Source organism: Pteropus vampyrus, unplaced genomic scaffold (assembly GCF_000151845.1).
Source record: "Pteropus vampyrus isolate Shadow unplaced genomic scaffold, Pvam_2.0 Scaffold217, whole genome shotgun sequence".
Classification (NCBI taxonomy): domain Eukaryota; kingdom Metazoa; phylum Chordata; class Mammalia; order Chiroptera; family Pteropodidae; genus Pteropus; species Pteropus vampyrus.
In genome coordinates, this window is record NW_011888998.1 from 3,119,827 (window position 1) to 3,189,753 (window position 69,927).

The following is a 69,927-nucleotide window of genomic DNA, read 5'->3' on the forward strand; positions in this document are numbered from 1 at the left end:
CTCCTCTTGATTCTTAAACAAATTCCTTAAAGTTCTTAAGGGAAGGCTCCCTGAGCTCCTTGGAATCAGGCTGGGGGTCGTCTGTGCTCTGCCTGTGAACATGCTACGCAGCCTTATATTAGTTCATTTGGTCTGTCACCACCTGTAGACTGGATCTTCCTCCAGGACAAGGACCACTTCTCTTGTCCTTGCATCCTCAGAGCCTAGCAAAGCATGGTGTGGGGAGAGGAAGACTGAGTCTAGTAAATGGGTCAAGTCCACACAGGAAAGCTTACATTTGCTTGTTCATTTTAACATTAGAAGGCTGTTTATATGCTAAGCATTTTGCCCGAAGTCACAGAGAAGCTTGGGTCAGGGTACAGCTGGGACTTCTTGATGATTCTGGTGTTTGATTACAAGCACAATGCCAACTGAATATTTTAATTTTAAATAAATGACCATTGCTAGAATATTGCTTTGTGTAATGCTTGAAAGATTAGAGAGATAAGGGTAGAAATAAGATATTTAGGAATAAGAGATATACTTCAGGAAATTTTCTTAATGAACTATGATGAGCTATTACTGTTGACTGAAATCATCAACTATTCTCTGAAATTCTTACAGATCTTTCCTTCTTCCTTATGCTGCTTAGAGTCCTAAGTCCTCATGTTCCTGCATTTGCCTCTTCTCAGAATAGCCAACTTCCAGTTCATTCATCTGAGGAACAATGGAGCAATGATGAGCTCACACTGCCCCCTCCTGGCCCACCTGCTCCCTAACGAAGATTAAATATCCACTCTTTCCTGACCCTCTTTGCTCCAACTCGTGTAAAAAAAGAAAAACAACAGAATGCCCCCACAAAAGTCAAATGTCTTTATTTTATATATATAAAAAAAAATTGTACAGTTTTAGTTCCTATGTTTAAGAAAAAAAAATCCCTAAAATTGCCAAAATGTTTAGATCCACTGCAAGCTGTAAAAACAAGCTTTTTATATATTAAAAAAAATTTACATTTTGTTATTTTCTACATGCATGCACAAGGTCTCAGCTCTGTAACCCCGCCCCCCCCAAAAAAAGAAAAGAAAAAAATCTATATCCAACAGTAGAAAATTCTACATTTACAATCTCACTTGGAAAGGACTCCGAAAGCCCTCTTCCTTTCACGCACATAAGAACAAATCACGACAATCACACAGCAGGACCAAGTACATCAGCAGATGTTGCCAGTGGGGAGGGCAGACAAATGAGAAGACATACTGAAAGACACCATGGAGGGGCAGGAAGCTCATCTGGGCCCAAAAAAGGAGAGGCACAAACTCTGAGAAATGGATGTTAACGATGAGAAGGTTCAGGGGTCCCAATGTCCCATCACAGCTACTGTATCAGGGTTTGCAACAGGAATACCGAGGTGGGGATGGGGAAGCAAGAAATTAAGGGCTGATATGGTGGGAGGATGGGAAGAATAATGAGAGACTAGAGGGAAATAAACAAGAATAAACAGAGTACGAAGAGTAGTTTAGAGAAAGGGACCAATGAGGACAGAAGCAGAGTGGCAAGGTAAGTGAAGGACTGAGGCACAGTGTCCTGGTATGAAGGGAAGGAGGACAAGTGTTCCAAATGACAGAAAGGAAGGCCTGGCAAGCATGATGGAGATGCACTAGGATGCCAAGTAGTCATAGAAAAAAAGAGTACTGGAGAGATCCAGCCATAGCATCCCCTATAGTAATACAAGGGGAAGAGAGGTGGCAACAGGAGGACACACCCCCACCAGGGAAGAATGAAAAAATCCAGCGAGTGATGGGACACTGCTCAGAGGGACTGGGTCAGCTGCAGATCCCACAGCAATTCACAGCATGAAGACAACCTCCCATATAGAAGCAAAACACAAACACAGCCACACACTTGACAATTCATCCGGACATTAAAAAAAAATAATAAAAATAATCAAAGAAAACAAAGATACCACAGTTCCGACACAAAGGACCAAAACACTACGATTCTGTCACAGCCCTTAGTGCTTAGAGAAAGAGTTGGGGAGAAAATTTTTTGTTTTAGGAAAAAAGAATGAAAGAATCACAGTGATTAAAAACATGGTAGGTTCTTAAAATAAACACTCCCCTGCCCCTAACCTAGGGCAGCAACTAAGATCCCAATTACTCTCCCTACCCTGGCCCCAACTCGCTTCCTCAAACCACACCACATCCCACTCCTGCTCACAAAGGCAATGACCCCGATTCACCATCCAGGCCCCATTTTCCAGGATAGTGAGGTATTTAGAAATGTGACCCAGAGGGGGCGACTCTAAAACCAGGTCTTTAAAGAGAAGAAAAGATACCTTCCCAAGACTCCCCAGGAGAGGATGTATTTCACTTAGGCCTATCCAAAAAACCCAGAGCTCAGCCCAAGGCAGACCTCTAGGCCTGGTCCAAGGCAGTCCTGCAATCTAGCCCTGTGGGAATGAGGTAAGCACTGGCTGAAGAGCCCTTCTCTAGGAAGTGGTGGGTGGACAGGTGTGCTTTTTCAGAAAGAACAGCAGGAGAAAGGCCAATCACTAGGCCCACCCAGCCCAGGACTGCTGCTACACAGAGAAGAAGCCTCCCTCCTGAGACATCGGTGGGGACCTTACCTCAGGGTGCACTCTGAAAGGAAATAACCAATGAGTTTTCAGAGGAAAGACAGGCCTATAAGGGACATTGTGTTACTCAGATTGCTGACCCAGGGGAACACTCCAGCCCAGCCACGAGAACTGTTGCCATGTGGATCTTGGCTGGAGGTATCTGGATGCTTCCTAGTTCTATTGCCCTTGGCTAAAACTACATGATTTAATGGCTCAGATTTACACTGAATATATGTATTAGAAGGTCGGCGATTTTGCTCAAAATGTGACAGAAATTCTCAAGAATTCGGACTGGGTGCAAAGACTATAGAAGGTAATTGGAGTAAGGGGCTAAGTACCCACACAAAAGGCAGCAATCCTGGTCACTCACCCCAATACAGAGGGAGACCAGAGCCCAGAGAACCAGGCAAAGGGAGGAGTGGAGGGAAACCTGGCCAGCCAAGGAAAAGAGACCCCTGAGGCAAAGAAGTGGGCTTAAGGCAGGGGATAAAGAGGAGCTGCTGGCTCCCCCCACAAAAATGATGAGGCAACCGGTCTCTGGAGCTGTGAGAAGACACAGCAAGACTCGGGGTGGCTGGTGAAGGAAAGAAAAATATTTGCCTAAGACCACCGGGGTTGGCTTGGGGTCTGCAAGCCACTAATTCTATACAGGAGTCTATATGCCACCCTTCACTGGGAGGGGGAACCTGCCCCACCAAGGTGGGAAAGAAGGTGAGGGCAAGTACAGAGGTCAGGGGTCGGTGATGTTTACTGGGTCTCTCCTGCCCTCCCCTCAGAAGATGCCTAGAAAAAAAGCCATTTGAAGAAAGGTCTCAGGAAAGGGTATCACAGAGGGTTTCTGCCCCAGTTTGCTTGTGGTCGCATGTGACCATGACCATACAAGTCAGAAACGGAAGATGGAGATTTCGGGGTAAAGGAGGGATCTTCCTTTGCTCTAAATATGTGTGGATGGGAGAGGGAGGCTCTAACAATTGGAAGCAAATAATCCTGGCAGGGGACCCCTAACTCTGGGGCAGTGTTGGGGGATACGGCATATCCTTGCCCCAAGAACTCAGGGTTTGTTACACATGGGGTGCGTGGCAGGAGAGGCGGATCACCTACCAGCTGGGTCGGGAAGAGCTGCTGCCCCGGAGGAGTTTGGCACCACGGTTCTCTGGAGTCATGTCTGTGACTCCCAGAGACACTTTATTGGGGGCCACTTGAGAGAAGAGCCACAAGAACCTGGGTTCAAGAGTGGAGGCTCAGGAGAGCCCCGTGCACTTTCAGAAAAGACTGTCATCCGGGGAAAGGAGATCGAGAGAGGCACTGAATTTTGCAGGGCCTGGAATGATAAAAAAGTGGGAGTGGGTGGGAGAGGGAACTTCCCAGGTACTATTGACAGCAGGATGATCTCTCCAGGTTCACGTGGGGTGAATAAGGAAGAAGGGAGGATACAGGATGGGGGTAAGTTAATTCAAGTAAAAAAAAGGTGGGGGGCAAGAAGGAGGTGGTCAGCCAAGAATATGGCTGGGCCTGAGTCCCAAGCCCTGAGCCCCTCCCACCGCCCCAGGAGCCCGGCATCACCCACTCCCCTGCTGTTGCACAATCACACTGAGGTCTCAGACTGCAGCCGCATAACAAACTTGTGTGACTTGGGGTCCACAAATTCCTCAGAGAGTTTGAAAAATGGAACCTTCTTGGTGCTCACCACCAGGCTGAAGTCCTGGCGTTTTAAGAGGAAAACGATGCCATCCTTAAGCCCATTGGTCACCGGCTCCTCGCTCACCAGTGTCCACTGTTTGGCCAGCCAGCGTTCTTTGTGGTACTGGATGGTGGGTCCAGCTGCCAGGTACCGCTCCAGGAAGGCCTGAGGAAGGAATAAAGGCCTGGGTGGGAGGCTCTCCCACCCACCATCCTGCATCCTCTAGAGGCACAGCTTCCAAAGACAGCCAAGATGCCTCCAGCTCACTCTGCATATGATGTGAGAATGTGAGAACAGGAAGAGATTATCTGCTTCAGACTCCTGTTTTATAAATAAGAAAGTGGAAGCCCACAGAGGTGATTTGACTCAGCAGGGTCAGCACTAGAACTTGGCTCTTCTGACGCCTTCATTCTCTACTCCTCCCCCCGCATCAGGCAGTGACTCAGGCAAGCCCTCACACTTTCCTCCTTCCTCTCTACCCATCTGGCACAGTTAGGGACAAGCAGGTCTGCAAGAGGTGTCATGATTAAAATGCAACAACGATGACTCAGAGGGAGCAAGTCTAAGATGTGGGCAGTAGAGCTGAGGGGTAGGTAATGGCTCAAAATGGATCGAAAAGAACAAAGAAGACCTGGTGGGGGTAAATGGGTGAAAGTGGGACTTTGGGTCTGGAAATTTCAGAGCCCTTCTAGAGATGAGAAATAAGTCTCACCCATGCTCAAAATGGTCCCAAAGCTCCCTCTTCTCCTCACCACTAAGAACTTCACCCATGCAGAGATGGGGTGGATGGGGTAAGGATGAGAGAAGAGGCTATAGGGAGGTAGAGATGAGTGAGAGAGAGAAATAGAGAGTAAGGAAAGAAGTAAGAGAATATGAGCAAAAGGATGTGGAGAAGAAGGGCGCCAGAACTGGAGAAAGAGGAAGGATGCTGGGAGCTGAGCAGGCCTACCTTGGGCGTCATGTCGTGCGTGATGCAGAACTCCAGGTGCTGCAGGATGCTCTCCATGGTGTGGTAAGGCTGCTGCTTGGTGGTCCGGAGGTACTTCTGCATGGCACGGGCCATGGACGCAAAGATGGCCTGGGCTGCCTCCCGGGGATCCATCACCTCCCTGGGATTCTTCTGCTCCTCCTCCTGTAGCCGCTTAATGTGAGTGAAGGCCTCCTCCACAGCCACCACAAGCCTGGCGGACAGGAGGGGTTCTAAACCAGATGTCAACCTCTCATCTTCCCCCCAGCTCCAGCCATCCAACAGTCTGAACAAGGTCAGGCTTTTATGTTCTCAAGGAAAGAATATGAACCCATGTGCAGCCAAGGCTGGGCTTTGGGGGCTGCGTGTGCTCATGTGCATATGCTGTTGGGGGAAGGGGAGGGCTCTTCAGCTGCAGAGCTCAGTGAGCCCATCCCAGGGACTTAAAGAAAACATCTAGTGTGAAACCCAGAGACAACTAACAACTAGGAACTAAGTTATGAGAAAGGCCAGCATTGCATCAAACCCTAGGAAAAGCGTTCTTAAATAAGACCCTCAAATCACTCTTCATCGGGTGAAAAATTAATAAATACAACTACACCAAAATGGCAGATTTCTATTCAACCACGACAGCATGGGCAACATTAACAAACATCTATTGGGGTGGTGGGGGGAGGGGATATGCAAAGAATTTGCTACAAATCAAGAAGAAAAAGGCAAAAACACCATAGAAAAAAGGGCAAAGGAGGTGAACAAACAATTCATGAAAGGCCGAACTATGAATTAGTCACTTGCTAGTAATTAGAGAGATGTTTAAAATGTTACTAATATATTACTTATCCATCAAAGTGGAAAAAATTAGGAAGATGATAATCCAAATATCAGTTAGGATGTTGTGAGTATTCCATGAACTACTATGCAGAGATAGGATGCAACAAGCCAGATGTGTAGGTAACATGGGTGACTCTCAGAAACACAGTCATGGAGAAACAGGAAAAATAAGCCAATTTACATGGAAAGCATAGAGATACATATACAAACCAACACCAGTATTCAGAAGTCTTTCGAGTAGCTTAGAATGGGATTCTAGGCTAAGTAAATCTGTGCATCTACGTACACCTACAGTTTCTTTGTTTATTCTTTTGCTTCCCCTAAGTGTCTCAGTGAATAAAGTTCCTTTTGAAATGATCTTTTTGTCTCAGGTGAACCAAAAGAAAGTTTTCTCCTGATGACAACCCAGTAATGGAGAAAGGTCACCTATGGGCCAAGAATGGTGGTGGCCAAGCAAAAGATACAAAGACCTTAGACAGGGCAGAGGTACAGGGAGCAAAGGGGACAGACACCTCGTCTCCTTCGCATGAGGGTCACTCCTGAGACAATTGGAAACGCACTGGAATGTTGCAGAAATGAGGCTGGCGATCTTTGATATACTTCAGGGGACACCAGGCTCATGTAAGAACAGGCTAAGAGCTACCTTCCTCCCTTAATGTCTGGAGATCGTGTCAAAGAGGGGCTTGAGGTCCCCCGCTCTTCCCCAGTGGAAATCCAGACAGACCCAGGTTGGACCTTGCACCAAGAAAGAATCTTTAGGCGTAACTTAAATTCGCATAATAATATAAATGGGAAAAAAGGAGGAGTGAGGACAGCATTTAAAAATTTACCAAGACATGGGCAATAGACTCATTTTTTGCAGGGAAAAATGTACCATTTGCTGAACAAGCCTGTGATAGACAGTACTTGGAAAGAGGTCTCGCCCAGCCTCAGTCCCTGCTGCTGCAAGGGAGGCTCACATCCCTTCTCTGGGTCCCTGGCCTACTGTGGCAGCTAAAATTCAAAGATGCCCGCACCCACCTCTGCCAGATTCCCACCCTCTGGTGATCCGATCTCAGTACATCTTGGAAGTGCCAAATCAGTTGACCTTAAAATACAAGATTAGGACGTGTTTCCATAGTGTAGCGGTTAGCACATCTGCTTTACATGCAGAAAGTCCTGGGTTCACACCCCAGTGGAGCCATGGTCTACGGCCATGCCACCCTGAACAAGCCCAATGTCTGATCTCGGAAGCTAAGCAGGGTCGGGCCTGGTTAGTACTTGGATGGGAGACCAGGTGCTGTAGGCATAAATAATAATAAGTAATAATAAAAAAATAAAAGAAAATACAAGATTATCATGGTGGGCCTGATCTCATCATAAGAGCTCGTAAAAGCAGTTTCCTCCAGTTGGTGGTAGAAGTCAGAGAGATCTGCTTCTGTTGACCTTGAGGAAAAAGCAAACTGCATGTTGCAAACTGCCTACAGGGCCAGGTGATAGTGAGCCTGGAAGACAACCCAACCTCTGCACGAGACATTAGTGGAGGCCTATTGAACCCTGCCTGACCCATGGGACTGTGAGGTAATAGACCTGTGTTGTTTTGCAGAGCCGAGTTGATGGTGATTTGTTTTGGCAGCAACAGAACACAAATACACACCTCCCACCCTGGTCATCATTGCTCACTCCTCTATTTCCATCAGTTACAGAAGCCCATTGGTCTTCCTCTCCTGAGCCACCTATCCACACCCAACAGCTCCTCCTGGCATACATGTACACACAAGCGCATGTGCACGCACACGCACACCCTCAGGACTTACCTGGCCCTCCGCTTTCGCACCCTCCGCTCATGCTCAGCCTCCTCATAGTAGTACTCGTTGTGGCTGTTGTCCCGCCTCCGGGCAGCTGCTGCAATCACAGCCCGGGACTGGCCCGTGGAGTTGTTGGTGCTGTTTTCTGCACAGGAGCAGGAAAAAGATGGGATGGTCACTTTGGAGCATGGCCTTGCTTCTCGCTCCAAGAAGTCTGGAGACAGACTCTGGACACATCCAAAGGAAGCTATGCCCACCCCTGGCAATACCCCCTGTTCCCAATCATTGTGGCACTGGAGAGCAAAAGCTCTGCACATGTTCCTCGCCAGTGCAGGAGGTTCTGGAGCTTATAGAGCTGAGGACTTAGGACCAGGGCTGATGAGCAGACGGAGAGGAGCCAGACTCGGGGGACACACCATGGCATAAAGCGATAGCATGTAGGATCAGCAGCTAAGACCAGCCACCTGGAGTCAAGGGAAAGGACAGAACAGAAGGGGCTGGGACATGGGCCAGGGAAGGAGAAAGCAAGGGAAGAAGGGTGAGAGAGAAATGGGGAAGAGTTAATTTGGAGTCCTGCTTGGGAAAAGACCAAGAGGGTGGAGGAGCAGGGCCGCTCACCCTCTCCGAGGGAATACACCTTGAAGCCAGACACTTTCTTGGCCAGGACGGACTTGGGCAGGTTGAGAAGGGCAGGGTTGTAGACAGGGAAGTCATGGTAATACTTCTCCAGGATCCACACTGCCACTCGCTGGATGCTGTGGGGGAGACACAGAAGGGGAAGGGAGAAGGGACAGACAAGGCGCGCAGGGGAAGGGATACATCAGGGCAGGTTGGCAGGGCAGGAAAGGACATAGGACAGGAACAAGCTGCCAAGAAGCCTGGCTCAGGGCCTGAGGTCTACTTACCAGGCTCCCAAGCCTTCCCTGGGGCTGAGCCCACTGGTACTTCCCTGTCGTGCTGAAGCCCAGGGAAGAGAGGGCATGAAGCCTGGGTCCCCAGCCAAGGGTAGCTCATCCCTCCAGAATTCCCCCCAGGATTCCCTACAGGACCAGGAAATGCTGCTAATACTGGGAGTATGGCCTAGGAGCTTCCTGACTGCAGGTTTAGGTAGGCTGAAGAGCTCTCTTCATTCTCTTTTGCTAGGGGTCCCTCCTCTGGCCAGCTCATCTCAGTAACCACTCATCCTGTGTTCATAAGAGGCTATGCCTCTAAGAAAGAGCTAGAAAAGTGATACTCAAAAGCCCTTGTTTGTGTCCCACACCTCTCTCCTCTTTGGCCCATCCCGGAGATCCCCATCTCCATCTGTTCATTGGTTCACTTCCACTCCATCTAGCCGCAGGACCCTGTGCATGACCCTCTTATCAAGCAATAAACATTGGTGAAAATATGCTATGTGCAAAGTACTCAACTCCTTTCCACACGGCCCTCTTAGCCCCTCATCCCCCATCCCACCACCACAACGCCCTGCCCTCAGTCACCCCTGCCTCCTCCCCATGCCCATCTGCTGGCTCCCAGGCGCTCATACCTGAGATGGCCCACGTTGTAGAAGCGGCTGGCTCCATCGGTGGAGCGCACAACCTTGAGTGTGAACTGAGGCTGCAGCTGGCGCAGCTCCAGCAGGACCACTGCCAGGTAGTGCACGAAGAGCAGGGCGTCCACCAGCGATACAGCAAACTGCACCACACCCTGGTAGCTGCGCTCCCGCGCGTCCAGGATGCGCACACCATAGAAGAGCCAGTAGGAGATGACAAGCAGGAAGACGAGCACCATGAGCAGGGCACGCAGCACGAAGACACGGGGCAGCGAGGCCTTGGGCCTGCGGAAGAACAGGGCCCAGCTGCCCAGCAGCAGGATGAGCAACTTGAAGGCCACGGAAATGAAGAGACCCTCGCAGGCCGTCCCACAGGGCTCCAGCTCCTCCCGCCAGAGCAGAGGGGGCAGCAGCAGGAAAGCCAGTGGCGTGAGGAAGGAGAGCAGCGCCAGTGTGGCCCCCGCTGCCACCCCCAGGTGACGGGAGCAGTCCAGTGGGACACTGTCCTCCATGTCCTTGGCGATGCGCGTGAGATCATCATGGGAGATGCTGTGCTCTGAGGTGCCTGTTACTACCGTGGTCGTCTCCCCCCAGTTGTCATCCTACAGCAGGAGGAGCCACAGCAATGGGGGGTGGGGACGGTGAACAGGAGAATGGGTGAGGGGATAAAGACAGAGAGGAGAAGGAGAAGAAAGAGAGAGTCATCAGCCAGTATGAAGCCATTGAGGTACAGACTGAGCTCCACTGTGTCAAAGCCTGGCCTCTGCAGGGATGGGCCATCTGAGACCAGTGCCTCGGGGACCCTCACAGCAATCAGTGTGACAGGAAAGACTACATATGCACAGATGACCCTCAGAGCAGAGAGCACAAGAGAGATGCTGAGGGAGCTGCTCAAGCAGTGACTGGGACCTAAGGTCACACTCACCAGGCAAAGCAGGCAGACCACCTGCAATGGCAAGTTTAGCAAGAAACACCTATTCTCCAGGCATCGAGAGCCACTTGAGGTTTCTGACTAAGGGAGTGAAGATAAGGGGACACCAAAGGGAAAGGAGGGGGTAAGGTGAATGCTTAGTGCAGGATGTGGGCAACACAGTGCAGACTAGGGCCTCTCTGAGTCTATGATCTGCCCAGCTGGCTCTGCTGGGCCATCTGAATGCCCACAGCACAGGGCTTCCTATTCCTGGAAGCAAGGGGATGGACAAGCTAAGGTCTCCAGAAGCCCTTCTAAGTCTGGTTCACTCAAGCTGTTTCTCTGAAAAGGCTAGACACCATCCCATAGGAGAGCCCCAAGATCACCAGGAACCATCAGTATCCATGCTCTTCACTCCGAGACAGCTTGAAGATATGGAGTCACATCCTATGCCTGGGGAACTTAGGTGACAGGACTGAGACATGGAATGGGGAATGTAGGAGACTGCTTGGCAGGGTCCATGATTAGGGGGTTGAAGAAGCTCCTCTCCCAAGGATAAGAGTCTAATCTGAACACAGAAAGTAGATGTGCTGACCACCTTCAGTTCAAGAAACAGGGTCTACCGCTCACCCCAGTGTAACTCCAGACACACTGCCTATCCTCCCAAAGATCAAGGTGTGGGAATTCCTCCCAACAGCAGGTGAGCCTAGCACATCTCAGGGTCACTTCAAGAATTTAGGAGGCAAGGTCTCAGGAAGAAGGTGGGATTGGGAACGAGGAAGAAAAAACATTTCCCTCTGTTATTAATCTGTCCCCAAGACCCAGCAATTCCCAATATCAGTCACAGAGAGTTCTTGTGAGGAAAAAGGAGCTGGGAGTCTCCGGCCCCCTACGATGCCCCCAAGGAGAAAGAAGAGGAATAAGACATGGGCAACCTACAGTCATCTCACATCCCGGCTCTGTCCTATGCCTGCCCTATGTTCTGCCTACTGATCCCTCTACCAGGTGGGCACAGGGGGCCACAGAAGTTAGAGCAGGAGCAACCTGTTCATCCTTGTGAGGGAGAACTCTCTTCCTCTCTGTCCCTCCCCCTCATCTCCCAGCCTCACTTGTTCGCAGGTTCCCTTTCACCATCAACTCCTCCCGTACCTCTTTTCCCCACCAAAACTCAGGTGATGCTATTCTACAGGCTGACACCAGAGGGCGCCAGAGTGCCAGCACCTTAAGGCTCAAGGAAACTCAGGGCTGCCCACACCTCCAGTCCCAGAACTGTCCTCCAACTCCCATTCCCAGGGGCCTGACTGACCAGCACTGGCCAGAGGAACTACTAATCCCAACCTCTTTAGAGATGAGGAAGGAAGGAGCGGCTGTTTCCAAAGGGATTTCTACTGAAATTCCCTGAATTCCACTGAAGTGGGGTTCAACCTTAGAATAAGACATGTCTTTTCAAATCTGGCCTCTGTAAGAAGAGATCAGGCTTCCTGACCTTTCCCCTTGCTGGCAGACCTCCGGCTTCCCCAAAGGTCAGTCCGGAAACACCTGACCTACACATCATCCCGACACTCACCCGCTCATCCCCCCGTGTGGACTCATTGTCCAGCAGGGGCTCCCCTGGAGCCTGGATTGTCACTGACTTGTCCCCACGGCTCCCATCTCGGCTCTTAGAGCGGTGTCTGTCCCGGCGGTCCCTGCAGCAGGAGGCCAGGGTAACAGGCACAGGTCAAGGGGAGGACCTGGGTCTTCTCAGCAGCCACCCCCACCACACTGCCCCACGCATACCCACCTCTGAACCACCCCCAACCTCCTTCTGCCACCTGTGTCACCTGTGCTTGCGGGAGCTGCGGGAGTGGCCTGACTTGTAGGAATAGCCTGAGTACTGGGACTCAGTGTCCATGGCGTCTGAACGCCGTCCCTTGTAGCGCTCCAGGGCCACAGGCTGGGGCCTTTGCGGGGGCCCCACAGCCACCTCCTTCAGCACTGGCTTCTTCAGGCCAAGGGGCACCTTCAGGAAATCAACCGTCACCCTGAAGGACTCTATTTTGCTGGACGGGTGGGCTTGTCTCAGAGAAAATCAAGCGACGCTCCTAGGGAGAGGAAGCAGCTGGTTAGCGGTAGCTGAGCTCCTGTGGGAGGTCAGGACAGAGGAAGACCATCCCTAAATAGCAGCCGCCAAAGCTCAGGGGAGCCTGGCCACTGCCTGAGACTATTCCACCCAGGTTCCTGCTTTATCCAAGGGGCCTGGTTCCTCCTGTCCTGTCTCCTGGAAAGCGCCCTCAGACAATGCCAAGGGCTCGGGATAGAGGGAAGATACTAGCGAAGACCACCCAAAGTGACCCAATCCTGGACCCCGGAGGAGAGAACCAGGGCAATGCATTCCTATTCTCAAACAGGCTGAAAGGGCAGGTGCTGGCCAGGCTGCGCCAATGGGAGACCCCAGAGAACAGGAAGCATCTGGCAGTCCTTCTCTTCAAGTCATCTTCTCCACCCGCCAGCTTCTGAGTGTGCCCACAGCGGGGCTGCCTATGATGTTCCCTTGGCATTATCTCTCCAGCATCTACACATACACCCACAGTTACCCTTCAGGTCAGGTTAGCTGCTGCTGCCCTGGAGGCTGAGTGTGTGTGTGCACATGCGTACTAGGTGGCAGGGTGAAGGATGGCAACAATGGATAATGTGGTGGGGGTGGGGAGAGAAGGCAAGTAGAAACTATTCTTCAAAAACCTAACATCCTGAAATTGGCAAGATGGTGATTTCATCTGGCTATTTGTGGGCTGAGGGGTAGCATCCTTCATCTACATTTTCACGTTCTAACTCTGCAGAGGACAATGACCTCTCCCTCTCTTTCCCAAATCCTGCTCATTCTTCAGAATCGGACCCCAGTCCTTCTTAAAAGCCCAGCCCCCTGCCTACTCTACACCCAATGTTCTATCTTCTCCTCTGACCCCGACGCTACCAATCGTCACCACAGACTGAGCACTTATGTCTGATCTTTACTCACTAAGTCATCAAATCTTTCTTGAGCACCTACTATGAATCAATGTACCCTGGGTACACAGTGGTGAAAGAGACCTGGGTTTACAGTATAGCGGGGCAGGTGCACACTGAGCAAGTAAACAGGTGAGTATAAATGACTTACTGTAGGAGTGGTGGAAGAAGACCAGCAAACTATAGAGACAATTCCAGGGAGTGGGAGCTATCTTAAACTGGGAAGCTCTGGAAATTCTGAGAAAAAGACACCTAAGGTTGAAAGAGAGCAGGAGTTAACCAGGCAGAGTAGAGAGGAAGCCCATGGAGCAGAGAATCACACATGGGAAGGCCAAAGGCAGCGAAGAGCTCGGTGTGTTTAAAGAACCTTAAAAGGCCAGTGGAGCAAGGAAGGGAGAGAGCAGTGGAAGGAGGAGCTGAAGAGACTGCCAGGGGCCAGGTTATTGAAAGATCCATGGGCCTTGGGTTGTATTCTAAGCAAGGGGAAGGCTGAGATGGACTTTAGCTGTGCAGACATGGACTGTTAAAAGGGGACAGTAGAAATCTGGAGATGAGTAAGGAGGCCACTGCAGCCACGCAGGCTTGGATAGGGCAATGCTGCAGAGGAGATAAGAAATAGTTGTGTTTGAGATAGATGATAGTAGGATCAACAAGCCTTAATGAGGACTGAAGAGGAGCGCAGGGTCCAGATCTCTGGCCTGAGTAAGAGTTTATGGTAGTGCCCTTTTAACGTGGGGGAGACTGGGGAAGAAACAAGTTTAGCAGGGAAGATGATCCACTTCATTTCCAGCTTGCTGAGTTCAGGGCTGTGAGAGGCAGTAGAGTAGGCAGCTGGTGTCAGAGAAACTGGACTCAGAAACGAGTCCCCCTGGAGATGCAAGGTCATGGGAATAAATGGGATCAGCTAAGGAATTAAGTAAGGGGTCCCTGAGAGCCCCAATGTAAATGTGTCCAGAGGAAAAGGAGCAGAGAAAGGGCTGAGAATGTGGGACCAGGGGAGTGAGCTCTCATGCAGCCAAGGACTCAGAGCTTCCTGAGGTGAGAATAAAATCAGCCAGGTCAAGTGCTGCTGAGAGGTCGATTATGTTAAGAACAAAAATGGGTTTGCTTTGTGTAGCTGTTAACTTTTCCCACAATGAAACTAAACCATCGGCAACTAGCAAATAAGGCCTATGATGATATCTACTACCCTCCTGTGGGCACAGAGTACATAACTGACACCCACCTAGTAAATGAATATGCTTCTGACTCTCAGGGAAATGGTAATGAATGCAGGGAAATGAAATCAATGCTAAGTCCATTCATTTATCCTCCTAACAGAGATATCTGGAGGCACTCCATGGTCTGGTGATGCTTGTCATATCCTATATCAAAGCAAGTACGTGATAGAGGCACACCTAGGGGACAGAAATGTAAGACCTTAACCCAATCCCAGACCTTTCTAAAAACCTTTGCCACAGGCAAGGCCATTGTTCAACACCCTGTGTGCAGTTTCCAGCCACCTCCTGAGAACCTGCTCTAGTGGTTTAGTCCTCGACACAGCTTAGACATCTCACCTGCATCTCTCTTGCTGTGGTTCAGCCTATTCTTTCTAGTCCTCCTCCTAAAACCTAAATTTCACTAGGAGGTTCAAAGAGAGCAAGTGGGTTACAGAACAAGGAGGGTGGAGACATTAAGGTGAAAAGGAGTGCCATGGATCGGGGTCCGGAGACACCAGACTGTGCATGTCCTCAGGCTCATCTCGAATACTCAGGTCTGCCAGAGCCAATGGTGAAAAGAGCCTGGTATTTTCAATCAAGGATGTGCATTCAAAACCTAGCTCTCCCATTGCGTAGCTGTGTGACCACGGGCAAGTTACTTCTCTGTGCTTTGTAGTCTGGTAGGCTCATCAGGAAAACAGGGAAAATGATATATACTTGATAGGGCTGCTGTGAGGATCCTAGAGGTAAAAGAAGTGCCTTTATAAACTGCTCAGCTAGTAATTAGGTAAGCAATTAACATGCTCTGACTCCAGGATCACTCATACTCCAACCGCCGGACACTTCATCTGAGAGTTGGTTGGGAAAGAGGTGATATATAAAAATCCTGGTGTTTGTATGACTAACTAAAGAAGACACACACACACACACACACACACACACACACACACACCCTTGACCAGAACCACCACTTCAAACACACCCAGGTGGGAAGCCATTGTATTTCCCCTACAGATAAATTTCAAACTGGACAAGGGTGCCAGTCTCCTCTCAGTCTTTTGTTCTGAGCTGCTCAGCCTAGAGCCCTACCTTCTTCCCAGCTACTTTTTAGAGACATAAACCCTGTTCCCCTGCTCTGCTTCTCCCAACCCTACCAACCCAACTCAAGGTACCCCAAAAGCACCAAAGCATGTTCCTCCCTCCCTTGCCAAACAGAGGGGCCAAAAATGAACCGAATTTCAGAGATCTTTGCTTTCCGTCCCCTTAAGTACCCCAGGGAACTAATCCAAGCACTGGAGAAGCTGGGAGGAGGGATGGTGAGTGAGCAAAGAAGAGAAGGGCAGAAGTTCCCCTGGTTTAATCAGTCTCAGGAATCAGGGGTTTGGAGGTTCTCCAGGGTGGGAAGCATTCCCAGGGAAGACAGTGGAGGCAGGGATCACTGTATGAGATCAACAAGTGGAAAAGGAGGAAGGCTTGACTTGGTTGGGGGCAGGGAGATTGGGAGTGGGTGGCAGGCTATAAAAGAGTGTCTCATTGCCTTTCACCTTGCCCCCTCCCCAAACACACAAACACACTCTGTCCCCTGCTCAAACCAATCATGGATTATCTGGGGTTAAAAGGAGGCCAGAGTGGAGAGAGGAAGGGAAGAGAGAGTCCCTCACAAAAAGGAGACCCTTCTCCCTTCCAAAGGCCTTTCAGAAATAAAATTAATGGAATGTGTCTCAGTATCATCCCAAGGGGAATGGGGGAAGGAGTAGGGGGGAATGTGGGGGCTTTTGTCCTCGCTGCCCAGCTTCTCCCACATTGATCACCATGGCAACCAAAGCCCCCTGTTGCCTAGGTGATGGCAGCCAGGTCCTGGAACCCATACCCGACATCCAAAGCAAGGGAAGTTATGGAGGTAGGGGGTTAGGGACAGAGGGAGAAAGAATGGGGTTTCTCTTCTGGCAGCCCCAGCTTTTGTCTGAGCTCTGGGATCGGGTTTCTTCAGAAAACAATCGGAGCCCTCTGAAAAAAAAAACGCTCAGAACCTGGCAACAGGCAGGAGCAAGGCCCTGCAGGGAGGGTAGCGGGAGGTTGGTGTTGGCCAAAATGGTAACCAAGACTAGACCCTTCTCCATTGCCCCACTCAGAAGAGCAGCTCAATTGGACAATGGCTTGGACACAGACGAGGGCACCCCTATGTAGGGCACGTGCTGAGGACAGATGACCAGGGGCCAGGCATCTGTGGTCACCACCTCCTTCTTCCACTGCTCTCTGAGGCCATCCCACTGCCCAGTCCCAGCTCCTTTAGGCCTGAGGTAGGGAAAGGAGGCAGGGCAGAGATGAAGATGGGCTGGGGAAGGCACTGTGGGAGCCAGAGAAGAGGAGGTAGGGAAAGGAAGGGAGGGGACAGGGCACAATCGAGCACCTATAAAGAATGCCGACTGTTCCTCATCTACACAGTGGGCAGGGCTGCAGTGTAGCAGAGAAGTGTGGGTTGATTTTTAAATGGTCTTCCAGCCAGAGGGGGAAAGAGGACAGGAAAGAGGATGAGAAGCCAAAAATGTTCCTCTGACACGACAGATCTCTGATAGGTCCAGGACGAGGTAAGGGTGATCCCGCCTTGACGCAAGGGGATAACCGTGACCACGTCTCCAGATCCCTCCTACAGAGGATTCTAGGGACCCTTGTCCATTAAAGGTTTCTGATTCCTACACAAGAGCCTGGATCTTTGCATGTACCCTGCACTCCCTTCCACACTGCAACCTGCAGGTTGTGTGGCCATGTGGGTGCCCCCAGCCCCAGGGCTCCCTAAGCTCCCCTACCACAACCACAATGTCCAAGAATATCAATGCGAGTTCCACCCAAAGTGGTGGATGCCCATCCTGCAAGGTGGCACTAGGAGCCCCAGTGTCCCAGGGCTAGATGTCTGTCCAAAGAGATAGCACCTTGCCAGGTCATCAGACCAATGTAAGGCACAACAGAGATTCAAAGTCACACCCGTCGCTTTCAGACCTTGGCTTTTCCTCCTTGCCAAGCTTCTCACTGAGTCTCATCACTGTGCTCAATCCAAGCCGCCCTGTCAGGCAATGGTGGGGGAGGGAGGTGTCTGGTGTGCAGCGAAAATGCAACCCCTAACATGGCTCTCATGGAAGACAAGAAGGTGCCGGAACCTTTGACTGTGCCCATGTCCTCCCCTAGCCTCCCCCTCCCTTTGATCACGTCTCTCAGGAGAAGACAGTGGATTGATCCACCCAGTTCTCAGCAGGTTTCAGCACTAACCTGGAAGAGGCCTTTGAGATGCAACCCCGAGTTTTACAGAGAAAAAGGTCAGGCCCAGAGAAAGAAGGTGGCCAGCCCATGGTCATGACAATGGAAGCAACCCTCTTCTGGCCTCCAATGTTAGAAAGACGTCACAAAAATTGACTTTGAGGTGAGCTCCTCTCAGAGTAAGACCCAGTTCCTCCACGAGACTCCTTTTTGGAACAGCCAAGACTATAAGGCCAGGACAGGGGGAAACTCACTGACTCCTGCCCTCTTTTCACCAGTGACAAAGGGACAGAGACTAGACAAGTCAAAGCCGAGACCAAAGAGTCCTTTCCCCTCCAAGGGGCAGTCTCTGTCCCCACCATCCACGGCTCCCAGCTGAGAGGGTCCTGATGTTCCTCATTCATTTCCATCCAGCCTCAGGTCATGAACAAGCCACCCATCCCACAAGGCCCGTGCTGGGTTTTCTCTACCACAAAAAGTACTAAGGCACAGAGTGGGCCAGGACCAGCCCCAGGCTCTGGATCCTCATTCTTGTACCCTAAAAAAGGCCCCCATGTCCTTGGGTGACAGTGCTGTCCAGGAGGCCATAGAGAACAGCTGGATCTCAGTGGGCTGAGGGGGAGGAAAGAGCCGGACCGAGGAGCCAGGATCTGGCACCAAGTGCCCCACCCCGATCCTGCTCAGCAGGCACTCTCCTGGACAGCCCCAGACATGAGCTCACCATCCTTAGAGCCCAGGGGCAAGGGGCAGAAACCTTCTCCTCACAGGGCTGACGCAAGGGAGGGGCTGTGCTTGGGTCACCTAGGCATCTCTGCTTCCAGAGCAGCTGCTCATCACCAAACCCCACTGCAAAGAGCAGGGGAGGGCCCAGAGACTGGGCTCTTGGCCAAGATACCTAAGCATGCTTTCTAACTAAAAAGGAGCCAGGGAAGCCAAAGTCAGGCCCTCTCTAACCTACTTCCTTACTATTTCTCCTTCTAAGGCAGGGGTGAGGCTGGGGACCCTCCAAATCCACGGACACACTTGAACATAGACACACATGTACACCCACGCAGCTATTCTCCCTCTGAAACCTGGAATGGCTCCTGCCTGCCCCACCCAGCTCCACCCACCCTGGCTGGGCAGGTTCTGTAGAGACCTGCTCTGCTTTCTCTGGCACCCCCATCCCTACCCCATCTTTCTAAAGTCCCTGCCCCCCAGCACACCAAACACAAGAGCACACATGTGCATGCACACTCACACACACCCCCTAGCACTCCATTCCCTAGCCTCCCCCAGACCCATTACCAGTCAGTCTGAAAAGGAACATGACAGGGGAGGAGTGTGCAGTAGGAAGGGTGAGTAATCCCTTTGGCATATGTCCCAGGTGAAGGCTAAGCTGGTAAGAAGGTAACCAGGGCTTCTAGATGCCTGGATGCTCTAATTTTCACCAATGAGCAGGCCCCACAATTTCCACCCACCGGGCTCTGAGCTGCCTCCTCCCTCAGCTGGAGCAAAAGACTGGCCCCTACCTGCCCCCAGGTAAGCTGTGGAAGAGCCAAGAAGGCACCTCCAAGTTGTCCGCAGTGACAAGAGAAGGTGGACAATGGAAGGTGAGCAAGCTGGGATGGCCCACAGGCCAACCTCCCGTGCACACCACTCCCACCCTAACAGAAAAAAAAAAAAAAAACACCTCCCTCTCTCCAGAGCCTACAGTCACAGGTAGGCCCCAACTGTCCCTGACCCCAAGGGGGACCTTCAGAGCAGCTCACACAGCTCCTGTCTCTAAGTAGGAGGTGGAAAGCAGCTGCTGGGGAGAGGGAGTCAGCCACCCTTAGGCTTGCATGTGGATGGGGACAGCTGTGATGTGAATCCACTGGCAATAAAGATTGGTTTGTATGGGAAAGGTGGGAAGGTGGGTCTAAGAGTGTGAAACGCAGTGTGACTGCAGGTACAAGTGGCAAGTCTAGGTCTCCCCAATCAGAAAACTTCACACCTCAGCCAGTTCTTATGTAGGAAAAGAGGCCAGCTGAAAGGCCCAAGTACCAACTAGCCTCCACCACCTTAACAAATCTACTCCTTCTGAGAAATCCAACCTCCCCCACCCCTTATATCTGCCATCTACCTTCCTGGATAAAGCCAGTGATAGGAAAAAAAAAAAAAAAAACCACAAGTGTCTCTGCTCACACTCCATGGTTTTTGAAGTTACTGTATTCACACCTCAGGCTCAGCACCTGTTCCTGTCCAATCCCCACTTACCCTAGAAAGCCAGAGCCCCTCTCCCCAGACTCAAGCGTAAACACATCATCTCCCTTCTGGCCAGGGGAACCAGGAGCTCTCTGATGAAAGCAAGAGTCTGAGGATATTGTTAGGGGGTTGCTAGTAAACCATATAAACAATGAGGGCCAGGCCCCATCTGATCACAAGCACAAACAACCCCATGGGCTATCATGGTGGGAGCCCATGTGTGAAGTGGCCCAGCAGAGAGGAAGGGGCCAGCCCCAGGAGAGGTTCTGCCATGGCCGCAGCCTTGCCCCAGGCTTGTGACAACTGGTGCTCCTCTTAGGAGACTCTGTTCCTCCAGGAGACTCCATGTCACCCCTTCCCTTAGGGGTAGACTTCTCAAGTCTGCTTTTCAGGAGACAGGAGAATTATTCAAGTTCAAGATTAAAGGTAGTAATGAACAAAATCAGACCTAATTATAATGAGAATAGGCAAAGGCGGAAAGAGCACTTTGGGAAACAGAAGAGCAATGAAGTTAGAGCTAGCACAGCCTCCAAGGAGCTATGCAATCTCTAAACTTGAGTTTTCGTATCTATAAAATGGGGATAATAGTGCCTACTTCAGAAGGTTAAGAGTTTTCAACAAAATAACGTATACAGAATATCACAATCAGGCACATAACAGATGCTCAATAAAATGTTAGTTTCCCTCCTCTTTGTCCTTTAGAAGTACACAGCCAATTCATGTTCCCTTAGCCTCATTGTGGGAAATAAGACCCCACCCAGAATAAGAGGAATCTCCTCTGGCTACAGTGTTGGCCCCCACCCGACATGAGTGCCCCTCTCTAAGTAAGACCACACCCTGCAATGCCTGACAGAGCAGCCAAAATCCCTCTTGCTCTCTCGACCTCTTTCCTCAGGGGCTCCGGGACCCCGAGACTCTCTCTTTCCTTCCTTCCTTGTACTTACAGTGAGGCAGGGCCTGGGCTCCAATCATCTCCCGCTGTCCTGTAGGCACTAAGCCCAGCTGTGTGTGCAGTGGCAGGGAAGGGGCCCCCAAGCTTCCCACTCCACCTTGGCCCCCAGCTTCTTCCCACTCACCCCTCTCACTGCCCCTCCCTGATTGGCAGGATATCCTCAGCTCTGCTGATTCCAAGCCCGCTTCTCCAAACCCATTCCCAGCTGTCATGTCTGTAATTACTAACCTTGCCAGGGGCATTGGACAAGCACAGCAGCACCTCATTTCCAAAGGGTATCCCCCACCCCACCCCACCCCATGCCTCCTACTCTGTACTACTCAGAGTGAAGGGAAGAGATGGAAAGATTCTCCATGACCCACCTCATTTCTCTCCACATCACAAAAAGGTGACAGAGGGCTGCTCAAATCAGGTCACCAAGAGACAAGGTAAAGAAGAGAAGGGCTGCTGAGGGGCAGGGATGAGTAGGATGTACTCCCAGGCCTCTCCACCTCTGCTACCAAAACCTCGCCATGAACAATGTTACCCACCTGGAAAGGGTAAGTGGAGAAATTTTAGTTCAAGTGAGAGAGAGGGGAAATTGACACCCTGTAAAACAGGAAAACAGGAACCCACGAGGATGAGGGTAGATGCATCCAGGAGGGAGCTGCCCAAGAGGAGAATATGTCAAGTTTCAAAGTCCCGTGTGACACAGATCCTGAGAAGAAGCAGTAATATCCCACAGCCTCTCCTCTCCCTAGTACCTCCATCCCCACCGACCACATAGGACTTGGTTTTATAAGCAAGGAAACTGAGGCCAAGTCCCCACTGCATACTTCAGAGTCCAATAATATCAAGCTGCACGTAGTTCACCGACACCCCTGACTCTTCTTGCCCTCTCAGCCTCTCCCTGCAGTGCCCTCCTCGGTCCCCTCACTGCCTGCCTAACTCACATGTTAAATCCTGCTAAGGGCAATCCACACCATGGAATATGACTCAGCCATGAAAAGGAATGAAGTCCAATACGTGCTACAACATGGATTGACCTTGAAGATTAATCTAAGTAAGGGAAGCTAGATGCAAAAGGTCACACATTGTATAATTCCATTTATATGAAATATCCAGAATAGGTAAGTCCATAGAGACAAAATACAGATTGGTGGTGGGGATTGGAGAGGAACCGCTTAATGGGCACTGGTTTTCTTTTGGGATGGTAAAAATGTTTTTAGATAGAGGCCATAGTTGCACGACATTGAGAATGTACTAAGTGCCATTGTTCATCCTAAAATGGTTAATTTTATGTTATGTGAATTTCGTCTTAATTAAAAAAAAAAAAATACATCCACTTAAGGACACACCTCCAGGTACCTTCCCTGATACCCACCTCAGGGCCAGTACTCTTACTCTATGTTCTGCTGGGCCCAGAACACACCTCCACATAGCACTCACTAGGCTAAATGACTCCACGTGTTTTGCACATCTCCCCATGAAAGCCTGTCTCATTCGCCCCTCTATCCTCTGTGCTTCACACGACACCTGGCAGATAGGCGGCGCCCAACATGGACTGCCAGAAGAAGAGCATAACCAAAGCCTAGCTCTCCTCCGCAGCCCAGAACTCTCTCCGTAGCACTCTTCAGTCAGAATCCGAACCACACCAGCTACCATTTACTGCTGAGTGCTTCCCGTGTGCCAGGTACTATGTGAAGTACTCTCTACATATTACTTCATTTAATACTCATAAACCTAAGAGGCAGGACCTATTTTTAACTCCGTTATACAGGTGAGGCTTCGAAAAGTTATCTGTTTTTCTCTGAGGTCACAACTAGGAAGTGGCAAAACCAGAATTTAAGAGTAAGCTGAGGGGTGGTTTCATAGTGTAGTGGTTAGCACGTCTGCTTTACACACAGAAGGTCCTGGGTCTGTGCCCCAGGTGGAGCCAAAGACCATACCCCAGGTGCGCCAGGCCCTGGGTGCAGGCAGCACCAGCACGTGGGAGGAGACACTCTGCCTTAAGAGATCCAGTTCTTAAGGAGAAACTGCAACATCCATTGGTCAGGGGTGGAAGGGCCAAGGGGGGGGAATTAAAGAGAGTGGGGGAAAGTAAGCTGAAACCCAGGGAAGGAGGCCACTGTGGGGAACCTAGGATTCCTTGAGGAAGGCCCCACCTGGGGTTGGAGGATAGCATCTTAAGACATCTAAGAGGCTGAGGAATGGAGGAAAGGGGTTCTTAAACTCCAAAGTCACACCACTATACTCTTAAGCACTAATTCTAACCACGTCAGACTCTTTCTTTTGGCCTCACAGTGTGTGGAGCTGGTGGAGGAATGAGCCACAGAGACACCTGGAGTCCCTAAAACTCAAGAGACTATCGATAAAGGGAGTCCCAGAGCTCTTCCCCCAAAGTTCTGTTAGCCAAGTTCACGGCCCCCCTAACGGGAAAGACCTCTTGGAAACCAGATGAGCAGATAAAAGTCTGCCCTCCTCTAGGCCCAGAGAAGGGGGCCCTTCCTCAGACCTCAAAGGAGCCGGAGCAGATGGGAACACACCAGAGAGGCCTGCCCCAGAAGAATTAGAGGAAATAGAAGCAGAAGCAAGACTATGGGGAAGGAGGGGCCAATGTGACCACTGGATCCAGTCTGGAAGTAGTTGCAGAGATGGCACTTCCTATTGTCTGGTCACAATTCCTCCTCCTTGGAAGAGCGCCCCACCAGTATAGCACAGCATATATGCAGTGAGACTGCACAGGGAGAACAAGGAGCCCAAAGGCTAAATGCAAGAGCATGCTCGCCACAGGAGACCTACCCACCAGACAGGTCTCAGTTTGAGAGAATCGTACTTTTTTAAAAAATTCAGTCTTCTCCTACTCTGCCCCTATTCCCAGTGCCAACATTTTCTAACCCCCACCACTCTTATCCCAAGGGTCTTAGGAAAGTGGGGAGCCTGAGGACTAAAAAGGGAACATTCCAATCACAAGTGCCCATTAGGGACTCTAACATTCCAATCCAATCCAATCCCACAGAGACCCTAATGGGCAATCACAACCTCAGCTCCTAAAACTGGATGCCTCAACCTGACCTCTGGCAGCAAGAGGAAAATGGCTGAGAGAGTGAGATGAGCAAACAAGGTGTGCACCTGAAAGGCCAGCCCCTTCCCTTCACTCCAAAACAGAAAGACGAGAGAAGAGGTAAAGGGGACGGCTGCTGCTTCTCTGAGAAGACTGCCAATTCCTGAGCAATGTGACTTCCTACCTTGCTATCATAATGACGGGACATGGGTGCCTGCCCCTTCCCCAACTCGGGCATCTGCCCCTCTTGCAAGCTCAGCCCCTATTCTTCGCCCTGAGATGGGGCCCCAGACCACAGCCCCATCCAGTCTCTCTTCTTGCCAGTGAAAAGGGAAACTATGCAACAAACCACACAGACACACTTCCAGAAACTCCTGAAGAACACCTCCCACTCCACTCCACGCCCCCCCAGCTCCCGCTGGCTTCTCCAGAGCTCCCATGCCACCTTTTCAACCTCATGGAGAAGAACTCAAGTTGTTCTGCACCAGGTCTCCTCCCTCCAGCAAGCATACTCCTTCCTCTTGCCTCCATCCATTCCAATACCCCAAGACTCCTCGGGAACTGTTAGATCCTGGAGGCAGGGCAGTTAGTGGGCCTGGAAGCAGAAACTCCAAAACAGCTTTCCAAGTGAACTGTGACCAGAGGGGGCAGAATTGAGTCTGGAAAGCCAAGAATGTAGCCTCTCCAAGCATTAGAATCCAACCTATGTTTGGGGCGCAGGGGTCCCTCTTATTCTTCCCCTTGACTCCTCCAATCCTCATTTCACTAAGACTACAACCAGAATCCCTATTCCTCATACCACACATCCTTTTCCAGAAAAACCCACTTCCCAAAACAGGCCCCTCATAAGATGTCCCACTCACTCTCACCCACAGGTCTCAGAAACTTAAGGCAGTACCCTCAAACCAAGTCAGGGACATCCAGGAAGCCTTAGAATCCTCCAGACAGCCTTCCTTTTGTGCTTTCTGCCAGGAAAATCTGCCTGCAGGGGCAAGAGGTAGTACCCCCAACACACTCAAAAACGTACACCACCTAAGGCAGGCACACACACACTGGTACTTATTCATCTGCAAAGGTTACACCCAAGAGAACACATTCATTCACACGGCTTCCCAGGACACAGGTGCACACATACATCCGGGGTATGCCCCATTCTGCTCTTATACCACCAATCTTCCCCGGTACCTATACACCGCTTTCCCATAAACCCTTCCCGGTTTCACACACATAGACACATACCTTCCCCAGAGTGTACGCATAAATTCACATCCAAACACACAGCAGATTCATGGTCAGCAGCTCCCTGGGTGCACACACACTCAGGCACAGAAAAACATCTACACCTCCAAACCCAGGGGCCCACCTGCAGGACACACAAAAACAAAGAATCATGCACATTGGTCTTCCATCAATCCTTTAAAACTCACTAGTGCAGAGCCCAAGATCCCTCATATGAGTAAACAGGAGTGAGCAAAGGGATGCCGGCTCCTGATCCCTGGGCCATACCCAGTGCCCGGGTGCCCAGGCTGCTAGTCCCATTCTCGAGCTGCAAACACACAGCCTCTTACTCGCCTGCGCCGGCTCTCCAGACCTGACATTACACCCTGAACCATACCTGTCCCGTCCCTCCCTATACTCCTGTGGTGTTGATGCACCCTAAGCACCCTCGCTTCCAATATCTCCAGACCCCAATCCTTCCACTGTCTCTCCCCCCACCTCCAATACACACACCCAGTCTCCGGCTTTAACCGGCTCCCCCGGGATCATTAAGGGCCCAGGAAAGTCCCGGGCTCTCCAGGCCCGGCTCCGCCCCACCATGCACCCCTTCCCCTCCCCAAAACTGGGGAGGGTTCCTCTGTGCAGTGGTGGAGCAGGCCGGAAGGGGGTTGCCCTGCGCCTCCCTTCCCCCATGAGCCACCCTGCCCAATCAAGGGTCGGGCACCCCCTGGTTCCTTGCACGATTGTCCTTTTCTGTTTCTTTTTCTTTTTCTTTTTCTTTTTTTTTCCGCAAACTTCGCCCGCGTCTCCGCGGCCCGGCACTCACCCGCCGCTGCGACCTGCCCGTGGGCTCAGCGGGCGCCGCGCTCGGCCCGGCGCCTTTGTATCCGCAGCGCCCCGGGTCGCTCCGAACTCCGTGCTCCCGGCTCGGCAGTGGGGACCGCGGGGATGTGGAGGGGGCTCCGGAGCCTAGTCCGTCCCCTCTGCGTCCCAGACCGCTGCCTCTGCCCCCTCAAGGCCCCGGGACAGGGGGCCGGGGGCAATGGGGGGCGCTCAGGCTCCCATGGCGGGACCAGGGATCTAGGAATCAGGGATCGGGAATCAGACCTGGAGCCGGCGGCGGAGGGGGAGGGGAGGAGGCGCGAGGGGGGGCTGCAGGGGGCGGGGAACCAGTTCACAGTGCCGCCTCCCGGCTGTTCCCGTGGTCACCGCCCTCCCGCCGCTGCATCCATTGTTTGCGGCCCAGCTCTTCCCGGAGTCACCGCTTCCCCCAACCTCCGCCTCCATATACCCTGCGGCCCTCGGCGATCCTCGGACTCGGCGGCGGTGCTGCGACTCCGGCCCCAAACGTAAACCTAGGGGTACCTCGACTCCTGGCCTTGGCCCAGCCTACAGGCTGCTTTCCTCGGCCTCCCTTCCCCTGTCGGAGACGGAGCCCCCAACCCCCCGGGGATGGCCGAGTTCAGTACTTGAGGGCCACGAACCCGGCTACACAAAGTCCAATGGAATCTGGGACGTGGAAAGATTGATTTCCCACTCCCCACCCCCAAGGCTGCGAGAAGGGAGAATCATCCCTGATTTTAATTAGTAGCGAGAGGCGCGTCCCCCTTCCCATGCTTACGGGGTTTTCCCTGACACCGACACCACCATATCCGCCCCCCGCTTCCAGAAATAATTTAATTACTCGGTGTTTTAGCTGCGAGCAGCGGCCGCCCAGTCAGTCTGGGACGCTCCTTCATTAACACTTTTTCCTCCCCTCTGGTTTGAGCGTTGGGATTAATTACAAAGGGAACCCTGTCCTAGGGTTGCAGGGAGGGCGGGGGCACCACTAGGGCGCCGGGAGTTCGGATGGCGGAGAGGGGCCCTTCTGCTAGGAAACCTCCGAGAGTATAAATGATTTGACCTGGTCAGTCTTTAACCCCGAGCAGGCTGGGCTCTCGACTCCAGGGATTTCAGATACCTTAGAGTTGAAGGTACTACACAGGGATAACAGGGTACCTAAAAATATCCGCCATAATTGGGACATTTCTGCCTTTGAACACTCCCAAGAAACCTGTTGGGGTTCATGAAGTGGGGCAATACACGGAAGCCACCAAGAGTGACCCCCACCATAAAAGTCTAGGCTGTGGGAAGTCCATGTTTCTCTTGGAGGGAGTGAAAGCAAAAGGATGATTATATTATCATTAGTATTGTCCTGCAACCCCGCACTTACCTAGAATAGTAATACTTCAAAAGCCCCTCCACATACTTCTCCCTGGGCAGGGCAAAACCCTCAACACCTCAGCAGCCTCCAGCTCCCAATCCTGATATCTTCTCTCTCATACCTGTGATTAAGAAGTCCCAAGGAAGGAAAAGCCCAGCCTCTGTTGCTCACTCCTTGGGGAATTTTGCTCCTCCCTGATGATTTTTTTTTTTTTTTCTGAGACCTAATCTTATCCCTTGTGGTGGCTCATTCTAACCTGACCAAAGATGAGGACAGAGCCATCTTCATCTGCAGCATGACCATTTGAAGATGGAGAACGTTTAGAAATACTTCCCTACTCTTATGTCTGCACCCTTGCCTCTCCTCATCCTCCTTTCCCACATCCTGGGTCAGCAAGGGGCTGAGCACCATGACTACATGGAATATAGAGAATTTTCATTTCAGGTACCCAAGTTCCTACATGCATCCAGGCTTGTTCAGTTGCTGCCTATCGTATGCCAGGAACTGGGCTGCGCTGTTCCGGCAGTGACCACAACCAGGTATATGAGGGACAAAGAGCAAAAGAGCTGAGGAAGGGTAAAGGGAGATAGGGAGGCCTTAGAGTGCTCCCAGCCCTGCCCAGAGCACACCCCTAGTGCTGGGCAGCAAGTGTATAATTTGATACAGTGTCGGGCCGCCCTAACTCCTATGGCCGTGACTGGCTATCCAGCAGATTTAATGGGAATGAAAGGCCCAAAGAATCAGAAACAGAGATTCTGACGCCAGAATTACAGATAATTCTGTACAGCGACCCCACATAGAGCTCAAAACCTGAGTCAAGAAGTCAACAGGTGAGGCTTCAGGATTAACAGATATCAGACATCAAACTGAAATAAGCTTAGTCTCTCGTTTTTCTTCTCTGAGGGTGAGGTTAGAGCCTTTCAATTATATCTCTGTAATGAAAACACTGGATTACAGAGAAGTCCAACATGAAATTGGATTAATGTGGTGTGTCCCATGCAGCAATTCACTGGACTGCCCTTCACCCTCACTACAAGGATGGAAACCCACCTGGATCTCACATCCTTAATTCGAAGAGTGGGGAAATAGAGACCAAAAGAAGAGGCTCATGTGCCCCAGGCCCCAAGGGAACTAGACTAATTCTTCAGGAGGGCAAGGCACTGAGGTGATATCCAACTAAGATCTTCCCAAGGGGGCCCACCTACAGTGACAGAGGGAGGTCAGAAGCCTGAAGGACAACAGAGTAGAACAGATTTGAATGCACAACTCAGCTCCTAGCTTTGAGGACATGATTTAGTGATTCTAATGTGAGAACCACTAAATCAAACTCTTTCTAATTTCTTCAAGCCTCAATTCTTATCTATAAAATGGAACTAATAAGGTAACAGAACTCCCTCCACATGCCCAAGTCAATTCCCAATCAAACTTCCCCTCTCTGTTTCGTGCCTAGGGGATTCCTAGTGCTTTCAGGAATCTTGTTCAAGGAAGGGAGCTCCTAGCCACGAGCCAGGGCCCTCTGTAGATGCTCTTCCGATCCCTCACCAGCTCACAGGCCTGAGGCAGCAAGGATGGAACAAGCAGACCAGAGGCCACCCTGAAGGGCTGAGTCTCCTGGGGCCCAAGAAGTGGCAGTGGACATTCTCCAAGGGAAAGTCCCAGCTGCAGAGAAGTGTCTGCTTCCCATGCAGATGAAGCAGCTCCCAGAAGTCAAGACCAGAACATGTTGGCGAAGGTTAGGTCTCCCACTCTGATGAAAAGTAGGGCCCTTTCCCAGCACCACTGCTGAGAGAAGGGAATCCTTAGTACCTTGCTCAAACAGAGAAGATTTGTACCCTAGCAGGACGGCCATCAAAGTTCTCCAATGTGAGTGATTAGCAATTTCAGACACTCCCAGGTACAAGTGACCCCAGTAATGTACCCACATCCCAGGCAGGAACCACCATATTCTTGTAGTGTGCAGATAAAATGGGAGACAGTTTCATCTCCCATGATAATTACAGCTCTTTCTTCAGCATTCACTTTCCTGGAAAGATTACCTCCAATGCTTACAAATGTTAAACCAGTCTATACTGTAGAACAATTGGATTTTGTTTCACTTTTAATGAAAAGAAAACAAAGTAGGAAAAAAAAGCCTTAACTGGTTAAAAGCTCTGCAATGTCATCATGTGAGGTATCTCTCACATAAGCTCCTAATCTCTTTGAGAACAGGACCAAGCCTCATTTATTCTACATTAATGGCCTCTAGAAGTCACTAAGTTAATATTAGTTCCCTTCCCTTCTAATTTCCCTGTCTTTCTCAATTCCTCACCTATCTCAAAACTTTACCACTCCCTATTCATCCGAACTTGATATCAAGTGTGAGTTTCCTCAAATCCCATCCCATTATCATCAATCTAAAAAGTTACCTACAATTAAACCACTGGTTCTCAGCCTTGATTGCAGATTTGAATCACCTAGGAAGCTCTGAAAACATACCCATCCTCAGGACCCATCCTAGACTAATTAAACCAGAAATTTCCAAGGTCCATCCAAGCTATTAGCATTTTTTAAAGTTACCTCAGTGATTCTAATGTGAGAACCACTAAATCAAACTCTAATTCCATTTTTTTTTTTTTTTTGGCAGACTAAGTGCCGGAACCCCTTGCTTGGGACTAATCTCTCCAGGTTTGCCTTAGCTGCTATCCTTTCCCACCTCCATCTATTGTCCCCAATCTCCCCTATATCTAACTTTGACTTCTTCACTCATCTTCACCTAGCAGATGTAACATAACAAAATACCTCCTTCCTTTAGGTAGCTTCCTATTGCTTCCGCCCTCTTTCCTTCTCACTCAACTTTCTTAAAAGAGTAGATTCCTCACCACCATCCTTCATTTCTCAGCTTCTTTCAATTCAACTATTTCCTCAATATTTTTCCTCAGATATTAATACTTCCCAGAATTCCACCTTTGGCCCCTTTTCTCCCCATCCTAAATGGTCTCCCAAAGTAATGTCATTCTCTTCCATGGCTTTAGTCAATGCTTACTATTAATGGTCCCAAATCCAGATCTCTCTTCTGAGCATCAGACTCATATTTCCAGCTACCTATTGGACATTTTAACTTGGCTATTCTCTGGGTACTTCAAATGTAGTAGATTTAAAGGGAACACATTATCTTCCCTCCTCCCTCCCCCGACCCACTTGGCTTATTCAGATCTTTTTTACTTCCAAACTTGAATCATTTCCTTCTAATCTATCTTACTTTTCTGAAGGAGAAATAAGACTGTCACACTCCCTTGCCTGAAACAATCCAATGGCTTCCCTCTGTATACAAGATGAAGTCAAAATTTCTTGATGCCCAATGTAAGGACTTCCAATACCAGACTCACTTTCCCCCTCCAGCCTTATCTCCTGTTACTCCTTGTGCATTCAAAGTTCAAATATTCAACACATATACATTCAAACTATGCTCAACTACTGGTTGTTCTGCCAACATGGGGCTCTATTATTGTCTCTGCCTTTACATGATATTTCCTTTACCTGAAAAGTTTTCCCCTTCTTTCTCTGCCTAGAAAATTCTGTTCAATCTTCAAGACTCAGTTATGGTCTCCCCTTTGACTGCTTCCTAACTTTTTTCAAGCAATTAGATGCCTCCTCCCCCAGAGAGCCTCCTTTGTGTTCTCAGAGCTCTGCATTTTTAATGACATTGTATGGTAATTTCTTATTTACATATGTCTGCCCAGCTGGTCTATGAGCTTCTGAAGTGGAAGAACAGTGCTTTACTTATCTTTCTACACCCAGAACTTAGCTCAGTGAATGACATGCAACAGTAAATGTTTGTCTAGTGAAACAGAACAGAGAAGAATAGACTCAGAGGAGATGCACTGTTGAATATCTAATGTTAAAGAAATCTAATTGTAAATAAAATATAACATTTTGAGACTGTAAGAGATCTTTCTCTATTTTACAAATGAGGAAACAGGTGCAGAGCAGGTAGTTCATTGCCCCAAAATTATACAACTGTTTAGTGGCAGCACTCAAACTAAAACCTAGGTCTCTTGACTTTGTGTTTAGTAGTCTGTCAACTGCACCAAGTTAACTGAACAATCATTGTTTCACTAGAAATAGAGGTACAGGGCAGTGGCTCTCAGCTTTTAGTGGACTATCGTGTTCTTAGAGACCTTAATGAAAGCTGTAGGATCTCTCCAGAAGAATTCATATAGAATTTCATATCCAGTTTTAGGGGGCACAGGGAGCTAGTGGCTGAGTGAGGGATGATTTGAAGGAAGAAGCATCTAGAAATGGAGAGACTACTGAGAAGGCCAATGTAGTAGTTGAGACAGTGAACAAGTGATCAGGCTCCAAGACAAGGGTGAATAAAAAAGAAAGTTCAAATTTGAGAGGCAGGTGGGATAGAGTTGTAGAACAAAGAGGCATGCGAGATGACTCAAAGTTTTCTGGCATAGGTATTAAAAAGGATGGTGATGCCACGTATAAAATTAGGGGCTACTGAGAGAGATTAGGTTTGAAGGGTAAATAATGTGTTTGCCTTGACAGGTGTCTTAGATGTCTGCAGGCCATCAGGATGGGGATGTTCATAGGAACCTGGCAATAGCACAAGTACCTTCCATATATTCTCCTACCATTCTTTCTGAGCCCATCTGGACAGTCTGTTATTCTCTAAACCAAACACATATTTCCTACCTCCATATCCTTTGTTCATCCTACTCCCTCCTGTATTTGGTGTGCCTTCCATTCACCATCATTATTATCTAAAATATTTCAAGGTCCAATTCAAATGATGTTTTCTCTAGGGAGCCATTCCTGACACTACCAGTTTGACCTAAATCTTACTCTTCTCTGAAATCTTTTTCTGAACCTCTTTTACCATATTTTGTATTTTGAATTTCAGTTATTTGTTATTGAAAAGGCAGACAAAAGAGAAAAAAAGAAACAAAAGACAGATGGTATAGGCAAGTAACAAATAACAAGATGGAGAATTTAAACTCAACTATATCAAAAAACCACACTAAATGTAAGTAGTCTAAATGCCCCAATTAAAAGTCAGAGTTCGTCAGGTTGGGTTATAAAAGCAATGTCTAACTATATATTGCCTATAAGAAACACCTTTAAATATAAAGACTTGAATAGGTTAAAGGTAAAATGGAAAATATATATCATGCTAACACTAATAAAAATAAAGTTGAAATGGCTATGTTAAAACTAAATAAAGTAGATTTTAGGAGAAACTGTTACCAGAAATAAAGAAGTTCATTTCATAATGATAAAGAGGTCAATTAGTCAAAAAGACATAATAATTCTAAACATTTATGTGCCTAATAAGAGAGATTCAAAGTACATGAATCAAAAACTGATAGAACTGCAAGGAGAAACTGACAAGCCACAATACAATCAGAAATGTCAATACCCATCTCTCAATAATTGATAGAACAAATAGACAAAATCAGTAAAGCTATAAAAGACTTGACCAACACTATGAACTAACTCGACTTAATTGATATTTATAGTATATATGACTCAACAACAGTAGAATAACCATTATTTTCAAGTGCACATAGAATATTTACCAAGATAGGCCATATGTCGGGCTATAAAAGAAGTCTAGATAAATTTAAAAGGAATCAGATCATACAAAATATATACACTGACCACAATGGTTTTAAGTTATATATCAACAATAGATATCTAGAAAATCTCCAAAGATTTGGAAACTAAAAAACATTTTAAATAATAGATAATTCTTGGGAAAAAAAATTGAAAAGGAAATTAAAATTTTTGAACTAAATGAAAATAGAAACACAACATAATAAAATTCGTGGGATATAACTAAAGCAGTTTTTAAAGGGAAATTTATAGCTCTCACAGCCTATATTAGAAAAGGAAAAAAGTTTCAGGTCAATGATATCAGCTTCCACCTGACAAAAATGCAAATTAAACCCAAAGTGAGCAGAAGAAAGGAAATAATAAAGATTTAAGCAGAAATCAGTGAAATAGAAAACAGAAAATCAATAGAGAAAAATCAAGTAAACCAAAAGATGGTTCTCTGAGAAGATAGGTAAAATAGACAAATCTAGCCAGACTGATAAGAAAAACAGAAAGAAAAAACCCCCACAAATGACTGATATCTGGAATGAGAGGTAACATCACTACAGATTCTAAAGATATTAAAAGAATAATAGAATATTATAAAAGGCTTTATGACATTATATATGAATGTAAAAATTTTTTGAAAGTAACAAAATATCAAACTCACTCAAGAAGAAATAGATAATCTGAATTCCCCTATAGCTATTTAAAAAATTGAATTGTAGTTAAAAATCTTCCCAGAAAGAAAACAGCAGGCCCAAATGGCTTTACTGGTGAATTTTACCAAACATTTAAGAAAGAAATAATGCCAATTTTATATACACTCTTCTAGAATATTGAAGCATGGGGAATACTTTCCAGCTCATTAAATGATGCCATTATTACTCTGACACCAATATGAGACAAAGACATTATAAGAAAACTACAGACCAATATCTCATTGAATATAAATGCAAAAATCCTTAACAAGATCTTAGTAACTCAAATACAAACATTGTATAAAAAGGACAATACGTCATGACCAAAAATGCAAGGTGGATTTAACATTGAAAACATTTTAAAAGATTAATAAAAGAAAAACCAAAAACAAGAAAACATGTGGTCATCTCACTGTCAAAAAGAAACATTTGGCAAAAATTCAATATTGATTTCTGATTAAAAAGAGAGAAAGAGAGAGAGAGAGAGAGAGAAACCTCTCAAAAAAATTGGAATAGAAGGGAACTTCCTCAAGTTGATAAAGGATATCTACAAAAATAAAACTGATAAACATCATATTTAATGATGAAAGATTGAATACCTTCTTCATAAGATCATAGGAGCAAGGCAAAGATATCTGCTCTCATCGCTTTATTCAACATTATACTAGAGGTTTTAGCCAGTACAATAAAGCAAGAAAAAGAACTAATGGCATCCAGATTGGAAAGAAAGAAGTAAATTATCTTTATTCAGAGATGACATAATCATCTACATAGACAATTCAATGGAATCTACAAAAAAGTTACTAGAACTAATTACTGAGTTTATCGAGGTTTCAAGATACAAGATTAATATACAAAAATTAATTATATTTTTACATACTATATTTGTTTCCCAGGGCTGCCTTAAAGAAGTATTACAAGCTGGGATGGCTTAAAACAGTGGAAATGTATTCCCTCATAGTTCTGGAGACTAGAAGTCTGACATCAAGATGTTGGCAGGACCATGCTTTCTCTAAAGGATCTAGGGGAAAATCTTTCCTTGTTTCTTTCAGTTTACAGTGTTCTGTTTTGTTTTGTTTGCAATTTATGAGTTCCTTGGCCTGTAAATGTATCACTTCAGCTTCTACCTCCATTGTCACATGGCCATCTTTTCCCTGTGAGATTTTACATTGTCTTCCTTCTGTCTGTCTGTATCCAAAGTTCTCTCTTCTTATAAGGACACCAATCATAGATTAAGGGCCCACCCTACTACAGTATAAACTCAACTAATTATATCTGCAAAGACCCTGTTTTTATATAAAGCCACATTCACAGGTACTGGGTGTAAGGATTTCAACATATATTTTGGGGGGACACAATTTAACCCATAACACTAGCAGTGAATACTCAAAAACTTAAATTAAAAATACAATTTATAATACCTGGAAAAAAATATAAAATATTTAAAGATAAATCTGACAAAATATGTGCACTGAAAACTACAAAACATAGTTCTGATCAATTAAAGAAGACCTAAATAAATGGGATGATATACATTGTTCATGGATTGGAAGGCTAAATATTGTTAAGATTTCAATTCTCTCAAAATTGGTCTAAAAATTCAATGCAATCCTAAACAAAATTATAGCCATCTTTCTATAGAAATTGACAATCTGATTCTAAATGTCATATGGAAATGCAAAGAACCTAGAATAGCCAAAACAACTTTGAAAAAGAATAAAGTTGAAAGATATCTTTTATAAATTTGAGATTTATTATAAAGCTATAGTAATCGCAACAGTATAATACAGGCATTAAAAAAGATAAATAGGTCAATGAAACAGAATAGGGAGTTCATAACAGATCCACATATATATGATCAAACGTGCAAAGGCAATGCAGTAGAAAAAAGATAGTCTTTTTAACATAGAACAGTTGGCTACCTAAATGCCAAAAAAATGGGAAGAAAAATATCAATCTATACCTTGCATCGAATACAAAAATTAACTCAAAATTGATCATAAAATTAAATGTAAAACACAAAACTTCCAGAAAAAAATGCAGGAGAAAAATATTTGTGACCTTTAAGTTAGGCAAAGATTTCTTAGCTATGACACTAAAAGCATGATCCACAAAAGGTATAAAATGATAAATTGGACTTTATCAAAATTAAGAACTTCTGCTTTCCAAAGATACTCTAAAGAGACAAGTCTGGGGAAAATATTTACAAATAAAATATTTGATAAAGAACTTGTATCCAGATTATATAAAAAACTCTTAAAACTAAAAAAATAATAAAAAATAAAAAGAAGAAAAGGAAAAGAAAAGAAATGAAAATAAATAAATATGAACATTGTAAATGAAGAAATAAAATTGTTCTTTCAATAAATAAAAGATGAATTGTTCAATAAATGGTATTGGAATAATTGGGTAACCATTTGGAAAAAGCAAAATTGGATTGTTACCTCATTTCTTATATTGAATGGAATGCAGATAAATCAAAAGACCAAAGGTAAACAACAATATGAACAGCATAATAATAATAATAATAATAATAATATGTTTTAGAAGAAAGCAGTGGAGTTTCTTTTTTCTTTTATGATCTTGGATCAAGGAAGGCTAAGGCCTAAGAAACAGAAGCCATAGAAAAAAAGATTATAAATTTGATTAAATAGAAATGTTCTGCATGGCAAAAGAGTTACTATCCATAATCCCATGGATCCTATAATCTTATAATCCTAGAGATGCTACAATCAACTGAAGAACTCCTAACAATCAAACAAAATAGGAAAAGAATACCTATCACTTTACATCTACCTGAGCAGCAAAATTTAAAAGTTGGATATTATCAAGTGCTAGTGAGGTGGTAAGAAATAGAGATCTTCATGAACTGCTAGTGTAAGCATAAGTTGATATGTTTTGTAGCCCTAAAAAAGTGCTTAGTAAAATTGAATATGTGTATGGTCTATAATTCAGCTTCATTTTAGAAATACATTACAAAAATAACCCTACAAAAGATACATAAAATGACATATTCAAGGATACTTACTGCAGCAAAGGACTGGGGAGAAATCTTATATGATAAATTGATGGTGGAATGAACATATGGTATATGTAGATAAAAGAGAACTAGTTCACTTTTAAATCCAATCTCATATATTAAAGCAGAACAGAATCTTAAAACAATATTTAGTAAGAAGAAAAAAGAAAAAGGAAAAGAAACAATGAGATGTACGTCACAATATTGTTCTGAAATGTAAAACACAAAATAATATAATATATTGACCATGGGTACATAAATGTATAAATAGAGAAATGAAAGGGAGCTTCAAATAAAATGCACTAAATAAATGAGTAGATGCCTCTGGGAGGGGTGGAAAGTAAAATAAGGTCAAGGATGGGAAAAGAGGAAACAACAAAAGGAAGGCATGGACCAATTATTTACTCTGCCACAAAATGAAGAATTTAATTGATCATAGCAACTCAATTTTGTAAAGAAGATAAACATTTTTGTTTTACTTAAATTGTACTTTTTGAAAAGAAAAAGTACTGCATAAAGTAAAAAAAAAAACGAAAATTTTTTCAACAGGTCAAAGATATGAATAGGTACTTCACAGAAGAAATACAAACTTCTAATAAGCACTAAATTATTATTATGAACCTGAAATAATAAGAAAAATTCTCATCAAAGAAAATTTGGTATTTGCTTTTGTGCATCAAATTGGAGAAAAAATTAAAAAGAATATTAATTCCATTGCTAAAAAGAGTATGTAGTAATGTGTAGCTGGAAATAATGATAAAGACTTTTTGGAGGGCAATTTGGAAGTGTTTATCAAAATTTTAAATGTGCAGTCTTTTTAATCCAGAAGTTCCATTTCTAAGAATCTACTCTCCAAAAATGCTCACATAAGTGTACAAATATATGCATAGAATGATGTGTGCTGTGGCATTGTTATAACAAAAGATTGAAATTAATCTAAATGACCATCAGCTGGAGGATGGTTATATGTTATAATACATATGTCATATGTATAAGTTTAAAGAGTGAAGTTAGTCCACATATACAGATATAAAAAGATGTTTCTAATGAATTGTTAAAGGAAAGTAAGAAGCAGTATATATTAAGATAGTAAGAGCAATAATTATCCTCTAATAACCACCATTTACTGAACTTTGTTGTGCACTAGCATTGGGCTAAGGGCCTTAAATGTTATCTTTGAAGAGGAAACAGATGCTCAGAGATTTTAAGTAACTCATCGTAGGTATCACTAAAACCCATTGATTTCAGTACAATTCAATGCGAGGAGGGCAATCATAGAGATATGCATAGAAAGCTAAGGGGACCAGGAGGAGCCAACTTTGCGGTTATGGGAGGGCACACCAAGTCAGGAAGTGTCCTGGAAGAGAAGACATCTGTGTTGTCTTGAAGGATGAATAGGACTTACCTAGGTGAAGTAGGAGAAGGAATCCTATGAGCACAGGCACACAAATAGCAAACAATAGGGAGTACGCCAGAGCTTCTAGCTCTGTAGAATGCTGGAGCACAGAGTGGCTATGGATGGAATGTGGGGCTGCACCGTAAAGGAATTTTTATGCCATGTTGAAAATATTTTATTTTATTCTAGAAATATTGGAGAAGTTCAGTATAGAACTGTTCTGATTGGATTTGCATTTGGAGTGGGTCACTGATGGCGGTCTGAAGGGCAGATCTGAGAGGAGCTAGCCAAGAGGCAGGGAACCCAGCTAGGTGACTGCGGTTGTGCCAGCGAAGACAAGCAAGGGCATTATAGGTGGAGATATAGAAACAGCTCCAAGCCAGGAATAGAAGGCAAAATGGAGAGTTGTTGATGATGGATTGAGGTGGGAGTAGGGGGGAAAAAAAACGTGTGATAGGACAATTGAATGCTGATGGTGCCATGTATTCACATAAGGAACACCAAGCGAAAAGTAGAGTTGAGGGGAGGGGCGAATGAGGGGCCCAGTTTGGGGCATCTAGAGATTACTGGAAGACATCTTGGTACAGAGATTGAGCTCCTCGGTTACAAACCCAGAGAGCCAACTTCCTTCTAGACAGCTCCATGGGATGATAGCTCTTATTCAACTTGTCCTTATTACATCACCACTACCTCCACCGTCCCCATCACAATGACCAGCAAAGTTTCTCCTATATGGTCTATTTTGAAACATGGCCCCACTATTTCTTCAGGCTCTCAAGTCAGAAACCTGGGAGTTCTCCTCTAGCTTACTCCATTTAACCAGTCGCCAAACCCTACTGAATCTACCATTTAAATAGCTTTCCTAAATCTGTTCTCTTTTCTCCATTTCCACTGCCACTGCCTAAATACAGACTCTTTTCTTCTCTCTGATGACCTTGCAGTGGCTTCCTAAAACTGTTCCCTGCACAGATCTTACCTCTGTTCATCTTCAGAACTGCCCTTAAAATGTTATTTCTCAAAGGCAAATCTGATGGTGTTATCTACCCTACTGGAGAACGTCCATTAGTTTCCCATCACTACATCGTAAAGTACAAGCTCCCTAGCACAACATACAGGGCCTCTCCTGACCGGGCCTCTGCTTACCTCTCCAGGCCATTCTCCATCACTCTTCTATCCCACCAGCCCCTTATACTTTATATCCCAACAGTACCAAACTGCTTATAGTGTGCTCTTGCTCACCAAGCCTCCTCAGCTCTCCATGCCTTCTTCCCTACAGTGCCTTCTACCTGGAATATCACTGTCTCAGGTTGGGTTCCCTGGGAAACAGATTCTTGCACTCCGAGACTGTATGCAAGAGAGTACTCTCAGGTATGCTTCTGGGAACACCTGTTGGCTGTGCAAAAGCCGGATTAAGCAGAGAGAGAAACTGAAATGCAATGCAATTGCAGCAGAGGCCTCTGGCAATCCCAAGGGGGATCGCAAGCTGAGATAGTCTGGCTATGAGTCAACACTCCTGGTGCAGGGGAGGTGAGTGCCCCTGTCCAGTGCAGGAGGAGATTTGTGAAGGTGAGAATCTTGACAGCACCTTTGCAGACCTGGCAAACCCCCATCGGTTTTCAAAGTCCAACTCAGGTTTTACCTACTCCCTCCCTCGCCAACACTCTGAGTTAGTCCTTCCTTCTTTGCAAGATGTGTTTACATGTCTGTGTCCCCACACCACCTCCCCAGTAGATGTGGGAGAGCTTGAGTCTACATTTCAGAACCTAGAACAGTGGCTGGCACACACTGGCTATTCAATGAAGTATAATGTCTTGAATAAAATGGGATTGACTAATGAAGGAGACAGCTACAAGGCTATAAAAGAAGGCTAGAGTTTAGGTGCTAGTAAGGAGGTTGGTAGCAGCGAGATTCTGATCTCAGGGACCACCTTCTTCTCTCTCTTCACTTGGGAACCAAGATGGAGGCCCTGCTGGCAAGGCCCAAGAGTCCCAAGTTAGAGAGAACAAAGCTCTGAGCTTGAAATGTCCAAAGTGGGGCAGGAACTATTAAAAGACTGTCACCTGTAAATAGCCATGTAGCTGATGGAGCCTGAAGGCAAAAGTAAAATCTAGAGGGAAGGAAAAAAGTTCTAGGGGGAGAAGAAATGAAGTAGCTTCCGGCCTGACAGCTGTCACTCAGATTCCTACATAAAAAAGGACACAAAAACAACACATTGCTGTCTGCACACACAGCAACCACAGAAGCAGGCAAGCACCCCGAGAGACACACTAAATGAAATGGACAAAGACAGGAAAAAAAATCCATCTGAAAATTATAGGACATTAACATATGTGAATGAAACACATATGAATTCTTGTCTTTTTTTGTCCCTAGTCATCAATCAATCCTCATTCACCTTCCAGAAACCTCTGATAAGAACAGGATTCTGGACAGCAGGTTCACCCACATCTCCTTCACCCTTTGTCCCCTGTCTTGTCTTGCCTTCTCTTCCAGTTTCTCAGCAGTCCCCCTCCGCCAGAGGGGGAAGAGTGAGAACGTCTCTGAGTGTGTCCAGCAGGGGGCAGTGTTCAACAAGCAATAATCAGACAAGGCTCACAGAAACTGACTGAAGGGAGGGAACCAAGGAGGAACAAAGGCCAGAGGTCCTTAGACCAACACAGTGTTCTGATCACACCCCCCACCCAGGTCTCCCTCCCTTTTGTTTCTTCAGCCCCCCTCTTCTCAGCGGCAGCGTCTCCATCCTGGGTTTAGTAGATTTCATAGTTTGGTTTTTCCCAGCTTTCCAGAGAATGATGAGCTAAGGGATCTCCCCTATGGTGTCCCGATAGCCTCTTATCCTCTCCCACACCATCTTTACTTCTAAGGTGGTCAGGACCCCTCTGTTCTCCCTTCAATTTGTGACTGGTGCTCAGGACCCCACATGAAGGGCTTGATTCCGGGGCAACCTCTGGGAGGTGGGGAAGTACATGCATCCTCACGGGCACACAAGTGATCTGGTGGAGCAGGGCTGGATGTCAGGCCCCTTCACAACTGTACAACAGTGCAGGCTGGCCCTGCTACTAATTGCCCCTGAGGTACCATTCGGTGAGCACTTACCTGCTGAGTTTCAGGATGATCTCATTCAATCCTCAGAATACCCCTGTAAGGCAGATCTTAGTATCTTCCTCAGTTTACAGATGAAGAAGCTGAGACCCAGAGAGAAATGTGGTTTGGTCATTGTAGCACAAAGAGGAAAGTGAGTTTGGAGCTGGGACCCAGGAGCTCTGGCAGCCAGGTGTGAGCTTTCTCTAGCACAATGTTGGTGCTGCTACTGATGCCACACCAGCTCCTTTCTCCCCACTCCCTCTCTGCTTGTGTCCTTCTTCTCTTCCCAAAGTAGCGTTCGAGGACTGTGAATGCTCTGGTTAGCTTCTTTCTTCTGTTCACAATCCTCACACGGTCAGATTTCAAGAGCTCAGGAAAGGACACAGAAAGAGGCAGAAAGATGAAGGAATGGGGCAATAAAAGAGGCTTTCCACATAGAGGAAGAGAAAGCAAAGAAGGCAGGCACTGGACTGGGGATGGAGAAGGAAGGTGGGTAAACTGAGGAAGAGGGCAAAGGCAGGGCCTCCATCGTGTGGGCACAAAGGGGCCATATGCCTGGCAGCCTACACAAAGTGTGTGTGTGTGTGTGTGTGTGTGTGTGTGTGTGTGTGTGTGTGTAAGGGGAGTGGGGGAGGGGTGGCTAAGAGTCCTCTCTCCCCCCACACCACCATCGCCACTACCATTCTCAAACCCCTGGGGCCCTTCTGTCTGCTCTGTCACTAGGGGTGCGGTTTGCTGAGAAAGACGTCAGAGGGGAGCAATTATGACAGACGGGACTTGCAGAGTCAGAGCCTGTGGTAACTAGGGGTGGAAGAGGGCTTGGACAGTTAGAAGGTATATGGCCTGGTGGGAATGGGGGCATGAGGTGCTAGAATCCCCATTGCCTGGTTCCCCCAAACAGCCCCAAGCCCAGTGCTCTTTTAGCCTTCCCTCTCTGCCCCTCTCCTGTCTGTTAGCCCTGAAGCTCTCACTTTTCTCTTAGCCCTGAGCCTAGGGACTCCATGTCCCTGACAGTCTCCTTTTCCAGTGCCTGGTCCCCTCTCCCTTCCCCCTCCCATGTCCTTCCTCTCAAGTCCTGTGAGCTCAGCAGCAGCGAGGCCAATTGATTATCTGAAGAAATTCAGAGCTAGCAGTAGAACAGCTGCAGCTGCCCCCTCTCGACACCCTCAGGCCCTGAGGGATCTCTGAGGGGAGGGGCCCAGTAACCCCTTCTGCCTTTTAGCTGGACAAAATAAGGAGAGAGGAAAGCAGAGAGCTCAGGGGACTGTGGCTGCTGCTGCTGCTCAGAGACACAAAGTACTCGGGGGCAGGAATGGAAGGCACTGGGTTCCAGTCCCAGTCCATAATCATGTGTGAGTCCCATCACCCTTGTGGACAGCAGTAACCTGCCTTTAAAACAAAGATGTTGGATTCAATACTTTCCATACTCCCTTCCAACTCTTGCCTCTTTCAGTCCTCAGATTCTCCGTGGCCTCAGTTCAGCTCTCCCCCTTGCCATGCTCTAGGCAGAGCACATTTCAGTCTGAGATGGGGAAGGAAAGTTATCAACTCTCTTTCCTAGGTCTAACTCAAACCCCTCTTGCAGCCGATGTCATTCCATGCTCATGGAAGTTAAAAGTGGCACACTTCAGGGACTGAAGGATGACTCAGAATTTCCTTCCCACCATCTGCTTTTAGCCTTCTCAGATGACCTTAAGTTTGGAAAGGATCTTGGAGACCACCTAGGCAGGAATGAGCTCCCTGGTATCACCGCACATGGTTGATTCTCAGGCCTGTCTATTTGGACTCCTCCTCCTCGAGGCTGGCCCTTCCATTGTGGGACAGTTCCAGGTGTTTCAAAGTTTGTCTTGGAGTTAAAATCTGTTTCCTATAACTTCCACCTACTGGTCCTGGTTCTGACTCCTGGGGACACACAGAATATCTGGTTTTGTTTCTTCTCTCAATATTTGAAGATAGATATCACATTGCCACTAAATGTATTCTTGTAAAGACACATATCCTCAGTTTTTCAACTATTCCTTCTGTGAAGCAGCCTCCAGGCCTTTAGTCTTCTTGGCCACGCAACTCTGAATAGTCTCTAGTTTATTAATGTTCTGTTAAAATATGGGGTCCATAGAGAGCCATCTGTCAGGCCGGGCCATTTCAGAGAGACGGAGGGGCCTTGGCAGTATTGTACATAAAGAACCTGGGTTTGAACTTTGTCTCTGCCCACAAGCAGCTGTGTGACCTTGGGCAAAGCTTTCCTTCTCTCTTGAGCTTTAGTTCCCTCATTTACAAATTAATTTTAAGTCCCTTCCAGGATTACTTTGATATTCCTTCAGCATTTCTTTTTATCCCTTTCCTATTTTTTCTCTTATTCCTAGGTCCTCCATTGTGTTATCCCCAGTATCCAAGTATTAGGGAATACAAATGGGCCAAGAACTGAGATTACAAGGAATTTCGAGCCAGCTTAGAGACAATAACGGAGAAGGCAATGTTTCATGACGTGACTTTTCCCAGGACTGTTAAACCCACAGACACATGTTTAACTTGGGCTACACTGAGACACTTAGCTTATTTTCAGGCCCACAGAGAGCAGGAGCAGAAGCACATCAGAGAGGTCAGAAAGTGTCACTCAATGAGTGCCACGTGGGATACATGGGACTTCACGTAGGGAGGTCTGAGAGCCATGTGTTACGGCTCTCCCTGCACCTCTTTACTCTGTGGCCTCTTCTTCTCTCTGTCTTCATTTACCCACCACTAAGCTCTCATGACTCCATCGGAAGAGCCATCAAATCTGAGAACCTTCACTGCCCACCCTACCATAACTTGCAGGCCATCTTCCCAAACCAATCAAAATGATTCAAGCCATACCTGGTGCTAGAACGAGGTCACTTTAATTTTTCTTTTTGTATGAAATTGGAAATGCAACAGGAGGGAATCACACACAGGACATAGGACATAGACCCCTAGGGCCTACCCTTGGGGATATTAGGAAGAAAGGAGGGTCATGGGGGACGGCTGGAGAGAGAAAAGAGGCAGGCAGGACTGGGGCGGGATTGTCTGGAGATGGAGGGAGCTGAGGAAGGATCCAGGAGCCCTGGAGTTAGGGGAGAGGCACCATCCCAGAGGACTAGGGTATCAGGACAGATGGATCTGAGGAAAGGATACCGGTGTGGTGAGTGAAGGGGATCCCCACACACAGCCGGAATTGCAGAAGGAGCATGAAAGAGAAAGAAGTAATCAGGGAGGAAGCAAGAGAGACCTAGCTAGGGCTGCCAGGGCCCGCCTCAATCTTCCCCAAAGTGCACAACTCGGCAATAAATAGTAATATTTTTAAATAAATAAGTAAATAAATAGATGAATAAATAAATACATACATAAATAAATAATATCCTTGTAGAGCTAGGAGTTTAGTGTGAGGGAGGAGGAACATGGTAAGAGCAGTGAGCTCCTTTTTTCTTCATAGGTCCTCGGGCCCCAGTCTACTGCTCATCCTGGGCAACAGTGAGCAGGTGGGCTCAGCGACGTGGGGGCGGGGGGGGTAGTGGGGGAAGGGCAGAAAGCCTGAAGGTGGTTTAGGTGGGGGTCTCTTCCCTTGCTGAAGGTAGCTTAAAGGAGGAAAAAAAATGTAATAAACAGTTCCTAGGACCAGGAGAGCTGAGCATTCCCAGAGGGCAATGATGGGGCACCCTCTGCAGTTGCAGGAGTAACTGGCATGGGTATGCACATTTTCGTGGTGGGCTGGGATGGGGGAGGCAGGTGTGAGATCTGGCCCACCTATTCCTTGGGCTGACTATGGGGACATCATCCTCTACCCCAGGATCTTGGTTTCCCTTTCTCTGGCTGCACCCAGGGAGGGAGAAAATTGGGATGGTAGGGGTTGGTGGAAGCAGGGAGGGGGCCAAACAGAGCAGAGAGGGCAAGGCACTTACTACCAAGTAAGATCCAAGGTCTGGATGTGCTAAAGCTCAGTAACAAAACAGAAAACAGGAGGAGGTTTTCCATAATTTCAGCTACTGAGATTAGCTTCACAGGTATTATCTCGCCAGGCACCTCTGCCAAACTGGACTGAGATCTATAGGCAGAAGCTCACTCCACTACCCCACTCTGAGCCCAGCCTTCCCTCTTCCTGTTCTGCTGCCCACTCCCTACCATGGGCAGGAGAAGCTGGAACAGGGTGGAAAGAGGGTGGGAGATAGGAAGTTGGTCTGGGATCTCTAAAAACGTATACCTAGGGTAGAAGAGACAGCAGCCCATGAGAGAGTGGAGGGTGGGGTCCATTGGTGGCAGGCTTAGTAAATCCAGCAAGGGCTGTATACCGACCTCCCAGATACTTCAAACCAGCTGGGCCCCAACCACAAATGGTAGAAGGTGCCCATGAGGACAGCCCTGGGGTGCCTGGAATAGAAGGTCACCTTCGAAATCGGCAGGGGGTAGGGGTCACTCTGCCTGGGCCTGGGGCCTGAGGGACTCCATGCCAGGGTACAGGGCTCAGGAAGGAGCGATGGCTGTTCTAGGCAATGGATGGTGAGAAGGGACCTAGCAAGGCCTGGAGAGGAGGGGCGCATGGAGGCCACTTCAGACGTCCAGCACATGGTTCAGGTAGGAGATGTAGCAGATGGCCAGGCGAAGGATCTCAATCTTGGAGAGCTTCTTGTCGGGGGGCAGCGTGGGCAGCAGCTTGCGCAGCTCTGCGAAAGCCAGATTGAAGGCCTCCACGCGGATGCGCTCCCGTGTGGCGTGGGCCGTGCGGTACTTGGCTGTAGCCCGACGCCGGCGCCGCCGCTCCTCCCTGCTCAAGTGCTGCAGATCTTTCCGTCCAGGCTCTCCAGGCTCCAGGCCCCGGGTCTGGCCCCCTCCTGAACCCCCCGGCCCAGCCCCGTCAGGGCCCGCCCCGCCCCCACAGTCGCTGAAGCCTGACTCCGTCTCAGAGTGGGTGGGAGGCAGGTCCAGCTCCATGGCGTCTGAGTTGAGCATCATGATGGAAGCCCCCTGCCCTTTGAGATCAGGACCCCTTCCCCACCCCTCCCTCTGGGAGCCTGAGAGTTGGTTGTGGGAGGGGCAGGAAGGGCCTGGGCTGGTGGGGTCTGCCACTGAGCTCAAGAAGTCAGAGCTACTTCAGGGTTCCATGGTCAGGGTTCCAGTCAGGAGCCTGAAAGAGAGAAGGGGAAATTGATAGAGAGGAAGGAGGGACAGCTCAGAGATGGGGCAGGCATGAGGAAGGTTTGAGATAGGCTGGGAGGTGAGAGGTACTATAAATGTGGGGTATGAAGGGTAGAAACAAGGCAGAGATAGGGGCAGCAGGAGAGATAAGCAGGTGGACAGTTGTAAAGGAGTCGGAGGAAAGATAATAAGGAAAAGAATCCAGAAAGTGAGCAACAGGGATGGAGAAGTGATGAGGAGGGCATGGGGAAGGATAAAACTGAGCAAGAGGATTAAAGATATAAATGTAAGACCTATAACTATGCAGCGCTTAGAGGAAAACACGAGGAGCAAGCTTCATGGCATTGGCTTTAGCGATGACTTCTTGATTATGACACCAAAAGCAGGGCAAAAATAGATAAATGAGGCTACATCAAGTTTAAAAACTTTTGTGCATCGAAAGACACAGTCAGCAGAGTGAAAAGGCAACCTACAGAATGGGAGAAAATATTTGCAAATCATATATTTAATAAAGGGTTAAAATCCAGAATATTATAAAGCAGTATAGCTCAAAACAAAGATCAAATGATTCCATTTAAAAATGGGCAAGGACTTGAATAGACATTTTTCCAAAGATGACATACAAATGGCCAACGAACATGTGAAAAGAAGCTCAACATCATTAATCATCAGAGAAATGCAAATCAAAACCACAATGAGATATCACCTTACACCCATTAGAACGACTGCTATCAAAAACAGAAAATTCCTATTATTATATATGCGTATATATCTATCTGAATGTACCATACCATGAAATTTTGACAATAACTGAATAAAATTTCACTTTTGGAATTAAACACACACACACACACACACACACACACACACACACACACACACACACAAAATAACAAGTGTTTGGGATGTGGAGAAATTGGGACCCTTGTATCCTATTAGTGGGATTGTAAAATGGTGCAACCACTATGGAAAACAGTGTAGCAGTATATATCCCAAAAGAACTGAAATTGGAAAAAAAAAATTCAAATCAGAATCTTGAAGAGGTATCTGCCATCCAATGTTCATTATAGCATTACTCACAATTGCCAAGATATGAGAACAGCTCAAAAGACCATCGACAGATGAATGGATAGAGTGGCATATACATATAATGGAATATTATTTAGCCTTAAAAGGGAAGGAAATCCTTCCACAAAGATGAACCTTGAGGATATTATGCTAAGTAAAATAAGCCAGTGACAAAAAGACATTGTACGATTCCACTTATTTGAGATATGTAAGTAGTCAACTTCATAAAAATGGGAAGCAGGATGGAGGTTCCCAGGGTCTAGGGGATTGGAGAAGGGAAGTAGTTGTTTCATGGATTGTAGATTTTTCGATTTGCAAGATGAAAAATTCTGTTTCATCTGCAAGATGAAAAAGATCTGTTTCACAACAATGCAGATATACTTAACACTACTGAACTGCAAACTTAAAATGGTAAATTTTATGTTGTGTTTTTTACCGCAATAAAAAAAATTTTTAATAATATAAAAAAAAAGCAGTGGGAAGCCCCTGAGCAATGCTGAAGCCACAGCTCCAAGGGAGTTTGGCTGTGACTCTAACCTTTCCCAGTTGGGAGGAGAGAAATACAAGCCTTGGCCCCTCTGATCCCCTCCCTCCCAGGGCCCCACTCCACCCTTGCTATTTCTGTGTGACGGGGGAGGCCAGGATAAACATGCAGATTGCCCATTGTAGAGTGCACTGGGACATATGGAGCTTGGCACAGCTGCCCCAGCTCAGTCCCTCTCAGCCTACCGCCCACTCCCAGACACAACCACCGCAGACACTAGGTCCTACCACCCTGTCCACTAGAGTCAGGTGAAGATATCTCCTCTGGCTATAATTCCCCTGTTCAGAACCAGCTCTTTCCTCTATCTCTGTCCCCAACAACCTCAGTCCTTCTTCTGGCCCTTCCTCTGCAAGGAAGATTGAGGAAAGGGAACATAATCAGCTTTCCACTTTGAACCCTCCTACAGCCCAAGGCCAGTTCAGACAGGGCCTGCAGAGGAGGATGTGGATAGCTTCCTGAAACCACCATTACGGGGCTTGGCTAAGGTTTGCTTGTCCCTTAACCAGAGGAGGTTAAGGTGAGTCAGCAGGAGAACTGCCTGGGAAGCCTAGGGAAAGGGCTCTGCTTCGGAGGCTCTTAAGCAGGAACAGTGGGCCACCCGCTGTGAGCTCAGCCAACTTAACAGCCAGAAACAGAAGCACCGAGTCTCCTTCATAGTCGCCATCTCCCCTTCCTCACCAGTCCTGGTTCTCCTGCCTGACAGACATTCTCACAGGGGTCAGGACCCCCCAGCCTTGCCCCACCCCAATGCACAGAAGACAGGCTCAATTGTAGTCGACAAATAGTTACTAAGCTGGTGGGGGGGGGGCCGGGGCGGGGAGGCAGGCAGCACTGCAGGGTCATCAACATCTGACTGGCACATACACACAAAACCATAACAAAACAGAAGGTGGTTAGTCCCGAAATTAGAACACACTCCATATTCGGGGGTCCAAAGGAACAAGAGGGGATGGCAATAGTGTGGGAAGCCCCAAAGTCAACATCTTCTGGTACATGTTCAATGCCCCAACTCCCCACCCCTATGCTTCAGGAGTCCAGCTGTGGGTTTCTTAACATGTCTATCACAGACCGATTCTCCCTCTGCCTGGTCCCCATGTTCCTGCATCCCTGATGGCTTTTCTATGCCCTCCCTTCCCCTCCTATCTGCTCCCAATCTGACCCCTGGCCCATCTCCACCTGGCCCCACTGTCCTCCCCAGTTCTAGTCCTGGCAGCAGCTTCCATTTACCCATCAAGTCCTCACCCCAAAATCCACTTCTGGTCTCAAAGTTCCAGGCTCCGAGGATCAGGGAGAGCAGCAATTCCAAGCATCCAGGACAGGACTTCCTGCCTCCACTTCTGTCATCCCCAACCCGACTGAGTCAAAGGGGAGAGGTAGGAAGAGGAAGGGGCAGGGCAGATAGACACAGCTCACTAGAGATAGAAGAACTAGAGGAAGGTTCTGGGAGGGGACTTGAGCCAGAGAGTGGGAGGGACACGGCCACCCCTCCCAGCCCATGGTTCCCTCTTTACCTAGGAGGACCCTGTGAGGGGATCCAAGCTGGCAGGACAGGGGCAGCGCTGACAGCCCCAGTCTTCTCTGGCTGCTCAGAAAACATCCATCTGCAAAGTTAGTGACCAGCTTTCTAGAGCTCTCAGGGGCAGCGTGGTGTGGCTGGACAGGCTCCGGGGCAGATGAGAGGGGCACACATGGTGGGGATATAGGGCCCAGGCAGAGGGGGTGGGCTTGGCCAGGTACTGGAGCCACCAGTACTCACACTCCCGAACACACTCACAGACATACACACCTGAGCTGGCCCAGCCCTATGTATATATATGGAGATACACACACACACCCCCAGCTCTCCATTGGCTGGCCTAGGCTCCCCCCCTCATCAATATTAAACAGGCAGGCCAGGCAGCCATTGGCAGAGAGACCTGCGAACCCTCCCGGGAGCTGGGGGCAGGGGCTGGCCCTGGGGGGGGGCAGGGAGTGGGGGAGCAGGGACATCTGTTCTCCATGCATATTTCATAAGCAAGAAATGGAGAGCTGGGGAAGGGGTGGGGCTGGGGCGAGAGCCAGGGCAGGATCACAGATGAACCCCTCAGTCTCTCCTACCAGAGGCAGCAGAAACAGAGACCTCTAGGAAGCCCGGTTTAAGTACCATGAGCCCATTCTGAGTCCCAGTGTGACTTTGACAGCTCCTTCCCATGTTTCTTTTTCATGGGAAGAAGGCTCTCCAAGGTATTAACAGAGAAATCTAGAAAAGCACAAGTGGACAGCACTAAAACGAAGGACAGGACCCAAGAGTCCTTTCCCTCACCAAGCTCTCATCCTTCATAATGCTAATACCCAACAGTCTCCTTGCCAGGCTGCCTGTGGCTGCTGTTCAGGGCCCTGCTCTCATCACCCTGAGACTCAATCACTCCACATCCTCTTATGCCAGCTCCCATTCTCTCACCTACCCCATCACAGCGGGTGGGGGGCAGGATCAAATTCCTGACATAGATCCCACGAGGAGCTTTTCTAGGCTGCCCAGCCCAACCTGACCCATTGGGAATTAGGGGGTCTTAGGAGGAAAGAAGTCAGGGCTAAAAGGAGCAAAGTGGAAGAGAGAGAAAGAACCAGTATTGGAAGGACACTGGGAGAGGAGGGCAGGGCAGCCCAGGCAGCTTCGCATATGCTGGGCCATCTAATGAGCAATAAGAAAATTACATAGAAAATTATATGCAAATGGCCATTAATTAAGTTTATATCAATAGCTCAGCTGCCTCCCTCCTCTGTGTGTATGTGTGTGTGTGTGTGTGTATGTGTGTGTGTGCATGCGCACGCATGCACATACGTGCACATTGCAGAGTGGCAAGAGCTGGGACCAAGGGAAGTACAGAGAGGCAGCAGGACAGGTGTCAGTGTCTTAAGTTCTCTCCCCTACTCAGCTGTGGAATGTCTTCACTGAACCTTTGTGAGTACCTGGAACCATGGCTGGGAGGACTCCAGAGACCGTGTGCTACAGTGAAGAAGGCCCTTTTGGCTATGTGATCTCTAACGAGTAACGTAACTCCTTGAGCCTCAACTGTCCTTTTCTGTAAAATGAGGTTAATTCTAGCTGCTTCTTAGGTTGGCATGGAGATTAAATGAGATAATGCATGTGACCAGGGCCAGCACCTTAGTAGGACCATACACTCCCTTCAGGCTGTTGGAGGCATTTGCCATTTCCCTGCTTCGATCAACCTATTCTGGGCTTTCTCCAGGGTGAGGCGTTCCCTAAGGGGAGTCCTGTGATTCTTCCCCAAGCTCTCCCACCCCTCCTCACTCCCAGGTCTGGGAGGTGCCAACTCCCACCTGGGCAGGCCCAGACAGGTGCCCAGGCGCCAGCAGATGGGCTGAGCTGGAGGGGAAAGGAGGCTTGAGGAGGGGGGTGGGGGGCAGGGGATCAGGTGGCATCTTAGTTCTTGCATCATCATTGCCATGGTGCTGATTAAAAACCAATCTCCATCTAATGAGCCCCCAGCTACAACAATTCTACCTCCCCCTCTTCTGCCCTCCACCCCATCCAAGAAATTGGGATACCAAGAGACTCAGGAGAGCGTGCCATGAAGGAGAGGAGAGATATGGACAAATGGGAGATGAAGAAGCAGAGGAAAAAGAATATGGAGAGAGATTAAGACCCAGAAAGAGAGGAAAAGATAAGAAAATAGTCACCGGATAACAGACATGGGGAAGACTTGTCACAGGGAGGTGGACATAGGGGATGGGGGGAATGACAGGGGGGAGGGGGAGAAAGAGAGAGAGAGAGATTGAAATTGATTGATTGATTGATGATGGGAACAGAATTGCCAGGTAGCCAAGACTTTGTGGGAGACTCAGAGGTGCAAGATATGGTGGGGAGGCAGGGACATGGGAGAGACCTGAAAAGAGGAGACCATTAAGGAGACACAGACCTGAGCAAAATACAGATGTGGAAAAACACTGATGTTCAGGGATGGACAGATACTGATACTGGGAGAGAGTCCTGAGGAAAGCCCCAAGACAGGATAGAGACATGCAGACATGAGAGAGGCAGAGTGCAGACAGTTGTGAGGAACCAAAACAAACAAACAAACAAACAAACAAAAACCTAGACAAGATGGGGAGGCACGATAAACAGATCTATAGAGATGAGGGACTGCTGCTGATCCCAAAGAGTGAGACACTGAGGAAAACAAAAGCAGAACCCAGAGACACCCTAGCAACAGGAGGAAATCCTCTTCCCAGTCTCCCTCCTTTTAGAACTTTTAGCTCAGATCCTTTGACCCTGCAACCTCCAGACTTGAAGCACCCAGGTCATGCTGCCCACAGTACAAACTGAGGTTTGATGGTAAAGGGGAGTCCAAGAGTGCTCCGGGACCACCTATTTCTCCTCCTCACAAGTCTTCACTCAGGGATTTAGCTTTTGATCCTTAGGGGAGTAGCTAAAGAGAACATCATCTGATAAAGAGGAGCTAAAAGTATGGAGTGGTGAAAAGAACCACTAATTGTACTGAACTGGGGGCCAATAGACTGGGTCCAAGTCCTGATGACCTTGGACAAGTCACTTAACGTTGACTGAGTCTGCTTTTGTTATCTGTGAAGTGGGGATAATGTTGCCTTCCAAAAAGGGCTTTTGTTATACCATGTATAGGAAAGTCCCAGGTAAACTGTGAAGTGTTCACCCCAACTTTTACATTTGTGCACGGGGACCTTAAGGTGGCAAGAAGTTTCCTCCACGCGTATAGGGGGCATTATGATTAAGAGAGGCTGGGGAGGCTCTGAAGTCAGTTCAGGTTGACGGCAGCCCCGGTCAGCCAGGGGGAAGAACTCTGGAGTTTTGTGGGGGTCGTTGCTGTAAGGAGGGCAGGAGGAACAGGGTCTGGGGATGGGGTGATGCGGATGGCTCTATGGTTATCGTTATTTTGCTCTTTACAGGTGTTCTTTTTCAGCTTGGTACAATCTCTTTTCATCTCCGCACAGCCTTGAAGTAGATTGTTGGGGAGGGAGGTTGGTGTGTAGAGAAGACCCTGGGGCCTGGACGTAGTCCTCGAGGATGGGGGGAGGGACTGAGGAGCTGGGAAGCAGTGGGTTTGGCAGGAGAGGGGGTGACATATGCGGGGAGCCCTGGGGACCCAACCAGGCAAGCAGGCTGGCAGGGAGAGCACACAGCATTAACCCTTGCTGTGCCACACTGCCTGACCCTTCTTGAGGGTGGCCCATGGCTGGAGGTGCTGTGTTCTGGGTCACAGGAGCAAGGCGGGCAGGAAGAACCCATGTGTTCCTGGGGAGCAGCTTCAGGTCTTAGATCTTCTACAATCTTTGAGGTTCTTCCCTTGCCTGCTTCCACTGTCTCTGTCAATCTGTCTTTCTCTGTCTCCACCTCTCTGTGCCTCTAGAAGGTGACAGCGGGTCTCCACTCTGGCTTACTACACAATCTGTCACTCTCTGCTGCCAGCCTGGCTGGAAGCTCCCCTTTTCAGTGCCGAGGCCCCTGAGCCCTCTTCTGCCCCTGGCCCCATAGGCCCTGCTGCCTTTGTCTGCTAAGGCAGCCTCCCCTTTCTTCTTTCCTCTCCACTCACCTCTTCTCAGCTCAGAGCCCATCTCCAATCCCATTATGGCCTCCAACCACTGCACACCCTCCCCCAGCCTCTCCTCTTCCCTCCCCCATCCATCTGTCTTCCCTGAAGCTCTCTTCTTTGTGTCCACCCATCTGTCACCAGCAGCTCTGGGCCCACTCCTCTCCAGGCCACACCCCCCTGGCCTTTCTTCCCTCAGGCTTGGTTCCCTCCCAGCACTCCCAGCTTCTTTCTCCTCCTTTGGCCCTACTAGGTGTCCCTACTTCCTCTATCTCATTACTAATTTGCTTTTTCCTGGTGCCTTCTTTCATGTTTTTCCTTTTTCCCCTCTAGTTTCTTCGACTTCTCTCAGTTGATGGGACAGTGGGGGAAAGTGAGGACTCTAAGTTCCTAGCCCCAAGCCCCTGAGCAGCCAGCCAGCCTGGGCCAGAGGCTGGTAACATTTACTCACAGTTGCATCACCATCTCAGGCCTCCTGAGATGCCCCCTACACTTCTGCTCAGTTTTCACCAGCTGGGAACAGGGGTTACAGCTGCCCTTCTCCACAGCAGGCATACGGGAGCTCCTCCACCTTCTGAGTGAGGATTCAGGAAGGAAGAAACATCCGACCTGAGGCCCATTTAGATTCTGACCTTGCAAGGGTCTCTGCTTCCCAAGAACTTTCCACAACTCCTACCAAGCTTATTTTGCAAATGGGATGCTGAATGACAGGCCTCTTTTCTATCGCATTAGGCCACAATCTCCCTAAATTCCTACTGTCTCTGGACCAGTGGACTATAAGTGCCCCTCAGGCTGCATTCTTTAGAATTGACCCCACAAACTTAGAAAGTTAATCAATTATCAACCTTTCAAATCAACCCTGCCCAGAGGAGTTTAAGATAAAAGGGAGAAAGAGAGGTCACACAGAACCAGACCTCATAGCCATAGCCAGGGCAGGGGGAACTAAGAGATCAGTCCCTGACTCCCCTTTGCTTAGATGAGAACACTGGGGCTCAAAAAGGGGAAGTGTCCTTTCTAAAGTCACACAGAACATCAGGATACACCAGGAAATCTGGCCTGAGCTCTTCCCACAATGGGAAACTCCTCCTTACTGGCCTCACTCAAACTCTCCACCCTCTGGACTTGGGTAGAACAGTTTACAGCGCTGATGTCGTTTTGCACAGATTTATGCTGCCTCGCCTGGTTTTCTTGTGTCATGTCCCATCCTGCCATCTAGACTTTGGGTCTTCAGTCTCTGAGAGAAGGTGGCCTATCTCCTACCCTTTTATACCAGGACAGTGCCTCACCCATAACCACACTCAATAAATGTTTATTACTACTGCAGCTGCCAGTGCGGATATAAGAAATGTTCTAATCTCAGCTCTAATTTGCTGTGTGACCTTAGGTGAGCCACACGAGCCATGTATATAATTTCTAAGGTCTTCTTATATGGTCCCTGGAATAAACAAAGTCCTACTGAATAGGGTGGGATCTTGGTATAGAACACCGAACTCTGAATGAAAAATGTCCTCCCAGGATGGGCATTTGGGAGCAGTGACCCAGATGTGGGAGACAAAAGAGTAAACTCTTCACTCAGAGAAGCTGGGGAGAGACGGTAGCTAATAAGAAAGTCATCAGTGTTGAGGAACAAGGTGTCAAAGGAAGTAGAGAGGCTGGGTCCTGAAGCAGGGTGATCCATTACTCAACTTTCTGCAGGGGCTTGGTGGGAGAGAGGGAGCAATGTGAGCTATCAGTGGGTCAAAGTAGGAAGGAAGGGAAGCCCTGTGGGAAAGGGAGGGACTGAGAGATAAATGTCAGAAGGCAGAGGTGAGCAAGCTAGAGGCAGGCTGAGGAGTTACACTCTGAGGCCCTGACATGCTACCAGCCATTTCCATGTGGTTTCTAGGGCACAGGCGGTACCTGGTGAGGAGCCAGACCACAGCCCCAGAAAGGAAGACCCAGTAGGTCATCTGGGGGCCTGTAATCCTTCTGCAGAGCCTGGCTTCCCAAAGAGCCATGAAAAGAGCCCCACTTTTTGGTTTTATATTTGGGTGTGTGTGTGAAGTGGGGAAGGCAGAAAACGAGCTTGTGTTGAGGATTCTTCCTGAGGCAAAGGAGACTGGAGTATCAAAGGTCCTGCATCTTATAGCTTTCTTTCTTGCCCACCCCAAGCCCTTAATTCTGCCCACAACCTCTGCCTCCCTGTTCAGTCACCTCACTGGTACCCAGCCACTTCCCTGCTTCCTGAAGCCGCTAGCAGGATGAGGGAGCTTAGTGCACTGTCCGCTGGGAGACCTGTTGGCCGAGGGAGGAGTGGAGTCAGCCCAGACGATGGTGGCAGCTGTGCTCGACTCCCGCCAGCACAGTACACAGCTTCTCTAGCTCAAATTGGGAGGGTGCAGTAAAAGGAAGCAGCAGGGTATATTTCCATTTCCCAGAACCCCAAACATGGCCCTGAGGGAACTTGGAAAGAAATCTGGAGGAAAACCACCTCCTCTCAAAAGGATGTGAAAAGGTAAACAGCCCAATCAGGAATCTAAGAGGAAGATTTGGGACTCTGAAAATGGCCAGTTCTTTTCCATCTCTGTGGTCCCCGGGCATGCAAGAGACAGCCTCTTGGCCACAGTGAGGGGAGAAGGCTGGCTTCAGCGCCACTCCTGCTGATTCTTCATTTAGCGGTGCTGCTATTCTCCAGAATTTTGCCTCCGTTAAGACCCAGGGAATTAAGAGTATCTCCAAAGAGCTGAGGTTCTCTTTCTAGAAGAGTCCCAAAACCACTCATTTTGGTCTATAAAATGCCCGCTATCAACAAAAGCCCACACTTCTCAGCATGCCGCCCAAGGGCCTTCATTACTTGGCTCTTGCTTCTCCTGATGACCCTTACAGTGCGGGCATATTGAGTAACTCCTCATTCCCCAATGTGACTGGTGCCTTCTCTTGGCTCTGTGCCTCCACACATGGTGACTCTAAAATCATACCTCCAATGCCTCCTCCTGTGTGCAACCTTTCTAAATGCCACCCCACTACCCCGAATTCTACCAGGACATCCTGGATATTCTGTAATTACTCTGTTTATCACACTGGATCACACCTAGTTGGGAGTGTATCTGTCCCTCCCCTCACCCCTATTTAAGGTCTGTATCCCCCCTTCATTTCTGTACTATCACCAGTGTATAAAAGTGAATAAAGAAATGTCTGCCAAATACCAAGGTGGAAAGAAACTCTGCTAACATCGTTCTTATGAGAAGGAAACCAGGACTCTGAGGGGGCAGAAGGAGCCATTCTTCTAGGACGCCAGCTGGTGTTGACAGAGCCTTATTTCCTGGGCCTCTGGAGTCCCAGAAGACAGCACGCGAGGTAACATTTCTGTAACTTCCAGTCCAGGGTCACTGAACAAGGGTGCCTGGGAAGTATAACAGGTCATGTGGGATAGTCTATTTTAATGAAAGTTGCTATTTATATATTTACACACACACACACACACACACAAAAAGGAAAAAGGAAACAACAAAAATAGATATTACAGCTTAATAAAAATGAGCACTGTGGGCTGGAGGTGGGATACCCACCCAGCAGCACACCTACCCTGATGTGCCATCTATGGGCCTGGAGACAGGATGTCAGAGGGAGACAGGAGGCTCAGCCCACAGATCACCCTGTCCTTCTCCTAATGGCTTCCTTGTAGTTTGTTCCTGGCATTCAACCTTTCATGTCCTTCCTGGTCAGGAAGGTGTTTAGGTACAGGGGTGGGGCGGGGAGCAGAGAAAAGTACAGGGTAGAATGGAAAGCGTAGAAGAGGGATCCTGAAGAATGGTAAGTTAGGGTGGGCAACTAGGAGTTAAATAGGAGCAAAAAGCTTCTATTTGTCATCCCAGAGGCTGGCAGGGGCGAAGAAGAAGAAATGGGGAAGAGGAGAACAGAAGGGGGAGATGGGGAGGGAGGGGACTTGTTTATCTCACTGTCTCCTTTGTGCAGTTCCACTTCTTTATGTTAATCTCAGCCTTAGCCAGGCCCAGAGAGGTTCCAGTGACAAACTAGTGGTTTCTGTCCCAGAGGGACAAATGATCTAGGAAGTGAACCGCAGAGCTGGCAGGAAAAGCTGGGGTTCTCCTCAGAAAGACACAGCACCCGGCTCCCGGGGAGCAATGAACAGGACATCGGCTTTGGCATTGATGCAGTAGGTGATGATGAGAGAGAAGACGAGGACGCCGAAGCCTACCGTCAGGGTGACGAACTGCAGGGGGAAGAGAGGTGCTCTCAGATTATCTCAGTGCAGTGTGGGTAATTGCCTGGGGGTGGGAGCCAGGATGTCGGATATTCTGGAGCTGTCTCAAAGTACCAAGTATTGAACGATCATAGACAATATCTCCCAATCTCGACTCAGTCTCCCCATTTGAAAAGTACAGTACCTCTGTTCTTGCTTCAATCCTGTATTACTTAAATTTTAAGTAATCTTAGCATCCTGAAGGCAAGATCCACTAATTTTGATTCTCTTGTGGCAATTACATTACTGACTTACATGTGACAAGTGCTCGATAAACACTGGGCTGACTCATCCCAGCTATGCCAGGTGGTACTGCCAGTGGGAGTGGAGCTGTGGAAGGGCTACCTGGGGACCAGAGGGTAAAGAGTATCTCCATGGTCCTCTATGGGAGCATATCCCCAGAATGAACACAGTCTTAGCCTATCAGTGAAGACGAGCTTCCTAATGGGGGTATATTGGCTGACAACAGACAGACCTATAGTAGGTTCTTGTGGCAAACCTGGGGCAAATGGAGGTGGAAGGGTGTATGAGACAAGAGGAAACAGAAAGAGATCAAATAGATCTCTGCCACTACTCCTCCCCCGTCTCACCTCAAGCTCCTTGCTGGCTATCAGAAATATCCGGGCGCTGATGTCTTTCCAGCGGCTCTCAGTCCACGTAGAGTACTCAGTAGAGCCCCACTGCCCAAGTTCGAAGGCAGGGGACAAGGCCCTGGCCAGTCTTGCCGTGGAGCGCACACACCGGGGAAGCCGGTCTGTCTGGTTGGAGTTCATAGGGCCCTGAACCCATGTGTACTCATACAGCTGCACAAGAAAACAGGCCAGAGTACAGCTGAAGTGACCCTTTCTCACTCACTCCCTTTACCCTTCAGATGGTCCCTTTCACCCAGGTTACTGCCTCTTTAACACTCAAGTTCAGAGGGCTACATCCCTCCACCTCTCCATCTCAAGCCCTTGGGTCCAACTGGGCCTAGAAGATCCTCCAATTTTCCCAAGAGAAAGGGACCCTTGGGGCACCTCCAAAACCCACTACCACTCACATCCTTGTTTTCATTGGGGACTTTACTTGGATCTTGGCACTGCTCTCGGGTAAGGTCTGTCACCTCGCCAGTCAAATTTGCCAAAGCACACTGGACAATGTAAGTGGTGTTGGTAGGGCTGGAGACAGCGATGTAATGCTGAAGAGGTCCGTCACCTGATTGAAGACAACAGAGAAGGATTTGGTCGGTGGAAAGTGCAGCGTAAATGGGCAGAGATAGGAAGAGCCTAGACTAGCCAAAGCCAGAGAAGAGAAAGTTAAGAGAAAAAGATCCAACAAATATCAAGGGAAAGAAAGGGAAACGGGGGAAAAATAGAGGAAAAAGAAAAAAAAATGAAAACTAAACCAAAATGATGACTTTTTCTCTACACGTTTTGTTGCTTAAAGGCCCCACGCCCACCAGGTGCTCACCCAAGAAGGACCTGAGGTCCTGCCTGAGGAATGACTGGAACCATGAGTTGTTGGCTCTGACCAGGAAGCCATAAAGCAGGCGGGTAACCTAGGATTGGGACAGCGAGAAGAAAGAACCTCGTGACTTGGAGCCCAGGGACAGAGTTATTAGTGGAGATTCAACCATGGGGTAGCAACCTGAGTGGCCAGATAAGACTCTCAGGTGGGGGTCAGTGGCTGGCTCACGAGATGCAGATGAAGCCCGGCCGAGAGCTCTCTGGGGTGTCGGGTATCCTCACAGGGACATGCAGGCATGCTGAATTCCAAGGTTTAGGAGACAGGCAAGGGACATAAAGGATAGGGTGGCCTGTTGAGAAAGGAGCCAGGGCCCATTTGCTCTTACTGTTTGGGGATCAGCCTGAATGTTGTCACTGAACTTGGTTCCTCCTGCAAGCTGGTATAGTGCACGTCCCAGTACCGTGGCCACATCTGCCAGGGCCTGTGGTGGGCGAGGATGCGGGACTGAATGGCCCACTTTTTCTAACCCCAAACAGTAACATTCCAACCATCTTCACTGTGTTCCCCGTGCTCCCACCCAGCCCAGGGCAGTGCTACCTTGGCAGTGTCCGTCACAAAGTTCAGGTCCTCTTCAGGGCTCTGCCATTCGGGGTAGCTCACATTAATGTTCTCAGCAGTGTCATAAATACTCTGGTAATAGCTGCCAGGAAAGCCAGCATGAGCTTTGGCTACACTCAGCCCTACCCTTTTCCTCCCTCAAATGCCCATTACGCAGCAACTTGGTATCTCATTTTTTATCACCCAGGAAGAAGGGAAGAGAGATTAGGATCCCATATTGAAGAAGGTGTGAAGAATGCAGAGGTAGGAGTCAGAGTGGGAGTGGTTAGACTTTTCTGACAGACAAGGTAGAAAGGGTGAATGAGGTCAGAATGTAGGAATCTCCTCCCTAGGATATCTTTAAACACTAGAGATGCTTCTATATTGTTTGGGCTGCAGATATAGGACTGCTAAGATGACTTTTCAGAGAAGCCTGCCACACATCATCAGAGCAATTGTCTGACTCTTTCAGTGAATGTTTATATTAAGGATGGCTGGGAATGGAGAGAAATTAGCACATCTGTTCACAGATATGTAGTACTACACTGGGTCAAATTACCCTGACACTACTTGGGGAGCCCCATGAAGAGAGATCTTAGAAGCAGGGCTAAGAGGAGTGAGCTCTCAGCCTTTACCATTGATAAATGCCACGCCCCCCACGACACACACAAAATCAAGTCAGCCACATAAGTCCACAATATGTTCAAATGATGAACCAGCCCTCACCCCAAAGTGGTGCAGATGACAAACTAGGGGAAGATAGCTGACTCTATGCATTAGAACTGTCCAAAATAAATGAGAAATTGTTATTTGCCTGGGGCCAGAGAACCAGAGCTTAAGCATTTTCACTCAGAAACTCCTTTGGCCTGTTGGAAGAGGGAAAGGGAGGCTGGGGGCTTTAGCAGTCCAGCCGGAGTAAAAAGTCCCATCAGCCCAGGATTCAAGTTAGGAACAATTTAGGGGTGCCTAGGACCAGGAGAGAGGTGACTAACAGGCCTTACCCCTTATTTCTGGAGCTCCCTCAACTGTAGGGAACACTATACCCTCACACTGAACCACATGCACTTACCACTTGGCAAGAACATGCAACATTTCAGAATATTGTCTGTGGCACCCTCAGGTGGGCCCTAAACAGGGACAGTTCTCTGTCCTACTCCTTAAGAACCCCATCATCATTCCAATACTTTTGTTTGAGATGATGCCCTCTGCCGGCAGCCCTGGAGAATTCAGGCTGCTGGGGAGCTTGGGAGAGGTGGAACCACAGGCGAGAATGACTGTGCAGGAAAGGGCTACGGTGAGGATTGTTTTGTAAGATGAGTATAAGTCAAATGAGGGGATCAGCTTAGCTGTAGAGAGGCCACTGACTAAAGAACACAAAATTGACCTGAGGTTTTTGAGAGGGTAATATGGGGAAAGGAGAGTGATCTTTCTTGACACAGCAGACATTTCTCTCTATGGATCCCCAACTGCAGAGCAGATTCTCTCCAAGAAGAGGATGCAGGCTAGGTAACTCTTACCGGTTATGGAAGACAGTAGGGTGGTCAGCAAGAACAACACCAGAGATGTTTCGAGCTCGAAGAAATCGCTGCAGAGAAGATGGTGGGAGAGGCTGGGACTGGTTCAGCCTCCGGAGGATGACAGCAGGGACACCAGCACCACTCTCCTCCAGTGTGGTCAGGAGATGCTCCACCTGGGGGGCGGTGAGGAGGATCAACTTATGGGGAATGGCAAGCGGGAGGTCTCTTTTAGGTCTAAAATGCTCTCTACTTCCAGTTCCCAGCTTGAGGAGTTACCTGAAGCCATTCTAGATCTAAATTCCTCAAGCGCTTTGGGATCGAGTCCTCTGAATTTCCTGCAGCACCCACCATTCTTTTTAAATTATGACACAAAGAAGAAAGAAGCCTGTGTTTTTCACATAGGTAAACCTCACTATCTTCAGGACTGTTTTATCCTCGGTAGATGCTTCACTTATTATTTGTTGTGCAGAATTAGGAGGACAAATAATTATACAAAATAAGTAATCCAGTCAGTAAGTGCTGTAGGAGCCCAGAGCAGAAGATGCATGTCACTGGAGCTGGAGCGGCACGAAGAGACCTCATAGAAAAAGAGACTTAAAGCTGGACCTTGAGGAGTGGAAGGGGCTTGAACAAGAAGTGACAAAAGTGGAGGACAATTTCAGTCAGGAGTCTGACATGCCAGGAATGGGGCAGCGCAGCTTGGACAACTGAACCCAGGGGACAACAGGGAGCCAGTCACTGCCTTGTCTTCGACAGGCAGCGATAGTTTGCTAGGCACCAGATGATCAGAGAACTACCCATCCCAGGGAACCAGTGACATGAGCTGAACTCATGGTTCTTCCTGGGGAGCTGTAACAGCCATGGTGTTCATCCTTTAGTCAACACCCAACCTAAGGTCCTGTCTCATGGGTCCTGGGGGCTGCTGGGGAATAGGGCCAAGGTGAGGGGGTACACATATTCTGAGCTGTTGAAAATGGAAGTGAGGGGAAGAGATGCTCAGATTACCTGGTTCTGTACAGACTCATTTTTCTGAGACATGGGATCTGTGTGCATCCAAAGCTCTAGTGAATTTCTTAAGGCCACCTGGGAGAAGGATGAGGAAGCAACACTTATAGTCAGTCTCCCGTTCCAACCCATGCCTGGGAGAAAGGAGTGGGATCAGAAGAAAAGTCAAGGGAAGAGGTAGTGAGGACAATAGTGAGGACAACAGAGGAGGAAACTTTAGGAAAGAAGGGGGTGGGGACACATGCTACACACCTGCTTCAGCTCCACGAATGAGTCAATGTTTTCTAACCGCACGGGAAACTTGCCCTTTTCCATATCATAGACCATTCTCGAGCTGCCAATGTAGTCAAAGGTTTCCTGAGGGGCAGCGATGGTGAGAAATGGAACAGAGATTCCAAAGAGTTAAAGTAGCCTCGGTTCCTTGAGGTCAGATCATCAAAGCTCTCGGCATGAAGGCTACTGTCTCATGCCATCTCAACTGCTGGCTAGCTTAGGCAATCATGTGACTGTGACCTCCTCCCTACCCCACTCCCTAGTTGTGACCATCCATCACATGTATCATAGGACTCTTGAGCCTAGAAATGGGTAGAGCAGCCACAGTAAGGCCCAAGGCAAACATCAGCTGCTTTATGCCTGCTTCTTGCCCTTCCCATACCTCTACCAACTCAGCCACAGTTGCTGTTCCCTCATTCCAGAGGTAGGCTGTGGGGATAGTGGGGGAGTCAGGAGCTTCAGGGCTCCTGGATAGATAGTATAAAGGGTCCAAAGGACGCCTCAAGTAGATGGCATCAGTGGGGAAGGAGGGGTAGGCAGTATACCACTTCCAGGTCCTAAAATAGGGGAATCTGAAGTGGAAACACATAGAGACATATCCAGAAGTAATCTGCTAAATAACAACTTAGGTCAAGTGTTGAGATTTTACCCAAACAACGGCCGCTCTCACCTTTACCCCCTACCCCAACCCCATTCTCTGTCATTCCGCCTGGCCAGAGAGCCCTTACCCCCTGGAAGAAGACAAACATAACGTTGCGGGGCAAGGTGGTCACATCAGGTGCCTTGTGCAAAGCTTCCGCTGCAGCCAGCTGGGTGACGAAGGAGGCAACAGCACTCTCAGCCCCTGGGGCCACATTCCAGAAAAAGGAACGACTGTCCAGCTGGATCCAGCAGAAAAAGCAGGGAGGTACATTTTGAAAATGAAAATTGGAACCAAACCCCAGGCACCCTTTCCTGTACCAGCCAAGAGAATACTCATGTCTTGCAGTGATGGCTAAAACCAGGAGTCTCTTGGCCCAGATCCCTCTCCATTTGAAGCTCCCCAATGTAACAACTCTGAAACCTGATATGCCCAAAAGAGGCCTGCCAGCCTTTTCTGTGCCAGCCCTGCCCACCCTGATCAGGGACTAATACTTACCTGGGTGGCAGCCACCACAACCCTGTCATCAGGCTCTACTGTCCCAGATGCATTTATAGGCTTAAGCATGCTCCATACGTTGTAGTCGGACAGGGGATCACAGACAATTTCTGAGCAGGACACAAACAGTGAAACATCAACATATATAAGAAAGAAAGTAAAAAGAAGGCATGGAATACCTGACTAGTGCCCCATGGACTCTGTTGAGTCATGTTCTCTATGTCCACTGCTCCAGGTCGGTTTCTCTGCTGCCGTCCACTTCTGGGACAAGCTGCGATTGTTCAGAACTGTTTCCACTTCTCCCACCTAGTGCTCCTTGCCTTTGCTCATTCCTTCCCTACCATGGTCTCCCAACATTCCTTGGCTTGGTCCCCTTATTCCCACCCAATGCACCCAGCATGCCTCAGATCTGTCCTACCTGGGTTGATGCTAAAGGTGCTCTGGATGGAGCTGCGCCTCATGCAGGTGACAGTGCTGATGACAGCGTGCATGTGTGAGAAGAGCTGCATGGCACACAGTGGAAAGGCTGGTGCTGAGCCATTCTGACTCAGGTTATGATCTCGATAGCACTAGAAAGGGAAATGGAACCTGCTGAGGCAGCTAGCTGTGGAGTCCCTCCCATACTTCCCAGAAAGAGGGCCCAGCTCGATCCTGAAGCTACTCCCTCATCTGTCCCTGAGCTATAGTTGTCCAGGTACAAACACAGGATCTATAAGGTCAGAGGGAAAACCTCGTCAAGAGGTGCAAAGGGGCACAGACTCAATGATTTATTTGGGGGCAGATGAAATTACCCTGTACTAAAGGACCTGGCCCAATTGGGAGCTTTCAGCTACTGTTCCCAATGTAGTCTGATGTAAACAGCACTGAACTGGAGATCAAAACTCAAATTCAAGACAGCTTGGACATCAATTTACCATGTAACTTTGGACAAATCTCTTAACCGCTCTATGTGTTAAAGTGAAGAAGGTAGATCAGAATTAGAGAATATCAGAGCTAAAAAGAACTTCAGAAATTATTGAACTGAATCTCTCAATTCCTAATGTTTTTTTTTTAAATCATACTGTGGGTTCTTAACTGGGGCTCTATACCTTGTGTCATATTAAATACCTTTTACATTTTCTTCCAGTCTAAAAACCTTTAATGCTATCAAGATAAGAGAGAAATGACGGAGGGGAATATGAGAAAAATAAACTTGGCCCTTATTGAAGCAACTGTCTTTCAAAGGGCGTGCTAGGAGAATGAAACACTCTCTGAACAGGAGGAGAGGCTAAAAAATAATTCTCTAACTGGAATTGCTAGGAGCTGGCAGAGTCATTACCTGCTTGATGACATTGGTTTCGTTTTCATCTTCAAGAAGAAAGATGGGGAAACTAAAGTCTTCATAAGCCAAGCCATTGCCCAGGTAGTTCCACTGTATTTCTCTACAGTGCGCAAACTCTGGCCCATAGGAGTTGGAGTAAACACCTGAATGGGAGGAGGGGGATGGGATGTTGGGACACCTACCAATTAGAGACCAGGTGAAGAGGAAGGATAGGATATCATAGGGTTGGGAATAAGAGTTCTACAAGAGGAGAACTCAAAGAAGCAAATGTCACCTTGTCACCACCCACAGTAAAATAAAACACCAGTATCAGGGAGCCTTAGGCTGGCCAACTAGGGATCTGAGCATGCGACAAAAAGGAAAAATGGAGAGTTAGAAGAAGGGAAAGCAGAAGTGGCAAAGACAAAGAAACATTATTTTCTCTTTGGGAGTCAGTTGCTCATATTATACACAGACACAAGACAGACAGAAAGATCTCCTTCCCCACTCCCCGGCCACAGAAAGACACGAGACTGATACAACAGTGAGTTTTGGGTGACAGTAGGCTCCCTCAATCTTTTGGAGGCTCTTACCAAACCCATCATTGGGACACTGCACACTAGGAGAGAAGCCTGAGGTAGGACTGGGCTTGGCCAAGGACACTGCAAGACCAGCAATTCGACTGGTGCTCCCCTTCAGCTTCTCCATCACCTTTCTGCGACACGGAGGGAATGCCATGAAGGAAGACAAGAGGGTTGTCAGGTAGCCCAATATCCTGTCCCCAAGGATGGAAACAAATGAGAAACTAGGAGAATCAAACTGCTGACTCATTTCTTCCATTTCAGTCTCTGATTTCTGAGGGGACTATGACTCCATCTGAGCTCAAGGCTTAATCTCATCTACCTTGTACAATCCATCTTCCTCCCTGGGGTGCTTATTCACTAGAGCTCTACTTATAAGGTCACCAAGATGTTTCCTTTTGATGGTGCATCTTTTCTTCTAAGGATCACCCCATCCCCTGCCCTGATCAAACCAGGGCAGCCAAAGCAAGTTTTCACTCATAAGTGCGAGGACTACTCACTGAATTTCCTCCTCTCTGCATGCAGTTTCCAGCAGGTACATGCAGTTCTTACCTGGTAAAGAGCGTGCCCTCCAGAAGAACCACGTAAGGCGGGTTGGGGCCATCAGTCAACACCCATTGCAGGTCCTCTTCTTTTTCCACTACATGGATAACCCCTGTGTCCCCGCTAATGGAAGCTGCCAGGACAGAATGGGTCAAAGTAAAGCTCTAGACTTTGCCTCACTGATTCTGCAGATCAGATCATCTATACCCCAAACACGTCACAAGACATTTGGGTAAATGCAGCAATGTCTAGACTCAAACTAAAGAGCTGAAAGGCTCCCATTACACCTGAGGGCTACCTGGAGGAAATGGAAGACAAAAGAGCCCAAGAAGTCTACTCACGAGGTCTTATTCGTTAAAGGTCAGAAAGGTTCTGTGATTTTCATTTTCTTGCCCTCTTCTCTCAATATCATTTATCCATATATACAAGATTCTATGACAGCAGACACCAAAGCAGTCAAACCTGTATTTTCTCCAGGAAATGGCAGGCTCTAAATCTCTAGGTCATTGTTCTAGTACTGAATCTTCCTTTCTGAAAATATATGTGAAGATTCCGTTGGCCTCAGTAGCCTCCCTGGATCTCAATTCCTTTGCCCTATTTGGGAATAACTTTACCTGCTTTTGGCCAGTTTTAGGTAAATTTTATCTAGAACTCTGAGGTCTCTAGAACACAGCTTCCCAACTGAGGAGCCTTGAATGGACCAGAGATGTACTGATATTGATTCCCTTCATTTCTGGGGACCTAGTGTTTCCAAGGACCCCAGACTGGTCAACCCCAGCCAGGAGCAGATTCACCCACTACCCTATGAATGGATACCCTACAAATATCATCCATTTCTGTATGTGTCAGAATGCTGTACAAATAACATTTTCTATGTGCCTCATGACATGACAAAGATCAGGAAGCACTGCACTACAGGATGGATCACCTTGAGTTCTATGTAGTAACATCCCTCTCAAGTCCTTAGTGATCTGTCTCCCCATAAGTCTTCTCCCCAAACATAAATGTGTAATTCATAACTTGTTTTAGAGTAGTAGTTCTCAACCTGGGCTGTGTATCAGAATCATTTTGGAGTTTTAATAGATACTTGGGCTTTATCTCATATCTACTAAATTAAAATCTTTAAAAGGTGAGGCCCAGGTATGTGTATTTTCAAAACACGCCACTTGTGGTTTTTTATTACACACAGCCAAGCATGAGACTTGTGGCTCTAGACCAAGGCACTGAAATACTTGTAACCTGCATGAGACAAAAATCATAAGCACTTTCAGACTGCCAGCCAGGTAGTATTTTTCTTCCATGGGATCCGGTAAAATCTAGACATGGAAGCAGGTCTCCAACATTCAACTATGTCTTACATATACCAAATACTTAAGTTCATGTTAATAGTGACAATAATAAAATACAAAAGGCTATCAGAATCTGGAATAACTTTAGTAAAGATTAACCTGGGAACATCTGAGATCTGAGATCTTGTTCTCAAGCATATGTCATCAGTTTGGCTCAAATAAACTCTTAAGAAAAAAAAGTTCTGCCTACCAATGGCAGTACTAAGTAAAATAAAAGATAAGAGTCCTTGCCACAACATTTAAAACATGGGAAAAGGAAAAGTTAGTCTGGCAAATAAAAAATATATAACTTCAGCTCCAAAGAGGACAGGAAGAAGACAAGCTGTGACACTGAACTGAAAAAACCTGGATTCTAATCTGGGCTCAAATGAGTGACTGTAGTCTTAAGTAACTTGCTTACTTGCTCTACGCCTTCAACAAAGAACTTTTCCATCCCTATTTATCTCATACTGTGGGGACAAATTAAAAAAGGAAAGGAAAGGAAAGGAAAGAAACCTACATAAGCCCTTTAAGTATTTTAAAAGGGTCCAAGAGAAACAGAGCATTATAATCAGAAAAAATGGGTCTTTCTTCTTAATTTTATCATGCTAGCTACCCTAATTAAAGAGGGTGTAGCTTGCTCAGGACTGGCAGGTATGATGAAGTAAGACTCAGAAATGAGGAGGTTGAAAAAGAAATAAGATCTTAATGAGGAAGTGGCCAGAGTCCAGCCCCTCCCCACTTGTTTTTTTTATACTGGCACCTGGCTTTATCTCTAGAGGCTACTGCTCTGCTTCCCACAGGGCTGCTCTAAGAACGTGACTCATTTGGGAATGAGCAGAATGACTCATTCCCAAAGGGGATATCTTGGAGGCCAGCTCCAGAAGGATGGGGTCCTAGCCTTTTGCAATAAAATGGAGTTTCAGCAAGATCAGCAGTCTGATCTCAGCCCACAATCGACCGGCTCCTTTCTATCCACAAACCCAGTTTAAGAAATAAGTTCAACAAAAATCTTATTTGGAACTGTTTGGAACCAGTTAACCTACTTCCAGTACTTCCTGTAGCAGAGACATGGGACAATGAACATAAGAATATAGTCTGGGAAGGATGGGTAGAAAAGTAGAAACTGCCTTTCACTTCTCAGTTGTCCCAGTTTTCTCCTATGAAATTGGAAAGTTTCAGAAAATCACAAAGTACTACTTAGCATCATCAATAAACATCTACTACTAAAGGTTGTCTGACTTTCAGCTTTGTGCAGGTATATTCTAACCATTTTTATAGGAGTGAACTGAAATTCAGAGGTGACCAATTTAATGAAGAAGCCAAGATCTGATTCTGTGTCCTGCTTACTTGCAAAACTATGTTCTGACAGAGCTACTAACCACAGAAGAATAAAATCTGAAGATAGCAAGTTAAGCAGAAGAGGAACTAGGATTCAGCCTTCAGATCACAACTTTTTCCCTTTTCATAATTTTATAGCCATGTTGTCATGGTACCGTTTTGAAATACATTTACAAAGCATAAAGACAAATCCAAATGCTTCACTAATCCCCCTTACAACTATTTGGCTTTATCAATGCCTTCTCTTCAAATAGTTCACTGCCTTAAAGAATCCCACTTTGATTCCAAACAGTTCAGACGGCAGGTGATAAATGGACTCCATAGAATGAGATTTCTTTCTCCTCAGAAAACAGTATAGTTTCCTATTGATCTACTAGGTGGTTAAGAGTCGTGGCTTGGAACCTGGACCACCAGGGCTCAAATCCTGGCTTCATCACTTAATAGCAGGATGATCTTGGAAAAGTTACTCAACTTCTTTAAGTCTCACTCAGTTTCATCATTTGTAAAATGAGATAATAATAGAACCTACACCATGGGGTTGTTGTGAGGATTAAATGAGGTGCATGTGTAAGAAGCTTAGTATGCATCATTTACTAAATGTTAGTTCTAATTATATTGCCTCGTTTGACAAAAGGTTCTCTACCAGCTCCCACCCACATAGCCTAAGTTGTGTGCTGAGATGCTCAAGGACTTGAATCTTTATATCAACGGCCATAAACACAAATTCCAACCCCAACTCACAATGGCAGCCAATCTGATGAGTGGCATTCAGCAGACGGACACAGGGAGCTGTTTTATTTAAGGGGATGTAGATCTTCCTCTCCACTGAATTTCCCCTGCACAGACCTAATCAGAAGATAAAAGTGTTAGAAAAAATTGAGAGATGATAGTACTAGCCTCCATCTTGTTATCAGCCCACTGTATGGCCTGGGTATATCATACTTTCTAAAATGGGGTTAATGTACAGTCTTCTCACTTCTTGGGTACATTATTGGAACACATAAAATACACCCAGCTATGTGCCTCAGAAGGGCTATTACAAATTCTACGTAGAGCAACTGACAATGAAGCTAAAAGAGAGAAAATTTCATTTGTCAAAGGAAATACATTTAACCTTAGATGTACCAGCTTCT

At 47.6% G+C, this 69,927-nt stretch overlaps 3 protein-coding genes across 8 annotated transcripts in view; all 3 read right to left on the reverse strand.

Moving 5' to 3' along the window:
* Positions 1 to 1,282: 1,282 nt before the first annotated feature.
* On the reverse strand, positions 1,283 to 26,317 carry VANGL2 (VANGL planar cell polarity protein 2). Of its 4 annotated transcripts, XM_011373061.2 has the most exons (10): positions 26,005 to 26,317; positions 25,200 to 25,323; positions 21,280 to 21,447; positions 12,127 to 12,387; positions 11,871 to 11,991; positions 9,388 to 9,995; positions 8,481 to 8,617; positions 7,872 to 8,007; positions 5,227 to 5,458; positions 1,283 to 4,442 (listed from the first exon to the last, which is right to left on the reverse strand). In XM_011373061.2, the coding sequence occupies exons 4-10, from the start codon at positions 12,195 to 12,197 to the stop codon at positions 4,182 to 4,184; spliced, it is 1,566 nt and encodes a 521-aa protein (XP_011371363.1). In that variant the 5' UTR covers positions 12,198 to 12,387; positions 21,280 to 21,447; positions 25,200 to 25,323; positions 26,005 to 26,317; the 3' UTR covers positions 1,283 to 4,181. The 4 variants fall into 4 exon arrangements, with proteins under 4 accessions (XP_011371363.1, XP_011371364.1, XP_011371365.1 ...); XM_011373062.2 differs by lacking the exon at positions 25,200 to 25,323; XM_011373063.2 differs by lacking the exon at positions 21,280 to 21,447.
* Positions 26,318 to 45,593: 19,276 nt separating this feature from the next.
* Positions 45,594 to 56,134, reverse strand: NHLH1 (nescient helix-loop-helix 1). The gene is made up of 2 exons (XM_011373064.2): positions 49,430 to 56,134; positions 45,594 to 46,295 (listed from the first exon to the last, which is right to left on the reverse strand). Exon 2 carries the CDS (start codon positions 46,121 to 46,123, stop codon positions 45,722 to 45,724), a length of 402 nt encoding a protein of 133 aa, XP_011371366.1. The 5' UTR covers positions 46,124 to 46,295; positions 49,430 to 56,134; the 3' UTR covers positions 45,594 to 45,721.
* A 588-nt stretch (positions 56,135 to 56,722) lies between these two features.
* NCSTN (nicastrin) overlaps positions 56,723 to 69,927 on the reverse strand; it is a 14,317-nt gene continuing 1,112 nt past the window's right edge. The window contains exons 2-18 of one of the 3 annotated variants that reach the window (XR_896655.2): positions 69,536 to 69,640; positions 66,135 to 66,258; positions 65,595 to 65,776; positions 65,020 to 65,165; positions 64,120 to 64,270; positions 63,702 to 63,811; positions 63,292 to 63,444; positions 62,543 to 62,647; positions 62,291 to 62,368; positions 61,286 to 61,458; positions 59,769 to 59,871; positions 59,557 to 59,652; positions 59,175 to 59,262; positions 58,765 to 58,919; positions 58,316 to 58,528; positions 57,047 to 57,695; positions 56,723 to 56,864 (exon numbers count right to left, since the gene is read on the reverse strand). Coding sequence is in view for 2 of the 3 variants with exons in the window: in XM_011373065.2 (XP_011371367.1) it covers positions 57,573 to 57,695; positions 58,316 to 58,528; positions 58,765 to 58,919; positions 59,175 to 59,262; positions 59,557 to 59,652; positions 59,769 to 59,871; positions 61,286 to 61,458; positions 62,291 to 62,368; positions 62,543 to 62,647; positions 63,292 to 63,444; positions 63,702 to 63,811; positions 64,120 to 64,270; positions 65,020 to 65,165; positions 65,595 to 65,776; positions 66,135 to 66,258; positions 69,536 to 69,640 (2,105 nt within the window). In the remaining variant the exon portion in view is untranslated. The other 2 variants (XM_011373065.2, XM_011373067.2) reach the window with 2 other exon arrangements.

Bases quoted from the DNA above. Each gene is read 5' to 3' on its own strand.
- NHLH1 (XM_011373064.2), bottom strand. From the start codon at position 46,123: ATGATGCTCAACTCAGACGCCATGGAGCTGGACCTGCCTCCCACCCAC.
- VANGL2 (XM_011373060.2), bottom strand. From the start codon at position 12,197: ATGGACACTGAGTCCCAGTACTCAGGCTATTCCTACAAGTCAGGCCAC. The intron at 5,459-7,871 runs GTAAGTCCTGAG...CCTGTCCGCCAG, and splicing joins GTGCGAAAGCGGAGGGCCAG to GCTTGTGGTGGCTGTGGAGG. The intron at 4,443-5,226 runs GTAGGCCTGCTC...TTCCTTCCTCAG, and splicing joins CGCACGACATGACGCCCAAG to GCCTTCCTGGAGCGGTACCT.